At 45.0% G+C, this 71,432-nt stretch overlaps 3 protein-coding genes across 3 annotated transcripts in view; 2 read left to right on the forward strand and 1 right to left on the reverse strand.

The window, feature by feature from the left end:
* llgl1 (LLGL scribble cell polarity complex component 1) overlaps positions 1-16,248 on the forward strand; it is a 29,941-nt gene extending 13,693 nt beyond the window's left edge. Inside the window, exons 6-24 of the mRNA XM_079746744.1 lie at positions 1,667-1,829; positions 2,126-2,261; positions 2,554-2,608; positions 3,465-3,619; positions 3,983-4,215; positions 4,684-4,751; positions 5,219-5,399; positions 7,989-8,093; positions 8,777-9,069; positions 9,354-9,510; positions 9,773-9,911; positions 10,322-10,659; positions 11,044-11,235; positions 12,433-12,505; positions 13,001-13,106; positions 13,421-13,485; positions 14,784-14,919; positions 15,078-15,164; positions 15,857-16,248. Coding sequence (XP_079602870.1) covers positions 1,667-1,829; positions 2,126-2,261; positions 2,554-2,608; positions 3,465-3,619; positions 3,983-4,215; positions 4,684-4,751; positions 5,219-5,399; positions 7,989-8,093; positions 8,777-9,069; positions 9,354-9,510; positions 9,773-9,911; positions 10,322-10,659; positions 11,044-11,235; positions 12,433-12,505; positions 13,001-13,106; positions 13,421-13,485; positions 14,784-14,919; positions 15,078-15,156 — 2,674 coding nt within the window. The 3' untranslated portion in view covers positions 15,157-15,164; positions 15,857-16,248. The remainder of the gene's footprint in view (positions 1-1,666; positions 1,830-2,125; positions 2,262-2,553; positions 2,609-3,464; positions 3,620-3,982; positions 4,216-4,683; positions 4,752-5,218; positions 5,400-7,988; positions 8,094-8,776; positions 9,070-9,353; positions 9,511-9,772; positions 9,912-10,321; positions 10,660-11,043; positions 11,236-12,432; positions 12,506-13,000; positions 13,107-13,420; positions 13,486-14,783; positions 14,920-15,077; positions 15,165-15,856) is intronic.
* A 2,843-nt stretch (positions 16,249-19,091) lies between these two features.
* On the reverse strand, positions 19,092-39,309 carry flii (FLII actin remodeling protein). Its single transcript, XM_079746743.1, has 31 exons — positions 39,183-39,309; positions 38,432-38,542; positions 36,034-36,105; positions 35,696-35,776; positions 34,092-34,339; positions 33,730-33,833; positions 33,250-33,425; positions 32,580-32,737; positions 32,254-32,338; positions 31,409-31,556; positions 31,180-31,310; positions 30,968-31,075; positions 30,598-30,702; positions 29,863-30,042; positions 29,438-29,520; positions 29,113-29,187; positions 28,826-28,909; positions 28,288-28,459; positions 27,751-27,858; positions 27,319-27,510; positions 26,949-27,047; positions 26,726-26,815; positions 25,749-25,888; positions 25,095-25,332; positions 24,651-24,805; positions 24,036-24,096; positions 23,407-23,535; positions 22,312-22,418; positions 21,483-21,588; positions 21,274-21,339; positions 19,092-20,892 (listed from the first exon to the last, which is right to left on the reverse strand). Exons 1-31 carry the CDS (start codon positions 39,243-39,245, stop codon positions 20,758-20,760), a joined length of 3,810 nt encoding a protein of 1,269 aa, XP_079602869.1. The 5' UTR covers positions 39,246-39,309; the 3' UTR covers positions 19,092-20,757.
* Positions 39,310-40,764: 1,455 nt separating this feature from the next.
* Positions 40,765-44,186, forward strand: desi1a (desumoylating isopeptidase 1a; the record flags this gene model as incomplete). Its single annotated transcript, XM_079746746.1, has 6 exons — positions 40,765-40,855; positions 41,169-41,190; positions 41,346-41,415; positions 41,755-41,864; positions 43,405-43,527; positions 44,096-44,186. 6 exons carry the CDS (start codon positions 40,765-40,767, stop codon positions 44,184-44,186), a joined length of 507 nt encoding a protein of 168 aa, XP_079602872.1.
* Positions 44,187-71,432: the final 27,246 nt, after the last annotated feature.

Below are 71,432 nucleotides of genomic sequence, written 5' to 3' on the forward strand. Positions count from 1 at the left end.
CTCCTCTGCTTCCGGAACCATCTTCCTTGCTGAGGGAGCGAGAGAGCGAAATGGAGTGTGTGTGTGTGTGGGTGTGTGTGTGGGTGGGTGGGTGGGTGGGTTGGTTATGCCTCATCTGTAGCCAAGTGCCCTGAGAGCTTTCTCCACCGCTCTTCCTCCTGCGGCCCTCTCTCTCTCTCTCTCATACTCGCTCGGCCGCTCATCAACCTCACTCCCTCATTCTTGTTTCTTCACTCTGTGTGTGTGTGTGTGTGTGTGTGTGTGTGTGTGTGTTACCTCTGAGGAATGCGTGTCTGGCCCGGCTTCCCCCGCTGCGGAGGCCCAGCCTCGTGTTGTGTTCTGGTTATCTCTGCAGAGAGGAGTAGCTCTGGGTAAACGCGCTCTGCAGGCAGCTCCACGCCCTCAGCCCGTATGCTGCGGGGACACCCTGGCATGTCCTGTGGTGTTGTTGCGGTGTGTTATTGTTTTTGATGTGATTTTAGGATTTTGATCGTGTTGATTATCATCTGTAGGTAATGGGTCCACACGCACACACGTGATTGACTTTAATAGTGTTCTTCTAGTATCTTGTCATATTTCATCTGACGCTTGGTAATCAATCTTTCTCTTTGTGGGATTGCTACTGATCCTATAATTTAGTCTTAGTTTCTGATATGATCCTGCTGGTCAGCTGTGAACAAAGGAACCTCTAGCAAATGTCTTTTGGCATGATGGGTATTGTGATTTGTAAAGCCTTTGGTCTACAAGAGGAATATGAACTATTGGGGAACACGTTCAACTCCAGTTGATGGAAAACCAGGGTCCCTTCGTTGTATGTCAGGGAACTTTGGGATTGCTGAAGAAAGTATTGTGAAACAGCCTGCTATACACACACTCCAAAATACTAAAATGTAAATTTAAAACTGGAAGAGCCAATCACCTGAAACAGCTTGGCCAAATTGGAGCGAAAGATTTTCTCACTATCTCTACACAATCAAGGTCCGTAAAATAGAGATCCCTATGTATCCGTGCACACAGCCTATGCTTTTTCAAAAACCGTCAATGACATCATGCAATGGGTTGACTGAATGTTTTAAACCTCATTTTCAGTAGCATTGGCTGGCTGAAAGATGTTTTTTGAATATCCTTTTACGTGAGTTGAGCTGCCAACCAGGAGCTCTAGGTAGGCGCACCTTGTGTGCTCCAATGTACACATACTTTCGTGTACGATGGTTGAGTAAGATTGGTGTGTGTGGCTGTGAACAGATGTCGTTTCCACTCCTGTACAGTCTTCTCAACCACACTTGCTACAATGCAGGTCTTGAGCTGGTACCAACAGGATATGGTTTGTGCTGTATTTTAACATTGGCAGTAACGGATGCACAGAGTGATGAAAATATAACGTAGTTCAGGGTGGCTGATGTGATTTTAGGCCTGATCAAATCAATGACATTTAGCAACGTGCTTAACAATGAGAGTTGGCAGTACCACAAACTACATTTGTCGAGTGTTGTTAAACTGTACCAACATGAACAGGCAGTGGGTCCAATGGGTTTAACCCCTGCCTGTTTAGAGATTGATTCAGTTTGCCATATCGTTGGGCCAAGACCAGATTTCAACAGTTCTTGTTCAGTTGGTTTCGCATGTTTGAATCGTTTTGTTTGTTGATGTAATTATGTTTTTTCAGCTTGCCAGAGGACTACCGATGTGGCAAGTCTCTGGGGCCGGTGGAGTCTCTCCAGGAACACCCTCAGCAGCCAGGGGTGATTCTGATAGGCTACAGCCGAGGCCTGGTGGTGCTGTGGGATCTGAGCACGCGGCACGTGGATCACCTCTTCCTGGGCAAGCAGGTATACCCCACTGATGGAGCTGACTTTGGGGTGGCAAGAGTCTTGGAAATGACTCGTGCGTGTGTGTATATAGTCCTCAAACATGAATCTTATCTTTCAAACCACATTAACTAACCAATTTCATCCCTTTTATGTAAATCACTATTTTGTACTTAGCATACTGATGAATGATCCAACAAAGCCTTGAAGCAGAGATTCTGCTCCTACATGCATCGTGTGTGTGTGTGTGTGTGTGTGTGTGTGTGTGTGTGTGTGTGTGTGTGTGTGTGTGTGTGTGTGTGTGTGTGTGCGCACAGCAACTAGAGAGCCTGGTGTGGGAGCGTTCCGGGAAGTCGCTGGTCAGTTCCCATAACGACGGGGGCTACTCGGTGTGGGCAGTTACCAGCGGAAACCCCTACACCCAGCAGCCGGTGTCCTCCACCGTCCCATACGGTAAGGCTGGTGGAGGCCGCTGGTTGACCCAGTGGCATGGATGGGCTGCGCCTGGCTCCTGTTCTCGATGACTCCGTTACCACCGCGCGTTAATTTGACTGGATGTGTTCAGCAATGTTCCTTCAGTTGCAGCCACTTGTTTGTGACTGTGTTTGAGTCGTTGTTGTATGCGTAAGTCAGAACAGTTAAAAGCCTGATGCAAACAGTTGTGGTGTAATGTTCAGAAAGAAGATGAACGATGGCTTGGAAAACATTGGGGTGTCCCTTAATGAGCTCCTTTCCTCGTCCCCAGGTCCGTTCCCCTGCAAGGCCATCAGCAAGGTCCTTCTGAGGACCACAGCGTCCGGGTGAGGGCCCCCCCGCTCTCCTGTTGAGGGCCCCCCTCTCTCCTGTTGAGGGCCCCCGTTCTCCTGTTGAGGGCCCCCGTTCTCCTGTTGAGGGCCCCCGTTCTCCTGTTGAGGGCCCCCCTCTCTCCTGTTGAGGGCCCCCCTCTCTCCTGTTGAGGGCCCCCGGCTCTCCTGTTGAGGGCCCCCCGCTTTCCTGTTGAGGGCCCCACTCTCCTGTTGAGGGCCCCCCGCTCTCCTGTTGAGGGCCCCCCGCTCTCCTGTTGAGGGCCCCCCCTTCTCCTGTTGAGGGCCCCCCCTTCTCCTGTTGAGGGCCCCCCCTTCTCCTGTTGAGGGCCCCCCACTCTCTCCTGTTGAGGGCCCCCCGCTTTCCTGTTGAGGGCCCCCCGCTTTCCTGTTGAGGGCCCCCCGCTTTCCTGTTGAGGGCCCCCCTCTCTCCTGTTGAGGGCCCCCCTCTCTCCTGTTGGCTGGTTCCACCAAGTAGCACCAATGAGGATTAGGATCAATCCCAATTTATTGTTGAGAACATATAATCAAATGGGAATACAATTGTATTAGTTTTATGTTAAAAATTGTAACATTTCATCTATTAGTCTATTTTTCACACACTCTCAATTCCAAAGAGCTTTATTGGCATGGACAATAAACCTTTACATTGCCAAAGCAAGTACTACAAAAAAATGACTAGTAAAAGTAGAGAAGCGATCATTTGGTAATGGTTGTGAGCGATTTCAAGAACCCGTTTCCCAGAATTGGGCCAGAGTGACAAGTCTTCTCCCGTCTGTCGTCCCTACTGACTATATAATGTCCATGCTACTCTTCCCTCTCACTCATGCTGGCTCTCTGGCTTGCTCTCCAGTTGTCCCATGCTGTTGTACAGTGGTGGGATGCCCAGGGCGAGCTACGGAGACCGCCACTGTCTGACCATCCAGCAGGACAAGGAGCACGTCACGCTGGACTTCACGTCCCGGGTCATCGACTTCTTCACCGTCCACAGCGTGGAGCGGGAGCAAGGTGGGGGGGCCACGTGGCTTGGGCGGAATACGATACACTCTCAGGGCTATGGCCGGGACGTGTGAAGCACACGTGTTCAACTGATCAATTATTAGTTTTGTGTTTCCAAAGAGTCCGTAGCCCCAGGAATGTCGATGTGTTTGGGGGTGACTTTAAAATGGAGGTATTGCTGTAAAGCTAGTTGGTGCATCATGGAAAACAAAATGTAGATTGGAACGGTCAGTTGAAGATTAATTTGCTGTTAAGTGGGTTTTACATGCTGCAATGGCATCATTAGAAATGACATCTGTAAGGCCTGCAAAGTTTAGCACTGCATCATGGGAAATCCACCTGTAAACAGCCCAACTCCCCCTCCTCCCCCAGAGTTTGACGAGCCCTCGGCCTTGGTGGTGCTGCTGGACGAGGAGCTGGTGGTGGTGGACCTGCAGACCCCCGGCTGGCCCACGCTGCCGACCCCCTACCTGGCCCCGCTGCACTCCTCGGCCATCACCTGCTCATGCCACGTCTCCAGCGTACCCCCCAAGCTGTGGGAGAGGGTGCTGCAGGCCGGCCGCGCCCAGCGACATGCACCGCAGCAGCAGCAGCAGCAGCCACGGGTGAGTGGGCGCTGCCAATAAGGGGTCAGAGCAGGGAAGGATCACAACATGTCAAATTAAACTGCAGCAGAGTTGCAATATGTAATGGTCAATGTTTAAATCAAACGTATCTTTTGTGTTTATCGTTTGTGCTTGATTTAATGTGGAAAAATATAGAATCAGGAAGAAGCAAAGCGGTAGAAGTAGAAGCTTTATAAAAGAAATAACATTTTTTAAGTGGCTCATCGGTTAGACGAGTAGAGCTTAGTTTGCTCAGGGTTAGGGTTCTGTACAGGAGGTACACCCACCCTAGAAGGTGCTGCAGAAAAAACACTTATCTGCTGAGGTGAGCTATGTTGTGCATGAGTTTGGTCAGGTAGAGCTTACACACAAGTTTAAAAAGTGGTCTGTACTGGGAAATGCAAATGTTAGGCTTTGATGTCATTATATTATTTATGTTTAATCCTCCATGCTGTCTGGTTTATGCAGAGTTGGCCGATCTGTGGAGGGAAAAACCTGGCGCCGTCAGCGAAACAGCAGGAACTGCTACTGACTGGGTACACACGCACGCAAGCACACGCACGCAAGCACACACAGCCAATTATTGAACTATATAGACATTAAACATTACTCAAGCGTTTCCTCTTGCACATATGTTCCCAGTAGAGCTGAGCTTGTGAGAAAGTACCAGATATTTATATATTCTCCTTTTCCGGACGCTTCATCTCATTCTCATCCCGGCTCCTCCAGTGGGAGTGCACGTTACCATGCGCGCCTGCACAGTATCGTCATATCCATGTCCACGGAGAAGCCAAACAGTCCCGCATCTCACAATACGTCTCTCCCTTCTTTTTTTGTATTGTAATTGTTTTTGTATTGTAATTGTTTTGGTGTTGTAATTGTTGTCAATGTCCCACCCCTCAACCGTCCGTAGATCACAGTCTGGGTTGCCTGCAGTGCATCCTGGGGCCTGACTGTGTGTGTGTGTGTGTGTGTGTGTGTGTGTGTGTGTGGTGTGTTTCAGCCACGAGGACGGCACAGTACGCTTCTGGGATGCATCGGGCGTGGCCCTCACGCCGATCTACAAGCTCTCCACTGCCAGCGTCTTCCACACGGACTGCGACCCCGCCGACGACCCCCAGGGCCCCGACGACGACCCTGACGACCGGCGGGAGGAGGAGGACGAGTGGCCGCCCTTCAGGAAGGTGAGGGGGAGCGAGGGATTCCCTTCAGCGTGGTGAACTCAAAGAATTCCACTTTACATACTGCAGAGAAAAAGCATTCGTCCAACGCACGCGCACACACACACACAGTGGCCCAGTTTTTCAATCTTATGGTTCAAACGCGTTTGGTTCTCGGGGACGTTATTTTTTGTAATCACTATTTGTCTTCGAGAGGCAGATTGGCTCCATTCCTTTACTGTTATTACTTCTAATTCAGCACTGTTTCTGTTTCTCTGGATGTTAAGAATCGTAATGCATATTCAATGAAAAAAGACATTTGGCAAATCAAGTTATTATTAGTTCATGGTTGTGTTAAAGGCGAGTGAAGGACTCAACTTGAATGTTTTCTGCTGTGTATTCATATTTCATAAGTATTGGAATCTCTTTGTTATATTTCAAAGCATAGTTTTGCTTTTGTAGACTTTCTGTGAAACTCCTCCTGTCCACTGTCAAACATTGTTAGTCGTGAGGTTTGTCCCAGAGAAACCTCTTAAAACCACAATGCAAACAAATACGCTATCCATTTCTTGGTATGTGGTCGAGAGCAACGTTACAGTTGTTGAGACCCTCATTCATGTTAAAAGGTGTGTGTGTGTGTGTGTGTGTGTGTGTGTGTGTGTGTGTGTGTGTGTGTGAGAAACGTGGTTTTAAAGGCTTTGCATTAACAATGTTGACGTGATCCTCCTGCAGGATAAAAGTTATTTTGTGCAATAGGCTCTGCATTAAAATGTGGGTGTGACCCTCCTTCAAGTTAAAATCCCCTTGTGTGTAAAAGGATGAGAACTAGGCCTCTACTTTGTTTACATTACTACACCAGACTTTCCGTACCCTCACAGGCTTCCGATGTCTGTTTTCCCTCACCCCGTTTTGTCTTCGTAGACCTCTCCTCTCTTTATCTCCCCCTCCCTAACCCCTCTTTCCCCCCCCCCAAACTTTCCTACCTTTCCAAATGTAACCCACGGTTACGGAACTCTAAGCTCTGGAATGCCGGCCCCATATGGATGGACAGCCCCCCACCCCCTTGTAATGAAAACCAGAACCCTCAGCTGTGTATGTGTATGTGTGTGAAAATTCCTACGGAGTGCATAGGATTTACGTCTGTGTGCACGTTTTTTTAAAGTGCACGTACAAGAAGCAGTTAAAGTGTACTTTATTTGTTCTGTACCAGGGAGGTGGTGTACATGGTGTACATGTGCAAAGTGGGGGTATATGGGTTGGATCCAGCGGGCTATGTGTGTGCCATTGGCCAGGAGGTGTTTAGTGATGCCTGGATGCCATCCTGGATATTGGAGTGTTCAGGGGACGTTTGGGGCATATAAAGGACAACCCAGCTCGCAGTGAATAAAAACACCTTGCGTGTGCGTGTGTGTGTGTGTGTGTGTGTGTGTGTGAGAGAACTTGCTGTATATAGTAGGGTTTGGACTTTTAATGCCAATAAATGCCTCATTTGAATTATATTTAACATTTCTTCCAACATTTTATTTAAGATTTTATCTCTCTTATTACAGAGGAACCCAAAAATATCTATACATTCATTTACTTTTATCACGCTTCTGAGGAACTGCACTAAACAACGGAGATGTCACTGCTGTTTAAGGCTCAAAGTGGTGCAGGATGATGTCATGGTTTGGTAGGCTAATGACACGGTAATCATTTAGGACACACTACAATTTTAACTACCAGTGTTTATTAGAGATGCAGTGTCTGCAGTTTAAACTTTGTGTGTGTGTGTGTGTTAATTTTGTCAGCTATTTTAGACGAAAATGCTTCACATTTTAGTCATGTGTTTTCCTTTGTAGTTTTAGTCTAGTTTTAGTCTACCAAAAGTCCTTACATTTTAGTCAACTTTTAGTCATTACTTTCAGTCAAAATGTTTTCTCTTTTTAAACTAATTCAATTAGGCTAACCCCTGATAAATGGACACCTGCTAAGTAGTTCCAGTTAAATTGTCTGTTCAGCCTTCAAAACGAGAGCTGGTAAATTCTGAAAAATGCATTAAACTGTAATCAGAAAATGCGAGGCCAGGACGAATTTCGAATTATAAATATGTACAATGCATAACGTTAGCTCTCTGGCTCATAGCTTAGCGGACTATACCTCCCGTTGCCAAGTCTTAGCTAAGGTCCGTCCTATTTACTAGAGGAGTGAACAACGTTTCCGTTGCATAATCAATCAACTTTTTATTCAAGACACAGGAAGCTCCATAAAGACAGTACAGTACATATAAAGATGTCTGTTTGTCTGTCTTCCCGCCTAACTTGATGCCACAGGGCATCTCTAATTCAACCAATGACAGGGATACATTTGGACAGACAGACTAGACGCAAAAATATCATGCATTTTGAATGTCCAAATAGCGAACCACTAACATTTTAGTCCTGTCTCGTTCCGTCAACGAAAACAAAACTTACATTTCATCATAGTTTTTATTATAGAATATCTATTTTTTTAGCTCGTCAACGTCTCATCTTAGTCATGGAAAAAAGGTAGTTGAGAAACATTTTTCGTCATATATTCCGTTAACAAAATTAACGTGTGTGTGTGTGTCTGTGTGTGTGTTTCTGTGTGTAGGTGGGATGTTTTGACCCCTACAGCGATGACCCAAGGCTTGGCATCCAGAAGATCACTCTGTGTAAATACAGCAACAAGCTGGTGGTGGCTGGAACTGCAGGACAGGTACGTGCACACACGCACACAAGTTTACGGCGCAAACACTGAATTTGGTGCTCTGTCATTCTGACAAGTTTGAAGGAAGGAAGAAAATCTTGCGCACAAGTTATGACAATAATAAAAAGTTTGCTTTAAAAGTCAGAAGAAAAAATTCTTTGTCTTTTTTGAATCGTGTATATATTTACAGTTGGGTTCAACCTGGTTCAAGCCACTTTGGATTACAGTGTCTCCTAATTGAAAATACAAAATAATAAAAACAGGGTTTTACTAGCAAAGCCCGCCCGTTGCTTCGATTAGACAGTTGACTTGAGCTTTGGAAAACCTAACTAATTGTGGATGGGAAGTCCCAATGTGTCTCACGTAGACTCTGCTTTCCATTAGGGAAAAACCAAGCAAGCTGAAAGTCAGTTTGCTTTTATGAGTTGTGGGCTTACGGCCGTGCATGCTGCAAATTAATCTCACATGCACACCGTTTTTCAATTTGCCAGGCATACTGTTCCTTGCTAATGTATGTCTACCATCAAGAAGTATCATATAATGGACTTACTTACTTATAAATGGAAGAATACAATTGAACTGTTTACATTGTGACAAAACTACAAACAAACTTGTGATGCATTTTCTTCAAATATTTCTTGGTTCCTTCCCTCCGTCTCCCCCTTCCCTGCGTTGGCTCTGCGGGGGACCAGGTGCTGATCCTGGCTCTGAGTGACGAGCGGTCGGACCACCAGGTGGAGGTGTCGGTGGTGGACCTGCTCCAGGACCGGGAGGGCTTCACCTGGAAGGGCCACGGGCGTCTGGACCCCCGCGCCCGCCCGGGCCCCTTCCCCCCGGGCTACCAGCCCCAGCTGCTGGTGCAGTGCATGCCCCCCGCCTCGGTCACCGCGGTAACGCTGCACGCCGAGTGGCACCTGGTGGCGTTTGGCACCAGCCACGGCTTTGGCCTGTTCGACTACCAGCGCCGCAGCGCCGTGCTGGCCAGGTGAGCTGACCCCCGCCCACCTGCACGCATAGGAATGTGGGACCCGAAACCTCCAACTCTCAACCTTACACATTGTGACTTTAAAAATGTGTATTTTTGGGGGTTATGGTGTTTTAGAGTTGAGTTTTAGGGGACAGTTTGGTTTTAGGGTTACAGTCCCAGGGCCCTCAAATGTAACGATTGTAATGTAAACCACAATGTAAAGTGTCCTATAAAGTAAACCCTCCTCCTATTCTTGGCCTCCCCTCTCCATCTCCCTGCCCTCTCTCTTCCTCTTGCTGTAGGTGCACCCTGCACCCGAATGACTCCCTGGCCATGGAGGGTCCGCTGTCCCGGGTCAAGTCCCTGAAGAAGTCTCTCCGCCAGAGCTTCCGACGAATCCGCAAGAGCAGGGTGTCTGGCAAGAAGCGGCCCATCCCCACCAGCATGCCCCCCAGCAAGGTCCTACCCTCATGAGCATGACTCGTGGTCAGAATGTCACTAGAAGGCCCGTTGTAGAAAGGATGCACGAGTCCTATTTGTTAGATTTCAACCCACACACATTGTTTTTTAGTGCTAATGAACATGAAAAAATGTATTTATTTAAAATAAAGAAGCCTGTCATTTTGTAAAAAATTATGCGTTTGGTTATTTAAACAATGTCACAAAAGTAAAAAAGTAGGAAAATACCTAGCTGTGTGTGTGTGCGTGTGTGTGTGTTCAGGTCCAGGAGGCCAACGCGGCTTTAGCGGAGCAGGAGGATGTGGCCCCGGTGCAGCGGCGCATCGAGCCACGCTCCGCAGACGACTCGCTGTCCGGCGTGGTTCGCTGCCTGTGCTTCGCCGACACCTTCCTGCGAGACGGTAGGAGAACCACTCACACCCCGGCCAGTGTTACACAGCATTTCTGTTGGATGCATAGGAGGGCAGGGCAGTCTAGTGGTTAGCTAGCCAGTCTGGTCTAGTGGTGAGCTAGCCAGTCTGGTCTAATGGTTAGCTAGCCTGTCTAGTCTAGTGGTGAGCTAGCTAACCAGGAACCTTTCGGTTCCGGGTTTGATAGCAGATACCCGTAGGGGATTTGTTTTCCTGTGACTTTTAAACTAATATACTTTTTATCTATTTCAAATGCGGGAATATTTGAATATTCCCAAATGTATGCAAGGTTTTAAGATAAAGCAGTTGGAGTCAGGCAGGTGCTTGGACTAAACGGCTTCAGTGTGTATACAACCCATCCGCGTACTGAAACACACAATACCATGGGTATCCTCCCCCAGGAACGCACCACGGCCCTACCCTCTGGGCGGGCACCAACTCGGGCAGCGTGTACGCCTACGCCCTGGAGGTCCCGGGCGTTGGCTCTGGGCCGGGCCGGGGGGGCGAGCCGGGCAGTGGCAGTGGGGTAGGAGGAGGGGGCGGGGCCAGCGGCAGCGTGGAGGCGGTGCTGGGGAAGGAGATCCAGCTGATGCACCGCGCCCCCGTGGTGTGGATCTGCGTGCTGGACGGCCGTGGGCGCCCGCTGCCGGAGCCCTACGAGGCGTCCCGGGACCTCGCCGCCGCGCCGGACATGAGCACCGCCCACTCGGTGCTCATCGCCTCGGAGGAGCAGCTCAAGGTGCGGGGCGGAGGGGAGGGTCTTGGGGTGGGGTTTTCCCACCTAGTCTCTGGATGTCGTGGGTGGGTGAGGGTTTGGGATTTTCAATTGTTATCAACTGTGACAATATCTTTATAAGGTATAATGTGGAGACGTCCTAGGTTCTAGTCGTACCTGCAGAGATCACTCAAAAAACAACATCCTTAAGTGTTTCTTTCTATATTTACTAATACCATTTGTTTAATATTATTACGGGATTGTATGCCTTTGAAGGTGGAGACGCAAGAGAAGAGGGGAGCGCCAATGTTGCATTGTGCCGTAGGCGGGCATCGACCCCGGGTCCTATAGCACACGGGGTTAGCGCGCCAGTGGGTTGTTTTACTCATCCAGCCATCCTGCCCCCAGGTGTTCTCCCTGCCCAAAGTGAGTGCCAAGACCAAGTTCAAGCTGACGGCCCATGAGGGCTGCCGCGTGCGGCGGGTGGCGCTAGTGGCACTGAGCTCGGCGGTGCAGGAGGACTACAGCGAACACACCCTGGTCTGCCTCACCAACCTGGGGGACATGCACCTCTTCAACGTCCCGGCTCTCAGGCCCCAGGTCAGGGGAGGGGATGGGCTTTGGTTACTGTTGTGATTTCCATGGGTTTTTCTGAATGGAGGCGCGGCCTTGACACTTGAATGCGAAGTCAGGAGGTCAAAATCGAGTAAGTGAAATCCGAACACGGGTCCGCCAGGAGCTAATTTACCCGCAAAAAAAACCATCCTGGTGAAATATATTTGATGAAATGACGCTGGTTGGATGAGAAGACCTGTCGTTTCTGATGTTTGAATGTAGCTGTAGAGCTCCCATCAGACATGCGTTGTCGAGGAGAGCAACGGAGGTGAGCGCTCTATCCGTGCACTACATTGCACGGATAGAGCGCCAAATTTTTGTTCCTGTGGAGAGGGGGGGGGGGGGGGGTGTGGGTCCAAGAACCCAGCCAGCCCTGCTGGGAACATTTATTTATTTGTTATTTGCATCCATCTTCAGTGCAAAAGGAGAACATTTTGCCCTGAATGCTGTCCACACATCTTTCGCAATCAGAATGCAAGCCCGACCACCTCGGGATGGGGTCCAGCTCAGTGTTTCCCCACATTTTCACTTTATGTGTCCCACTCACACTTTCTCTCACAACTTTATATGAAGTCAAAATATTTTTTAACACTTAAAAAAAATATGAATGTAGTGCAAGCTGCCTTTTATACACATTAAGCACTGCATGAAGGCCACAGCCAGTCAGAACCAGTGCAAAGAATATTCAGCAAAGCTGCTCATGATCCCAGTACAAATCATTTATGGAAAATATATGATGAACAACAATATTTATAATGTATTTATTTACAAATAACTAGAGTATCTTTTCTCATATTGTAATGGCGACTATTTCAAAATCCCACCAGTGGTACATGTAGCACAGGTGGACAAACATTAGCTCATGGGATCACAATGTGAGCACAATCTGATCTGGGCCGGTCCAGACCTGACAGTTAATGCTTCCTTACACCATCGGATGATGGTTTAACCAAGGCCTTTGTCTGCCTGGATGGCCGACTGTCCTTCTCTCCCACTGTCTGTCGGTCTCACTGTCCTCTCACTGTCCTGTGTGTCTGTCCTTCTGTCACACTCTCTGTCTGCAGAGTGGGAGGTTTGTGTATTATGGTTACATTGGTCTTCATTTTATTAAATTTTAATTTGATTGAATAATTCTTTACTGCTAGATCTTACTAATCTGACCTGTGGTTTGGTTCTCTGCAGGTGCGCTACGACTGCATCCGGAAAGAAGACATCAGTGGCATTGCGTCCTGCGTCTTCACCAAGACTGGCCAGGGTGAGGAAGAGTCAATAGTATTATATTCATGTTGTGAACTCTCAGGATGAGGAAGAGTTAATAGTATTAATTTCATGTTATGAACGCACTCAGGGTAAGGAAGAGGAGCATGAGATATAATTAAGGATTTCATTTAATATCCGATGGTAGAAATATATAAAGTAAACAAACACTGAAATCCAAGCTAAAAACTGTCTACAATTCCTGGTTCTATTTTGAATTGATCACATACTGCATCGTTAACTGCTTTTTGCATTTTCTTTGTGGTGTGTGTGTCTGTGTGTGTGTGTGGAGCTTTTTGTAATCAAGCGTTTGTGTTTGACTATAAATTGCTCATTGACTTAGTTGTCGTTTGTATTCACCCGCTTAAAAGTGTGTGGTGTGTGTGTGTGTGTGTGTGTGTGTGTCTTTTGTATTCAAGCGTTTGCTTTGGACTTAAATTGCTCATTGACTTAGTTGTCATTCCTTAACCATTGTGTGTGCCCCCCCCCCCAGGGTTCTACCTGATCTCCCCCTCAGAGTACGAGAGGTTCTCCCTCTCGGCCAAGGTCATCACAGAACCACTGTGCTCCCTGCAGCTGGAGCGCACAGAGCCGGCCAGGTGGCACACACGCGCACATCTGTGCACACACACACACACCCTGAATGTACTATTCTCACATGCATTCACTGATATATTATCATATATTATGCTTTGGATTCTTAGGATAACAAATATATTCTTTATTTTAATTGGAAAAAGATAAAAAATATATATTTTAGCATATTTTTTATGCTATAATATATTATAGCATACTTACACGAAAGTTCAACCGTCTGGTTTGTTGCCCAAGTGTCGCTGGTTTGTGATTGGTTGGCCAGCTGGTAAATAGTGTGGTCTCTGCTGTAATGAAATGATTGTGTGTGTGTCTCCAGTGATGGCCCCGCAGCACAACCACGGGCCAACGGGACACACAAAAACCAGATGGATCAGGCTGAGGGTAGGGCGCACAAACACACACATGCTCTTTTTCTGTTGCCTTTTCTTCCCTATCCCTCTTTTACTTTTAAAAATCCAAACTCTAATTCCCTCTCTTTGAGCCCGGCTTACTCTCTCTCGTTCTTTCGCCCACTCAACCTTCCAGAGAAGGCTTCATGGGGGTTCCTTTCAGCTCTCCACGGTAACAAACCAGAACCCCCTCCCCCCCACCCCTTTCCTTCTGTTGCCGCTGGAACCTCCAGAATTCTATTGGCTGCTGGGAAAATGACACAGTTGCCGAGTTGACCAGTTGACTATTTTTTAGCGCTGGGGGAGTTGTCGAATGTCTAGCCCAACAATGCCGAATATTTTGAATAAGCCTGTCGGTATACATGTCAATCATATAGTATCACTTCTGAAGTTGTTTTAACTATCTAGTTAAATGTGTCAATAGGTATTATTTAGACTATCGAGAAGTCCATATACTGCATCTGGGTCTTGGGTTCTAATAGTCAAGCTAATCCACCCATGGATTGGTAGTGGAGAAGGAATTGCCATGTTTTCATCGTCAATTTAAAGTTCCTGACATCCTAATTCTATGAACTATAAATCAGCGCAATAACTCCCCCAGCTATGTCTATGCGGGTGCCGTCAGTGGCTGTAAAACGCTTTAGAACAAACAAATCCCTCCTCCCTCCCAAGCCTGTTTATCGCCGCCTACAAATTAACATATTTTACCGCTGTGGAAACGTGCGTCTCCCGCGTGTGGTCAGACACCTTTTTAAACGGGACTTCAGCCTAGATTATACTTTGCCGCTGTTGGTGTTTATAGTTCTACCTCAGAGGTTGTGTGTTGGTGGCCACACATTTGGAGTCATTTGGAGATCTGTATCGTGTGTTGGTCGAAATAATTTTTCTGTGAGCGTTCCTTATAGTAGATCTTGGATCTGCCCCATGTTGTGTTCAATTGTCAGCTGAAGTCCATACAAAAGAATGAGCAAAAAAAGGTTGCAGGAAAGAATATGTTTGCAAAAGAGTTGAGAGGTGCACATGAGCTACGTCTTGGTTCTCTATTAGCTACGCCGGTTACACCTTAACTGCAACATACCCACACCATGACTACACATCCATCTATCTAATCAGTACATTGACGTACAGAAGTTACAAGGAACAATTTCCACACAACACGAATGGGAGTTGTTTTCGATACAGCATGGTTCAGCTCAGGTTGCTAAGCACCAGTACACGTAAACACATTCGGTAAAGAAGAGAACTGCATGGTGGTGGTTTCATGTACGCCCTCCGACCCCTCCCCCCCAGGTCAGGCGGAGGGTCTCCAGAGCGGCCTGTCCTCCCCGGCCCTGGACTCTCCTCTTGACTCACCGCTCAGCTTCGCTGACCTCACCCTGGACTCCACTGGGGAGCTCACCGTGGAGGACGTCCGCGACTTCCTCACGTAAGGCCCTCACTCACTCACTCACTCACTCACTCACTCACTCACTCACTCACTCACTCACTCACTCACTCACTCACTCACTCACTCACTCACTCACTCACTCACTCACTCACTCACTCACTCACTCACTCACTCACGGTTCATTGTGTGTCTCATAGCACGGTGGACGAAGTGGAGAACAACATGAAGAACATCAAAGAGGAAGAGGGGCGCACCGCGGGTATCTTGATCAACTGACCAAGAAGGTACACACACACACACACACACACACACACACACACACACACACACACACACACACACACACACACACACACACACACACACACACACACACACACACACACACACACACACACACACACGTGACGACCACATGTCTTTGTTTTCCTTCACACCCCAGACAGGGTTGAAAACACACCTGTTTCTGATGGAGCTGGTCCACGGTGTGTAAACTTCAAAGGAGCCCTCTTTCTGAGGGCTGCATTCCACTAGCAACCCCTCGTGTGTGTGTGTGTGTGTGTGTGTGTGTGTGTGTGTGTGTGTGTGTGTGTGTTATTGCAATCATATTGAAAAGAACATGAGTAAACGATCATAGTTTTCTACTGTTTGAGTTTTGCCACTATAACAGAATCGACCACATTGGCATGACAGACATCAGGTATCTGACTACTGTCTCTACTGCCCCCTGGTGTTGGCATCTGGAGAAACGAGCTATCCCACACTTGATGATATAAATGCAGATGTCACTGCAGTGACATCTGCATGAAGAATACATTCAGAAATGTAGTAGAGAAAATGAACCATTCCTGAAACTGTTCACCTTCAGCAACGCCTGCATCAAGCTTGCTTTATTTTGACATGCGTGTTGTGGGAGGACGTGTCCTCGTCTGTCACCTAACATGTCTTCATCTACATCACTTTATTGTCGTTGAAGCATCTTGGCCGTCGCCTGCAGTTGTCCAGTGGAGGCACCGATGACCGACCATACGGCTAGATAACACAACGAGCAGCGGACATAGATACTTCTGGGTACGCCCCCAACCGTACCAACTCCTCCTCCTCCTCCTCCTCCTCCTCCTCCTCCTCCTCCTCCTCCTCCTCCTCCTCCTCCTCCTCAGTACAACAGCACAGCCCCCACACGCCCATCCACCCTAACTATGGACACGATATTAGAAGAACGAAGCGTGGACAGAAGAAAACAAGTTTCCTACTGGATGGACCCCCGTGTTCTACAGAACCACTCGGGAACGTGACCTCACCCGCCCTATGGGTATGCCAGGACGCACAGGCATGCATGTGAACCATGGATTACATGGTTCATGGTTGGTGAGCAATCCCCCCCCCCCCCCCCCGCCTAGCCGGTTCTGGGTGAGGCAGAACTACCATTGGCAGGATGGTGCAGCCTGCTGGCACTGCCCTGTGGATCTCTCGCTCTCTTTCTGTCACTCTCGCTCTGTCACACACTCGCTCTCTTTCTCTAACTCTCTCTCTCCCCCCCCCTCCCCCCGCCCTGTCTGCCTACCAATTAGGGAAAGGAGTTCTTGATGTTTTCTTTCTTCCAGGGCAGAACTATCGGTGCTGTTGTTAGTTGATAAACATCTCTCTATAAACGGAGCCCCATCGGGGGTCCACTAGGTGCTGCTTTGGGGGCTCTTCCACTGGTGCTCCCTCCTCAAGAACAAACTGTCCATGTGCACAACAGTAGACTTACTGGAACTGTGAGGCACGCTGCGAATGGCAGCCACAAAGCAGCCCTCCTCACACCCCTATTCCCCCCCACCGCTCCCCCATAACTATAAACTGTGAATCGGTTGAAGAGAATGAAAGGGAACAATTGTAGCATTCACCAGAGTTAGACTCTTTTTTTTTTGTTTTTCTCCCGAGAGATCTGACTGGTCTTCTTTGAGTACTGGGAGCTATAGCGTTCCCCGCCATGTCGTTCCAGCCAGAATTGCTAACATATCTTTGCAATGGAGCAGGACCCTAATGAACTATGTTTGTATCTGTCTTAATAACTTATGACGAAGAGCCACACTAACCACAGTGGGAACCGAGGCTCGCTGTTTACCCTCGGATGGGGAAAGGGTGAAGGGAATATCGCAGTCGTTTTTCTGAAGACGTTGATGTCCGGATTAGGGCCAGCGTCTGGGCTAGCCGGTTGTCATTTGAAACGTTTTTTTCAGGGTGTTTTTAAAGAAAGGATATAGAGTAACTAGGGTTTAGAAAAGGACTTTATTAAGGGAAACAAACAAAATACTGCAAAGTGTTCATGTTTGAGAATGCTTGATATTGAGTGAGTTAATTGAACGTTTGACACTGAGGGCTACACAGCAAGTATAGTATCTAGAAACATTTTGAAGCCAACCATTCAATAATAAACATTATTATTATGGAGTAGTTGGCTCCAAAGTCCGATTTTTTTTTTTTTTTTTTTTTTTTTTTTTTTTTTTTTTTTTTTTGCTTTACATCAAAGCACAGAGAAACGGGGCTTGTGAGGATAGAAGGGAGAGGAGAGGTTGAAGCCAAGGCAAAGCATGGTGGAAAGGTACGGTTAAAAACAGCTAATAATTCGCCTGCCAAATACAAATCCTGGGAACGTTTAGGAGTCCAGCGTGGGTGAGGAAGCAGTGTAGTAATGCTTAGAGGCCTAGGGTCATGTTCCATGGGACGGCAGCGACGAGAGGGGGGAGGCCCTAACCCCTGGAGTTTTATGAAGAATGTGTCGAGTGAATTCAAAGGGACCATGATACAGCAAGCGATTGAGCGGTTGAGTTCCGAAGAAACTTCCAGAAAGATCCCCAAAAATTCTCCCTTGAGAAAATCTTTCATCTCACGCTGGAAGTTTTTGATTTCAAGTTTGTCCGGAACACTATGTGTGATGTAGAATACAGCTGTTCAGCTACGCAAAGTTTGTGGGATTGTTTCAATTGTGGATGGGACAATGGCCAGTGCTTGGATCCCCGTAGTCTAACAATTTATCTTCTAACTTTTACTGTGTAAAAAAAAAAAGTGTGTGTGTGTATATAAATATATATATAATGTAGGTTAACAGCCTTGAATTAGGACAGACAGGTTTTATATGCCAATGATGAAGTAGTACTTCCAGACCCCACTAAAAGTAGCCTAAAAGCCTTTCGGTATTTCATTTTAGATTGCCTCGTGTAAAATATTAAAAGGGACCTCACAACTAATTTAGAACAATGGATAGGAATGGTGTTAACGCCTTTTATTTTGAAATGTGTACATTTTTGTTGAGACAAATAATTAACACTCTGCTACAGTTTACACCACCACACCAACCATTTATGATTCCAGGACAGGGTTGAACATTTAAATTGGGATTTTACGTTTTTTTGTTTTCTTTTTTTGTTTTTGAGTTTTATTGGAAATTTGTTTGTTTAGAATTTTTGCAGATGGAGAATGTCAATAAAAGTATTTACTCTTTAATGTGTTCTGCTTCCTGTTTCTGAAAGGTGGGAGACATTCAGGAATGGAGAGGTTCCTGGATAGGATCCAAAACCCCAAAGTAGATGGATGGTTATTTTATTGAAACTTGTCTACTCCTGATGGTAGGGATCATCTATTATGATCTTGACTTATTTCATCATTTGATCATAGGTTTCCTAATGTTACCTTCTCATTTTTAGAACCTATACCATTAAATCAGAACTCAGTCACTAATGCTCCTTTTCCACCAACAGTACCAGCTCAACTCGCCCTGCCTTTTTTCTTGGCGTTTTGTTGGCCAAAATGCGGCAGTCTCACCTCCGTCTAGGCTTTATGAGCTGATCCGATACTTTGTGACGTGAACAGGCAGCCAGTGGCGTCAGTCTCTGGCCACTGATAGGCCAGAGACTGACGCCACTGGACGAGCGCGACGTCCGAGCCTGACACCAGGTGTTGTGCCGAAAATATAATTCCTGTCTGAAATTGCAGCCCCTCTCTGCGTTATAGCAGTGTTTATATCATATTGTCACAAGATGAGCAACTTATCACAGAAAGCAATATCTTATCTTTACATTTACTCATTCAACATCTTTTTCTGTGTCAAAAATGGCTGAATCCCTGGTCTAGCATAGAACAAATTTAGAATTATTCCTCAACCATGGAGTCATTTCTTTCCAATAGCCAATGAATAATGAAAGAAAAACCAGACGATGAAAACCTCAGTGACTTAAAACTTTAATTTCTTACAAAATCCATAAATAAAGCATTTGCAGGTGGCATCAGAAGCGTGTGCATGATATCTATCACACAAACAGGCATACAATTCACTGTAAAGAAACTAAACAGAGTCCCTCACTTCTGTTTGAAAATGCATTGTAGGTAAGTATGTGCCATCCTTTTTGGTTCTTGGACTGAAACTAGATAAGATGGATGCGGTTAGAAGAAGCACATCATGGTCAGTTTGCTGTATGTCACACAGATTAACACCAAGCATAACCCACTGTTAGCTGTATAGGTAAACTAACATTAACCAAAGACATCTGCCAACTGTGTGCACAACCATCATTATTGGAGATATGTCTGTATGATTCAGGGTGTCTCCCATTTAGAAAAGCCAAAAGTTTGATTCCAAAGATGGATAATATCAAAAGCTATTTCCCCAAATGATAAAACAAAAAACAAGCCAAGCTGATACAATTCTTTAACCCATGGATTTTGCTTACAGTAAACAATTGCAAAATTAATACATATCAAAAAGGCAAAACAAAGAAAAAGCAATCACCTTTGGAACATTGTCTGTATGCAGAATGCATACATGCAACGTTCATGCATACATTTTGCAAACTGATTTAATTTCTCTTGGTTATCTGATTGCACATGATTAAACCGCTCAAGGTTTAGCACGATAACGTTGACGTGGGCTCATTCAAACAGGTCATTTAAACGGTTGAATCCAACCAAAAGGCATTGCGCACCGCTTACACGCACTGATTTTGTAAATGTGCACTAGTTATCAGACTAGAGTGGCTAACTGCAGCAGAATGTATGTATCTATTTTCAAACCGAATCCTCCAATTTTTGACTGCCCGGGTTGAGGCAGTTAATGCAGGCCTGTCTCAAGTATACCTACCACACACACACCTCGTTACGACTCAATCATAGTGCCACTCCTTGGTCAACCACTCAATAAAGAGACATAAGAAAAAACGATCATAAAACAAGTTCATCACAACTTCCAACTGACAAAGACAACTCTGCATTTCCTCCCACATCGACGGCTCGTAGCCCATCGAACCAGGTAAGAAAATAATAACAATGACCTCAATGTTGGACAGGCCGATATGTTCAGGGTGGTGGACACCCTTGCCGTCCCATAGACTCTAGATTAAAATACTCTGTACACTTCTAGAGCTGCTGCAAAAGCACTTGTCTACTTCAGATCAACGACTGCATTCAGGCCTGCTGCTCATGAAGTTTTTCCTTTTCTTTTCCCTCACACTACAAGCACGACTTCCATCCCTCCCACGGGTATAAATAAGCAACAAGTATATAGACGCATTCTTTGTGTGGTTTAAAAATAAAGAAAGAAAACTGGGTTGACGAGCAAACCTTCCTTCTAACAAAACCTTTTTAAGTATAAAAATATCCGGGCAAATTTTACCTTTTTGTTTTATTTGGCCTTTTGAATGTGATCGTTGCTAACCTCATAAGTCCCCTTGAGGAGAGAGAGAGAGACACACCTATAGCATTAGTAGAGTTGGTCTCTCTCTCTCCCTCTCAGGATAAATGACGTATGAGCGCTTCAAGCTAGCAGCTATACAGGGGGTGACACAGCCTCATCTTCCTACTGGTCGACAACAACAACATGGCGTGTGTGTGTGTCTGTCTCTAGGCGGGCGGTGTCTTGAAGGCGCCCCAGGCGTGGAAGCAGCGCGTGAAGCAGTGCGGCTCGTTACCCTTCCTGACCAGGCGCAGCTTGCGGGGGTGCTCCGTCTCCTTGGCACGCATGTGCTGGATGTACACCTGCACAGCAGAGACGCATTGGGGTGAGTGCACACGTTGAATACCCCCACGTATGGACACACTGCCTGCAGAGCACTATATATTCTTATTCTCATTAGCGGGGACCAAAAGCAGCATTTCATGTTGCCTCCTTCAATTCTTGGGTTGAAATGAGAAAAATGTTAGTTAAAATCAATATACTATTTTTAATTCATAAATAATGAATACATGTTTTTTTATAATAATTCTTACAAGAAAAAAAGTTTGAATAGATACATAAATATTTTACTATGGTAGAAATATTCAATTTTCCTATTCTGGACTGGTATAAATGTGGGAGGTGAGCACCCAAGATCTTTCCGTGGTCTCTTATGGGACACACACACACACACACACACTTACCTGGCAGGCTTTGAGACTCAGTTTGATCTCCACCTGGCTGGTCTGGGTGCCCACCCACATGTACACCTACAGAAAGAGGGGTGGCAGAACAAACAGATGGTTGGGGGTTGTATGTCAACGACAATAGCCGGCCGTGCGTCCTACTGTCTTGGTACCCCTAGTGCTGCATGTACTGTAATGTATTTGTGTTGTTCCTCGTCCACACTCACCTCCTTGCCGTTGTCCAGCAGCATGATGTCATCGTCGGCGAGGTCGTCCTGGCAGAAGTCGGAGCACTTCTCAGACACAGAGAAGTAGCCCTTCTCATTGGAACACCTTTGGTTGGAGCGGATAACAGAGGTTGCCATGAACTAGCTTCTAGCTTATTTCCCCACTTTCCTCTCGGTTCAGTGGTAGCAAAACTAAAAGGAAAGGCTGATAGTGACCGACACAACATCAGGGCTGATAGTGACAGATACAACATTAGGGCTGATAGTGAGCGACACAACATTAGGGCTGATAGTGACAGATACAACATCAGGGCTGATAGTGACAGATACAACATCAGGGCTGATAGTGACAGATACAACATTAGGGCTGATTGTGACAGATACAACATTATGGCTGATAGTGACTGACACAACATTAGGGCTGATAGTGACAGATACAACATTAGGGCTGATAGTGACCGACACAACATTAGGGCTGATAGTGACAGATACAACATTAGGGCTGATAGTGACAGATACAACATCAGGGCTGATAGTGACAGATACAACATCAGGGCTGATAGTGACAGATACAACATCAGGGCTGATAGTGACAGATACAACATTAGGGCTGATTGTGACAGATACAACATCAGGGCTGATAGTGACAGATACAACATTAGGGCTGATTGTGACCGACACAACATTAGGGTGTTCTGGCAGGACAGGCCTGTATTTCAGGTCATGATGATGAGTGCGATGACTGTGCTAAGGTGACCACCAGCAGCTCATCTAGGGGGTCAGCTAACCAAATGTATTTTGAAGTTAGAGGACTGAGTGTGCAGCTCACCTGAAGAGTCGAGCATACTTCATGTAGTCTGCGTCCTCGTCGTATTGCTTCTGGGAACCGATCCCAACCCAGAAGAAGTTCTCCGGCTCCTCCCCCTCGTTAATCACCTAGCAACAACAGCCATACACAAGAGATTCAACTTTGAGCACTGGGGGGGGCTACTCGTGGAACCCCCCTACACCTCCTCCCTAGCCCCCTACACCTCCTCCCTAGCCCCCTACACCTCCTCCCTATCCCCCCTGCACCTCCTCCCTATCCCCCCTACACCTCCTCCCTAGCCCCCTGCACCTCCTCCCTAGCCCCCCTACACCTCCTCCCTATCCCCCTACACCTCCTCCCTAGCCCCCCTACACCTCCTCCCTAGCCCCCTACACCTCCTCCCTAGCCCCCCTACACCTCCTCCCTAGCCCCCTACACCTCCTCCCTAGCCCCCTACACCTCCTCCCTATCCCCCCTACACCTCCTCCCTAGCCCCCCTACACCTCCTCCCTAGCCCCCCTACACCTCCTCCCTAGCCCCCTACACCTCCTCCCTATCCCCCCTACACCTCCGCCCTAGCCCCCCTGCACCTCCTCCCTAGCCCCCCTGCACCTCCTCCCTAGCCCCCCTGCACCTCCTCCCTATCCCCCCTGCACCTCCTCCCTAGCCCCCTACACCTCCTCCCTAGCCCCCCTACACCTCCTCCCTAGCCCCCTACACCTCCTCCCTAGCCCCCTACACCTCCTCCCTAGCCCCCCTACACCTCCTCCCTAGCCCCCTACACCTCCTCCCTAGCCCCCTACACCTCCTCCCTAGCCCCCCTACACCTCCTCCCTAGCCCCCCTACACCTCCTCCCTAGCCCCCTACACCTCCTCCCTAGCCCCCTACACCTCCTCCCTAGCCCCCTACACCTCCGCCCTAGCCCCCCTGCACCTCCTCCCTAGCCCCCTACACCTCCTCCCTAGCCCCCCTGCACCTCCTCCCTATCCCCCCTGCACCTCCTCCCTAGCCCCCCTACACCTCCTCCCTAGCCCCCCTACACCTCCTCCCTAGCCCCCCTACTCACCCCTCTACCCCACCCTCTCTCCCCCCCCCCACTGCGGTGATGAGGTCACCTGTTTGCTGTAGGTGTCGTCGAACATGCTGTTCATGATGTCCTCGGCCAGCTTGGCCTCGTCGGGGTCTGCGGCGCGGCCCACCCATGTGTACACGATGCCCTGGTTGTCTGTGCTCTCAAACGGCACCTGGGAACCACCACACACACACACACACACACACACACACACACACACACACACACACACACACACACACACACACACACACACACACACACACACACACACACACACACACACACACGTTTACAAAGGAAGCAGCTGCGCTTTAAAAGAAGACAGGCCGTGCTTCTGGGGTGGTGGTGACTAGACTTCGGAACGCTCTTCCTTTAAGGAAAGGGGAATCTGGAGCTTCAGGCAGGCTTTTGGGGAACACTGTGCCTGTTTTCTGTCGGGATTTTTACCTTCTGAACTGTCTTTTTTAAAGTGTTTGTAAAGTGGTCTTTGACACCTACTTGCTTAGTTGCTGTGTGTAATAACTACCATTGATGCACTTTGGTGTAGCTATACATTCTAATCTTAGTGTTGGTTGGGGTGCTGGTGCTGTGTAGCAGAGTGAGGTATATCCATACATGTTTTCAATAGCGTAGCTGTAATTGTAATGCAATGTGAGGGCCAATCTGCACCTTGAGGATGAAGCAGAATTCTGAGTTCAGGTTGCTCGAGTCCGTTACAATCTGGATGGTCCTGAAAGACACAAGAAGATCCTCTGGTTAGTTACTGAGATGTAGGACTAGTAAGTTATGGAGGGGTTTCAGACTAAGACAGCTAGTTTGTAACCAAAGTATGTGGGACTCCACTATCAAGCCCTTTTCACACATGCCGATTCCCCTGCAAAGTTCCAGAACATTTCCTGCATGGGGACAGGACCTAGTAACATTTCCGGTACACTGCAGGTACGGCTGTGTTGTGATGAAAGCGTCACGTTACCAGGAGAAAAAGGTCTGTCTCACGTAAGACTCTTTAATGTTTAGCAAGCGAACCGATCGCAAGATTCCGCTGAGGATTTATTTGAATTTGACTGTTTATCTCAACAATATCCATATAGCTTATTTTGATAGCAAATAAGCTTCTATTTTTCAAGAAAGGCAGGCATTGGAAAATTCCCTTCATAATTAGTTGATCCCTAAATGGTTTGAGACTTTCAATTTGGTCAAGGTTTGTGAGATGTTTGAGACTTGCCCAATATATTTTAAGATGTTTGAAAGTGTGTAGTGTGCAGTGTGTGTGTAGTAAGCCACCTGGTGCAGAGCGCGCTGCCATTGGTGCGGATGTGGTAGAGTGAGGGCTGGGCGGCGTCCATCTTCTGCTTCCTCTTGCCCTTGTGTATGATGAACTTCCTCTTGAAGTGAGACAGGAACTTCAGGTTCTCCTGTTGCTGGGTCATGCGCACAACCTGACAAGTTTGTGCGCAAGATAGAGAGAGGAAAGATAGAGATAGGCAAGATAGAGAGAGGAAAGATAGAGATAGGCAAGATAGAGAGAGGAAGCAGGAAGGAAAGCAAAACAATCCACAAAGACTTTTAGACATGGCTGGCAAAAGTCCCCTGTATTTAAACAGGGAGTAGACTGGTTGACTATTTCCCTTTCCAATAAAATGTTATACTAGCAGATTAACATTTTTAAAAGAAAATAAACAATACTTGATCATTAAAAAATCATGAATATACAGCAATTTTTCCTACCTCCAGCTTGCCGGGAAAGAGGCTCTCAAATTTCTTCTGCAGGGAGAAGGTGAAGGTGAGCCAGCCCATGTTGGAGGCCTGCCGGCCCTGCCAGAAGTACACCACGCACTGGAAGTCTTCCTCAGTCTGCCGCTCCTCCTCGTCCTCCCCCTTCGCACCTCCTCCACCTCCGCCACCTCCGCCACTGCCCTCCTTCTTCTCCTTATCATCGTCCTCGTACTCCACCGCCACCCAGTACCTGCGAGGAAGAGGAGGCTGATGAGTAGGAAGATACGGCAAACTCTGGGCCTGTGCTGCTCCACTGCTAGAGCGCGGCATTCACATTGCCAGGGCGTTGGGTTCAATTCCCGCTGGGTACACGCATTCCCACACCAAGGACATACGTAAGTTAGACATTGTATGTAGCGTTATAACATGTTGAGGGTCGGCTCCTCTGAAGAGGAGGGAGATGATTTGGTCTCCATCAACTTTTCGTCTTGACAAGGACATCTTGCAGGTTGAAGTTAGCCTTTAGCAGGTTTTTTTTATTAACCTTAATCTAAATCACTAGGGGCGTAGTTGCCTGGTTTAGCAACTCACACCGGCAACAGCCGTGTCTGTTTGGCTGAAACAAGCATGAAGTCATTAACCTTTCTACTATTCACACACACTTACCTGCAGAGGAAGACGTAGCAGTCTTGCGTGTTGAAGTGTCCAAACTCCTCTTCTGGCAAACGGGCAAACTTCTTGCCCTCCAACACGAATCCCTCCATCCCGTCCAGGTCCTCGTTCCACTCCTCCATCAGGGGCTCCGCCTGACGGAGGGAGAGAGGGAGTTCATCCCATGACCCAGTGATGAATGTTGACGACAAGATAAAACAGCTTTCAGACCAGACCCGGCCTCTGTGTGTGTGTGTAGATGTTTTTACACTGCCAAATATGCCCGTCTTATGCACGCCTTTTTCCCGGCATGGTCCGCGCGGTTACACTGCCCGAGGTTAATTGCCTGCTTGAGCCAGCACCTCAATCTACCCTCCTGGACCCTACACACATTTGCGGTTTCATTTGATGTAAATGCTATTAGACGCTTCCGTGGTTGCGGAGGGGGGGGCTTGGGTAGAGGTGTTGCTGCGCTGTCTCTACAACAGAGACAACGCAGTGATATCAACATAAGTAGTTCTAACTGGAGAGAGGGGGGAATCCGCGAGCTGCTGACCATCACGGGAGAGAAGGTTAAGCACACACATTAAACGAAGACGTTGAAAGATGGTGCAATCTACAAGAAAGACGCAGAGGAACGTTCCTTACAAGGCCTCTGTCGGGATAAAAAAACAAGTGGTCAGCAAAATAAAGAATATGTTGCCGTTTTTGCACTTGTAAATAGTTAATCGCGTTTGTATCCTACACTCAAATGTGAACTCATTCTTGCATGCGGGTGTCTTCATTCATAAAAATATATAAACATTCGGGAGCATGCAAATTATTCTAAAGAGGTCTAAACTCCCTTCTCCAGTGAACCAAGAAAGCCGGCGCTGTGACGAAAGTGGGATTTTACCTCCTCGGTTTCACACAGGCAAGACGGGGAACTTGCCGGGCGTGCTAAGCCGCGACCAAACTGTCTTGGCAGTGTAAAAAGGCCGTGTGTGACCTACCTCTGTGAGGGGCATGGGGGGTTGTCTGGGGAGGAAGAGGGCAGTGAGGTCAGCCTTCATCTGGTCCTTCTGCTCTGCATCCTTCTTCACCTGTGTGTGTGTGTGTGTGTGTGTGTGAGAGACAAAAAGAGGCGGATGAGCAAGACATATCTTTCCCATTTTGGAATAGGTTGTAAAGTTGCATGCGAGTGGGTCAGAGTGCACACAACGCACGGACATTCACCTTGCCCTGTAGGTGGCCGGTCTGCTTGACGGTCTCGGCGGCTCTGGTGTAATCCACCTTCAGCACGTCATCCCAGTTCTTAAACTTGGACTTGTACACCTAGGAGGAGACAGAGAGGCACCCAGAGGCTCACATAAAAATGTCAACTTCAAATCACAGTACAACATAAAGCATGTCTAGATAACTCGTAAAAAATATATAGAAGATCACATAAAAGTATAAGCAAAAAGTATAAAACAAATCCCATTAAAGTCAGACTGAGAATGTAAGACCCAACTGTGGTGAAGAAGCCCAATCAAAACAAGTACAGCGTTTACATTCACAACGCCCACTGCCCCCCGCTGGGTATGCCCCCCCGCGCTCCACACACCTGGCACTCGGTGCCCTCCAGGTTGCGGGTGACGAGGGCGTGCTTGGGCCGGTGCAGCATGGAGCAGATCTCCTGGCCCAGCTTGAGGGCTGCCGCCCGGACCAGCCGGGGGGACTTCCTCCCGATCCAGATGAACACGTCCGACCAGCAGTCCAGGATATACACCCCCTTGGTGTCCAGCAGGGACTGCAGCTGGAGGGGGGAGAGAGAGAGAGAGAGAGAGAGAGGGAGACAGAGAGACACACACAGAGACACACAGAGAGACACACAGAGAGAAACACACACAGAGAGACGCACAGAGAGACGCACAGAGAGACACACAGATAGACGTAAAGAGGGCGAGGTTAGAGCGTCAGAAACAGGTAGTGTAGAAGAGAACTCCCCTCACTGGGTGGGTGAATGATGGTGCTCTAGCTTCAGAAGCCCCCTTACCAGTCGGAGCTCGGGCAGGATGTCCAGTTTGACCTTGCTGTCCTTGTGCTCTACAGACAGCTTGTAGTTAACCTGAGGTAGCTCCAGGTAGCCCAAGCCCAGGCCCACCTGCACACACACACAATGAAAGAATACATCACCACACATGAATACGGTACACAATGGTCCCTTGCCAAAATACAAGGGACACGGAGCGGGGGGGACACCGCTGCAGCAGAATGCCCGCAGCAGAGCCAGTCTACTTAAATCAACTGAAGCTGCTCCACCGACCATGGAAGCCCCCCGGCCATCACTCAGCTCCCTCTAGTTTTGCAGTTCAGGCAGAATTTGGAAGAAATGCCAAGAGACTGTGAGCCTTTTAAATGAAGCATAAATATTTACATTATATTTTTTCTTATATCATGTCTATCATTTTATCAATGCTCTCCTCACAATTGTCTGTTCCTGCAAAACACCGATAAACAAAAGTAAAAATGTATACATTTTTTTATTCATTAACAGTTGGCCCTTTTGTCCCATCGTGTCAGTTGGCCGTACCTTGTAGAGTTTGGGTCTGATGGGGGAGAAGTCATCCGGGACGTGTTTCTTGATCTCCTCCGGCTGGCCGCCGAGGGCCTCCCAGAAGCCTGGGGGCTCCTGGCTTTGGCCCAGTGTGGTGATCTCTGCCTTGCTCTTCCGCTCGTTCTTGTTGATCTTCTCCGCAAACAGCCTGGGCACAAACAAACACACTCACACTTTAATCGTTTGTGCTGCTTTTGCTCAATGTCCAATATGAATTCGTCCTTTCATTGTAGTGGTTTTTCTGTTAACAAGTGGCAGTGGGATAGCCTAGTCTTCCAGTTGAAGGGTACTGGTTTCGATCTCCATTGGCCTCGTGCAAGATGCCCTGACCTTTGATGACATGTCTCTGAATTCCCTGTAAATCTCTAACGATGAAAGTGTTTGCAAAATGGATAAATAGTAAAACATCTAGATTCAATACACAGTCCCAACCACAACAAAGCACCGAACCAAACTGCCACCCACAGATGATAAAGTGGGTGTGCAGTACGTGCAGGTGTTTCTCTTTCTTTACCTGGCTTTGGTGGTCCCACTGAGTGTGGCGTTGCTCCCCCTCCACACAAAGATTTCTAGGCCCGTGTCCAACAGGAAGACAAACCTACCGCAGTGAGAGGAAAGGAGAAAGTGAGAGAGTTGCTATGGCAACACAGAATATATGTAGATGAGAGTATGTGTGTATGCGACACACATACTCTCATCTACAAAAAATCCTCTTAGGGGGGCAGTGAAACACTTTTCATTGTGCGTGTGGGATGTGTATGTAACAAATGATGTGCGATTGCTGAAGTGAGTGAGTCTCACCGTGGGTCAAGAGATGAACCTTTCAGTGGCACAGACTCCAGACGGATATTCCTCTTGCCATAAACCCTGTATAACCTGTTAATAACAGAATGATAGAGACACAATGAGGTACAGCATGCACCACAGTAGACATCAAATGCACGCATTTGACCCATAACCCAAACTAGTTTTGCTATCTAATACCATCTCACTATTGACCATGGAACCTGATTTGTATGTAAACTTCGAGTTGAAAATAGTATCTTCAGCAATGCACTTCCCAATACAGATCAATTCCAATAGAAACATTCCAAATGTAATATAAGAACCCCAGGTATCGACTTACTTGACGGGATAGTTTGTGTCCTCCACCGTGTAGAAGCCACTGGCGGTTCCTCCCTCAATGTAGGAGATCTCATTATCAAACACCTACACACACGAAAATGAGTTTGAGACATGCTCCCGATTGCATTGATATCCATTTTGACACGCATTTCAATGATATGTGACGATCAAGCTCACAGATAGGCATTCAAAACTATCCTGATCACTCTAGATCAGCCGTGATCCCCTTGATCCCCTTGAAACGGTCTTACAAAACCCACAAAACGGAAGGACGTATGGATGGTTTCAATGTGATCAAGGCCAGACTGAACTGTGTAGAACATGAGAAGTGGAGGCCTTCCGGGTGCTACCCTCGGAAGTCCCCAGGTCCCATACCAGCATCCCCCTGTATATGTTTGTACGAGCGTGTGTTTCTACTGCGCGCACATTGCTGAAGTCCTCGCTCTCGTCGCCCATCTCCTCCCGGATGGTCCGGCACTCAGCGCCCAGGAAGTTGCGCAGGTTGACAGCGTGGATGGCGGAGCCGGCCTTCTTGTCCAGCGTGGCCTCCTGGCCGATCCAGTAGAAGATGTGCCAGTTCAGGGCGCCGTTGTCGTCCAGGAACGTCTGCACCGGGGGAGACGGAGGTTAGAAGAATGTACTTATCCCTGTGTGATGGTTGTAATAACGGTAGTAGACCCTAACCCTAGTAAAAGTATTAATAACAGCATTGTAGTCATTTTAGCAATATTATTAGTGATGGGATGGGCATCACATCACATCGTCGCATTGGCTATTAGAAGCCTGTAGCATTCATTCTAAAGAGTGTGATTTTTACAGAGCCTTTGGAGGTTAACATCTTTTGTACAAAGGTGTCCTGGACAAGATGTAACTAGTTTCTCCTGGCATTCTTAGCAGTAAGTCTGGTCCTGGCAGCGTCAATAGTTCCGATATTAGCAAAAGGCTGCCATTGTCATTGAATGCTTTTTGTATTAGCATTTGTGGTAACAACACATTAGCAGCGTAATTTGCAGTTCGATGAGAACTAGCAGCAGCAGGGGTGGCACTCTTATCACATGCTCCAAGCATTTCCAGGAATAACAGCAGTAATAGCATTAGCCGTATTATTAGCAGTTAGCAGGTGCAGCGACAATGTTGTAATGTTATCATTTCTTGGGATACCTTGAGGACAATGTAGCAGTCGGCCTCGTAGAATTTTCCATGAAGAGCTTCATCCACAGGCATGGGTATAAAGTTCTCTATCTGCCACACGGTCACACCTGGGATCTATTTAGAGGAGAGATGGATAGAGACATCATGACATCATCATAGCACACTAATATTGCTACTCAAACGCACTGCTATAGAGCCTTTATAGGGCCTTGGAACAACGAAATTGTTTTTACATGTAAGCATCCTAACTCATGATGCCCAACTTCTATCAACTCTTAAAATGTTTTAAGAAATTGATGCAAGTCATGTTGAATAAAAGTATCCCTAGAGATATAACTATGACTACTAATCCCATCCAAGAGAGGAACCCAGTCCGTACATGTCCAACGTCCTCCGGGAAGAACTCAGAGTAATCCAGATGAGATTTCTCCAAACTCTTGTCCCATCGTCGCGTCTTCAGGTCACCATACTTCGCGTCTCCGTTCTCCTATTGGAAACAATGGGAGAAAAAGAACCGCCCTTTATCCAACCCATTAATCCCTACCTAGCTGTGAGCTGCACACCAACTAGATGAGCACATAGGCTCATTACCTCTTGGTTCTTCTTGTCGTGGGCCACGTCGCTCATGCCCTTCAGCACCTGCTTGGCCTGGTCATCCTGGGCCGAGTCCTTCCTTCTCCTCAGCCTCATCTTCCTCGCCATGGGGTCGCGAGGGGTGGCGCCTAGGGGGGGGGGTCAAATGTTGGTTATTTTAATGTTTGAAGTCACACGCACACACACACACACACACACACACACACACACACACACACACACACACCTCCTCCGGCCGCAGCTATGGTAGCGGGCGAGGCTCCAGCCAGCCTGAGCTGGTTCTGCAGGGAGAAGTCGATGTTGTAGAACTCAGCCGAGCGGTCCATGGGCTTAGGAGGCATCACCAGGTTCGGGTTCTCCCGCACGTCCAGGATCTAAGGAGACAGAGAGTGGCTGGATCCATAATGCTTGACAGGATGCATTGGAATATCAGCAGCTCGTACCGGCACTTGGGGGCGACAGTAATGTGATCCTGCTCAATTAAGTCTGAGATAATCTTTATAAGCGTTTTCCTCTGTGTGCGAGAGAGTGAGGGAGACAGTGAGAGCGCGACAGACAGACTGGAACCAACCATGCTCAAATCAAGACACATAATGGACAAAAGCAGGAAAGGAAAGCAGGAAAGCCACAAGTCCGAGTTCATTGTGATGACTGTTACTTTGTATACTGTGTATATTCAAGTCCCTGTTTACAAGCCCAGCTGCAGTAATGTAATAAATGTACGTAAACATTGTACATCATAGATGTGACATCACAGTCCATGTTGTAAGTGTTTTTTTATACTAAATAGAAATAACGTTTACAAAAAAAGCTTTCAACGCAATAGTAAGCGCAGATCAGGGCTGTACGGTATGGACTACAATTTATATCACTATATCTTCTATATACATGCTTCTGAAGGGGTTATCAGCCAATCAGCGTTAACTCCCTGCAGTCCAGAGTGAAACGCAGCAGGAGGAGTGATGCTTGTTGTGGTGAAGGTTGGGGTGTTGAGTGCGCGGGCCGATGGGGATGATGGAGGTAGGACTGCAGCAGTGGTGAGAGGGGGGTGGTGGAGCTAGAGAGGTTTACCTCTAGGTCGGTGAGGAAGTGGATGGCTTCAGGTAACGTGACCAGTCGGTTCTTGTTGAGCACCAGCTTCTTCAGCTTACCACACCTGCACAATAAAGACATCACATTTGGCATTAATACGATTTTCCATGTGCACGCCTGCTCCTCGTCAGACAACTACGTTTAAAATGTACCACTCCAGTTGCACCTTTTTTATTGTGTAATCGAGCAATCAACCAATTATCTTTAATATAGGCTGGAAGCACATCGATTACCATATCAATTATTAAGTTAATATCTTACATCTTTGTTCAGGCATAGTGTGTGTGTGCGCGTGCGTGTCCCACCTGCAGAGCCCCTCTGGGATGAGCTCCAGGTTATTGTTGGCAGCCATGAACTCTGTGAGGCTGATCAGCTTTCCCACTCCAGACGGAACCCCATCAAAATCCAGCTTGTTAGAGTTCACATACAGCTTCTTCAGCTTGGACAGCTTGCAAATGGCCGACTGAATGGCGAAGAAATAACAAGATTTAAAATGATATTTTCTGTCAGGGGTTAGATTCGCACTTGTATGCCCTTACGATACTGAAAGACAAGTTGGATTAAAGCATCACAAAAAATGAATCTATTTGTTATATCTCTTTATTGGCCAGGGATCAGGGTTCGCGGATTAGGGGCCTTAAATGTTGACACAAGACGTGTGGGGGACCGAAGGGGGTTAAGGCACAGATTGCACAGAACTAAATAAAAATGGGCTTGTTCACATTGTGCTGTCAACAGATGTCAGACACGCCGATTTCAACAAGAGAACAATGCAGTCACTGTGAATTATGGGCTGTTTGGCCGCCAACCTGCCATTTTGTCTGTGCAAACAAGTAAATAGCTACTTTAATTCTAAGTATATACTTCAATCTTAAAATTAAAGCATTACTTTAATTCTAAGTATACCCTTTAGGGCTATGATATAATATGAATGGGGGGGGGGGGGGGGTTATGCATGCTGGCGCTGGTTCTTACGGGCAACGAGGTGAGCTGGTTACGGCTGAGGTTGAGCGTCTCCAGCTGGGTCCACTGGTCGATGCAGAGGGACAGCTCCGTGATCTGGTTGCTGCTCAGGTTGAGCCTCTTCAGGCTGCCCAACGTGTACAGGCACTCGGGCACCCGGCTCAGGTCGTTGCAGGAAAGGTCCACGTCTGGCAGAACGCAGCAGAGAGAGACAGCGAGGAGAGGAGAGTGGGTGTGAGAGGGAGGGAGGGAGGGAGGGGCTCAAGAGAGACCTCTCAAGAGAGAGGTGCTGTGGGGGCTCATAAAGGATATCTACATGGCAATGTCAGCATACAACTCGTACTGGCACGTTGGCGGAGTACTACAGTCACATGAATTTGCAAAATGTAGCCGATACTGGCAACCCTGCACGTTGTTTATCCAAAATGGATGTGTACAACACAACTTGTTAATAAAAAACACATTTGAGTGTGTTTGTCTGTGCGTGTATACCTGCTAGGTGTGTGAGGCCCTCCAGACTGGTGGGCATGTTGCTCTGGGTCCTCTGGGTGTTTCGCAGGTGGAGGGTCTGTAGAGCAACCATGGCAGGCAGCTGGCTACTCACACACACACACACACACACACACACACACACACACACACACACACACACACACACACACACACACACACACACACACACACAAACACGTCAGAAATCTCTTCATGTCGAGGGACCTGTCTAGTTGTTGTTTCTTTCTGACTCAGAATAACAAAGGAAAATGTGCTCAATGCCTATACTTTCATTCGTCCACAAAAACTTTTAAAAGCGATTCTACTCGATCCCCTTCAGACAGAAGGGCCGCTTTGTTTACCGTAGCTGGGCGTGCATGAGCGGGTTGTTGTTGAGGACGAGCGTCTGGAGGTGCACCAGGCGCCTCATCTGCGGTGGCAGGCTATCCAGCTTGTTGTCTCCCAGGTCCAGGTACAGCAGGTCGGTCAGGTTGATGAACAGCTGATTGGGGATCGCCTCCATGGCGTTGTGACTCAGGTTGAGCACCAGCATGTTCCTGCTGTTTTCCAGATCCCGGGGAACCTCCGTCAGCTGGTTGAAGCTCAAGTCCTGGCGGGGGCGGGAGCGGAGAAGGTGTAGGTGGGCAGAGTTTTGCGACATGAGCCAATATGGAGACGATACAATAGGAAATGTGAAGCGACGGCACGCCGGGCGCCATCTTGTGAGACAGAACCAACAGCAACCTATAAACATGGTGCGTTCAACCCCAAAATCAGAAGTGTAATGACAACTTCACATTCACTCTATAGCATGGCTTTCAAGTTCAAGGCACACTTTCAAGTACTAAATCAAGTCTTGTTGTTGACTTAAACGGTATGTGTGGTACATTATTTTTCTCAAAAACCAAAGTTATGCAATTTGCTCAAGGGTGCTACAGGTAGACTTTGGCCATTGGGTTCGAAGCCAGAACCATATATATATATATATGGACAAAGGTTCATTTGAAAAAAAGAAAAATGAGGAAGAAGCACACAAATAGTTTCCTTTCAAACTATGCCATTTCAGGGCTAGCAACAGCTAATCTGTCAAGTAACTTAAACCATCCTTCCTCTCAATAAAACAGGAAACAGCTTCAACATGCAGATGGAAGAAAAGGGTTTTCTTTCCATCAGTAAGGAGTATCTTAGTCTTTGATATTGCGCTAATCTGTAGCTAGGCAATACAAACATATAACTTGTCTCGTTTTATCATGATCTTAAAAACTATACCAGAAAACTTGAAGAAAACCAGTTATGCAGACATCATGTTTAGGTCCTGAAAGATAACATTCACGCTAAACATCTGACCACCATGGTTTAAATTGGGAAAGTGTCCTTGTTATGAGTTACACGATGCCACGGCAACAGTGCACCACTTAAACACGCTGCCAATATGTTTAAAGCAAATCAACACAAATGTTTGTGCAAACGGCATGATACAGGTTATACAGGCTATGAAAGTCAGAGGGCGACTACAAGCATGACACTGCTAGGAGAGGCTAGAAACAGGGAAGCTATTGTACCAGCACTGAGAGATGTGATAAGGCTACAACTAACACTTATTTTAGTAGTCGTAAAACGATAATTTGTTTAAAATAAATAATAGCAAGAGTCCAAAGTTGTGTCTTGATACCGGAATTAGACTACACGATTTCAGCCCAGTTTGCACTCCATCTTTCTTTGCAGACAATATTTCAGCGTTGCAAGAAATAATGAACCTTAATAATAATAATAATAATAGCAAAGTGACAGCCCATACTGTCCTCTTTGTGATACAGAGGAATTCTCAATATCTTTTTCTTTATTTTATTTTTAAGACTGCCAAGCAAACAAGAGCAAGCAAAACCTTAGAGAAATTAGAGACATCAACGAGAGGCTAGCAACAGCTAACAGAAGATAGAGAGATTGCTAATAGCAGTTAGCGTACCAGCACTGATAGGTCCTCCAGCTGGAAGATGTCATCGGGAACCCCAGAGTTTTTCAAGTTGTTGGCTCTGGCGACCACTGCCTGCACACAGAGAACACCGTAGAACCCTTCTTTAGTATAAGGTCAATCAGTTAAACAAGGATTTTAGCGGGCATTATATTATTTTTCCAAAAAGTAACCGTTGTTTGAGGGACAATAAAGACAAAAATAAAGAATTATAATAAAGAAATAAAAAGCTTTTCTTTTTACTCTGTCTAAAACAAGGGAGGGATTTCCTCCCTTAATGAAAATGTTAACAAAGTTGCCATGTTTTTTGTGTGTGTGACTGTTTGGGTTACCCTCAAATTGGGCAGGCTGGAAAGTTCTCCATGTAATGTTGTCAGGCTGTTGTGGCTCACAGACAGATGTTCCTAGAGAGAAAAAAGTAATAGTAAAGGTGAGGGTTACTGCAGAGACACAAAACACAACCACCACATCTCCATTGCCGCCATGATTTTGCAACGCATTATTGAGGAATTGACACATCTGATGTAAAACACTAAATGCAATGTCCACACTAATTTGGACACATTTTAAGTCATTTTTATCTCCATCTGGGACTATTGTTCACATTTCCTTGTTTTACTCCATCAGAAGCAGAGATTTCAAAAAATAAATCACATTATCTTAGCTTGCATTGAAGGGAACTGGAACAACAATAAGAAAGTAGTAGATCATAGAGAGAAAATTATCACATATTATTGTGACCATATAGATCCTAGGCAGCCGGTCAATATAGTCTGGGCATGCAAATGATAGATGACATAAACAGAAACCCTAACTGAAACGGGAAACCACTGTTAATGTGAATGAAAAGGGCTTTGAAAATGCTGTTGACATGAAAACAGTGTGACACAGTATGACACACTACGTCACGTCATTTTACCCTTTCAAGGGTAAACGAACCGTTGACTACATCGGGTAAGCAAACACATATCTTAGATAAAGCTAGAAAAGCTCACGGTATTGACTTTTACTAAAGAAAAGTTAAGTTCCAACTCATTACCATGGCTTTTGGATTAGATCATCCTTTCAGGTGTGTGTGTGTGTGTGATTGTTGACAATAACAGAAATGTGTGAAACCCACAACATGACTCCAAAGTAAGTGAATGTGAACCACTGTATCTCTCACATGGATCATTTGCTTGGTTTGTTGGGTGCTAAATTGAACGGCTGAATATGTCTCAATATGGAATATTGCAAGTTTACCTCAAGGGTAAAAAGTATAAAGCTTCAAAACCATTGTTTTAGTAACCGTGTAAACTTTGTTTTTCCCATTTTTCATATTATGTCCTTTTGTTTACAGTTCCCTCTGCTTCCTTTTCACTGATCAGACCTTTTCCCTCTGTGGGTTTACACTGCCAGCTCTCTCATTTGCACTGCCAAAAATATTTGTTCGCAGTTCCGACACAAAACTTTCTCCTATGCAGGTTTTTATTGCATGGATGCGTCCCTGATGGTTAATGAGTTGATGAGTGACAGCTCAGTACCCAGGACATTGTTCAGTGCAGCAAGCGCAAGTTCCCGTTTTCTCAACAGCACAGAAATATTGTTAAGGCCCAGACACACCAAACAACGTTATAGAAGTAGCCGAGTATCTTGGCCAAAATGTGCAACACATCAACACATCGCCTTGACTACTGCCAACAGCCATACGTACTTTCTGCACCTGTGTGAGAGGAAATAACTCTTCCTACCAGCAGGTGGCATATATATATATATTTTATCATATATATATATATATATATATATATATATATATATATATATATATATATATATATGATAAGATTTTTCTTTGCAGACAAAGAATATATGTATACACACAGACATTAAAAAAAGCGTGGTGTGGCCTTTAAGGTACTACAAAATACAGTGTTTACGGTCTACACTTACAAACATGCATCATACAATTAAGTACATGGGTCTCATGTTACTTTGGGTTTGACAAGTAATGACACATGTCATTGTAATTTACGTTGCCAATTTTCACCTCTGAGACTAAGAATACTCCATGAATTTCTGAATTTCTAACGCATCAATAAATAATCATTCCGGCGTCACGGTTGGCCCAGACAATGCAGCGATATCAACATGAGTAGTTCTAGCTGGAGAAGGGCATGTGTTCATTCTATTGAGGTCTACGCAATACTATTGTATAGCCTATGTTGTTATTTTAATTACCATTCACTATTTTCCTCAAATTCATGCGCTGAGGAGTGACCTGGTTGTGCGTGTGTGCTTGCGTGTCTGTTGGGTTATCTGGATTATATAGGATGTAGCAAGCAAGTGATAACCAGTGATAACCAGATAAGACAATGAGTGCCTCTCCACGTCTTTAAACAAAGACGTGGAGAGATGGTCGATATATGAGAAAGACGCAGAGGAACTTTCCTTACGAGAAGCTGCGACCGAACCGGCTGGGCAGTGTAAAAAGGAAGACATATGTTGGGAGGCAGTAGCGAAGTGGGAATTTAACCCTTTGTGTATCGCATGAGGCTTATTTTTTTCGTTTCAACCTGAATATTGTTGGGGATATTTCAGTCTTCATGTGACATTTGTGGGGACACGTCCTTAGGTCCCCACACAAATCTACGCCCTTGCTCACCACATCAACTGCTATGACACAGGTCCTCTGGTTTGGAGAATGAGGGAATGCTGCAAGTGCTCGGCTATCTCCTGTATGAAACTACTCACCAGCTTCTGCAGAGAGGCCAGCTCCTCAGGGAGATAGCACAGTCCAGTACGGTTAAGCTTCAGCCATCGCAGGCTGCTCATAGACTTGACATGTTCTGGGAAATAACCACCCTGTAGGAGCAAAGAAGGGAAAGCATCAATAAGAGGTTGTTAGAAACTACTACTGAGGGTCCACTAAGAACTCGGCACTCATGCTATTCTGTCGCCTGAATTCCTCCCTAGTCTATGTCAGCTGTCATACGGCCAGACAAACTGCCTTCCTTATCACCAAGGCTGGCTGCCAAAAGTAGACTAAAGTAGGTTATGAGATACATACTAGCCGAACGTTCTCCCCTAAACAGCTGTAATGACGTGATGATCTGATTGTGAATGGAACATGACTACTTGTCTCGCAATGGTCTCATATTAACTCAGCCACATAAACACTCTGGGCGATGGAACTTGTTGTGAGAGTGTCAGCCAAGTAAAGCTTTGTCCACAGGTCCAGACTGTTATACCCAATGGAGAGACTGCGTCAAATCTAAGGCAACTTTCCAAACCAGAAATCGAACATTTCAACCCAAGATCATGACGTCAACATGTGACCCAGTCGATTTGGGCCATGTAATGTATGAACACTGGCTAACGCCCAAAGCTAGTGAGCTAAACTCTTAGCATGGGCTAGCGTCGGTGAAGTGCGCTACCTGACACACTTGGCTACTAAGCTAAACCATTCGATTTATAATAAGTAAACAGAGCCCGGTCAGCTTACTTTGAAGTCGTTTCCACTGAGGTCCACTCCCCTTATGAAGGGGAGAACTCCGGTGGAAGCCATTTCTGGTGTGTAGGTTAGCTTGGCTATGTCGTACTGTCTCACTGGTCTATTTTGGTCTGCCACTGGTGGGATGGGCTGACGTCAAACACATAACTCTGCGCCTGCGCCAATAACGGAACCCAGACTTCCTTATTTTATTTTTACAAATTGAAATTTGATTGATTCAAAAGCAAAAACAAATAAACAGTCCCTGCTTTAAATTAATGTAAATTAATGTATGCAATAAACTACGATTGTTTCCATTCCTCTAGTTTCCACGATGGATGCATAATGAGCTATAATAAGTATTCCATTATTATAGGCTACTACATAAATAACGTTAGGCTTAGTAGGCTATACTTAATATCTATGCAACATTTTTTTTTCATCAACCTTCAGAGCAGCAACAAGACAACATTTCTGTTTATTTTTCCAAGGTCTTTTATTCTTATACCCTTTGTATTGTTTGCATCATTTATTAAATCGTATTCGTGCCCCGTCGAAGTTCCTCATTTGTTGTCTTATCCACTGGTTTGCATATCTTGCGTTTGTATGTTCTTCTTATTATTATTTATTACAGCCATGGCGCATCACCGCCACATACTGGCCTGTTGCATGAACTGAATTCCTGGCCCTCAAACCTAATCAACCCGTGCATTAAAGACATTTCACAAGAAACGATTTCCATTATGTACCGATGTTGGATTCTATCCTTATCCACCACTCTGTGTGTCAGTTATACCCCTCTAATGTATGGGAGGCCGTTTGTAAACTTTTGCTGCTGAAAAACGTGCACCACTAAATCTTAAATCTAAATCATAAATCTAAATATACATCCTAAATCTAACTAACTATCTATCTAATCTCTACATTTTATATATAAATCTAAATCCTAAATTGAAATGCTTAATCTGAATCTAAATCGTAGGCTATATATAGGCCTATAAATCAAAATCCTAAATTGATATCAAAAACTAGACCGAAAATCTATATTTTATATCTAAATCTAAATCAAATTTGAAAAAGGAAAATGTGGAAAAAGTGACGTGATAATTGCAGCATTTTGGACGGTTGTTTATTTGCTAAATCTGGGGAAAATTAAGAGAAGGTCGAGCTAAATCTGGAATAACTGAAGCATGTTTTTGAGCAGCAAAAGTTTACCAACGACACCCCATACTTATCATAAAAAATGTGTATCCTTTTTTTCACCGTAGTCTCCACTGGAGGGCGTCAACTTTGTTGTGTAATGAAGGTGTGTCTAATAGTAGAGTAACAGATACCGCTGCTTAGCCATTAAAAGGCCCTTATATACTGCATTGATATATATGCCTAGAATGTTAATGGTCCAGTCAAATTATAAATATCCACTCATTCCTAAATAATTTGTGAAAGATTATCAGTGCTGGCTGTGGGGTCCAGGGTTTTGGTTTTGGATCTTTCGCGGGAGCCGGCCGGTAAGCTGCCGCTGCAGAAGCATCAGCTGTCTCGGTGGCAATTGTTCTCTCCAGCTTGCAGAAAAAAGCAATACATACATTTCACTATGGAAAATAATGCTACGAGATACAGTGTACAGTTGTACATTTATGACTTGTCAAGAGGAATGGCACGCAATCTCAGCCCTATCATGCTCGGTAAGTGACTTATATGTGAATTTATATCCTATATACCTGGTCTTCGTTACGTTGGGCGAAAAGACGAGGATAAAGGATGGTGATGCTAGCGATGCTTCGACGGGTGTGCAGACCTATATGGTGCTGCAGACGTTTAGATGGATTTGCAAACCGTAGTATATTAAGTTGTGAGAGCTGCACAAAGATATGGTTATTATTTCCGCCGGGCATTAAATGGGTGGCCAGCGTGGTGGTCGAATAAGACTTGAACTAAACATAGATGCAATTAAAAAAAAAAAACATGGACTAATAACCCGCATCTTTGTCTTTACAGGGAAACAACTTGACGGCATTTGGTATGTATTCGAAGCCATCGCCGTTGATGTTTGAATATCGATATTTTAATACCGACGCGCATTCAAATGTACTAGCGGATAAACTGGCAAAACATTTTTGTAATATGTTTTGCGTTATACAAAAGCCATAGCGTACAAATGTGTTCTGTTGGCAGGCACACAGCCATAGTAGTTTATGGAGACGAGTTCTTCTTCGGAGGGGTGGGCATTTCGAGCTGTTCACCGGTAAGGCTTTCTCACAGTTTAAATAGGTGGGCAATTCTATCAGTACTGCTAAACACACAGGAAGCTGAATAGTATACTTTCTCAGGAGTCATATTTGTTGTTTGTAAATTAAGTTAATAACAATAATAAACCATGATCCAATGCACTAGGCAAATTGTTAGCATTTGAATACAATTTGAGTGTGTGCCTGTGCATGTGTGTGAGTGCATGCATGTTTTTGTACCTGCGTGTGTGTGTCTGTGTTTACATTGTGTGTGTGTGTGTGTGTGTGTGTGTGTGTGTGTGTGTGTGTGTGTGTGTGTGTGTGTGTGTGTGTGTGTGTGTGTGTGCGTGTGTCAGGGTGGAACGATGCTGGGGCCTCCAGATACAGTGGTGGAGCTCGGGGAGACCGAGGTGTCAGATGAGATCTTCATGGACTACCTTTCATCCCTAGGAGAGAGCACATACAGGTCTACCTCTCTCTATCCTCTCTATTTTTCCTCCCTTAGAGAGAGGACCTACAGGTCTACCTCTCTCTATCTTCTCTCTCCTTCCTCCCTAGGAGAGAGCACAAACAGGTCTACCTCTCTCTATTTTCACTTTTCCTCTCTTTCCCCCGAGGAGAGAGCACATACAGGTTTACCTCTCTCTATCCTCTATTTCCTTCTCTTTCATCCCTAGGAGAGAGTACATACAGGTGTACCGCTCTATCATCTCTTTCTCTGTCTCCCCTCTCTACCCCTAGGAGAGAGCACATACAGAGCTACCTCTCTTTATCATCTCTCTCCTCCTAGGAGAGAGCACATGCAGATCTAACTCCCTCTATCATCTCTCTCTCTCCCTCTCTTTCTCTAAAGCAAACACACATCACACAAGTATTCAAAATAGACCATTCAACCTTCAAATCCAGCATTAAATCCAGTCATCCATTGAGATATTTAAAGGTTGTATCAGCGATTCTAGGCCGAAACATTAAAGATCACATTCATCTGATCTTTCCTCACGACCCGCTAGCTGCCCGCCCAATTAGCAGGCCGTCAAAAAAATGCTTCTCTGTAGACAGCCTAAGCTCTGAGATCGTACACAAAAACAAATGGTACTACCAACCACTCAAAACTAAAATAAAAAGTATTCCAACCAATAACCGACAAGGGGTGGGTGTTGTTGGGTTTTATTCTGCGTTCATGATAGTTTTTACTGGATGTATGAAACACGGAAAGGGAGGGGCGAGCTGGCTCGGTTTGTTTGGGATCTTGCTTCAAATACCAACAGAAGTGATGTCACCCAACATCGCTGATACAACCATGGCATGCTACTTTATGGATGCTTATACAAAGGTGTTAGTGGGCCCTTAATAGAGTATTTGAAGACGCTCAAGAAATGGTTCTTCCACTTCCACATCAATTTGAAGTAGACTGAACCGCGACAAGGAGGAGAAAGGGATTGTTGCCTGTGATTGTTGACCGCGATTGTCTCCCGCCGGAGCCCCGCTGGATTGTGGAAATACCAGAGACGTCAGAGAACCTGACGTGTTATGCGCCACAACGCCAACAGCAGAACGGTTTTCCAAATAACAAAGAAGTGTACATCACTTGCGTTACAGTGTGTGCATTCACACACACACACACACACATGTGGTGCTCGCACGGTTGTAGCTCATTGGGCAAAGCAGAGGAAGGGGAGGTAACATGTCCCCGTATGACGACATACAGGGTAAAAATCCAAATCGGCGGGTCTGAGCTTTGTTTTTAGATGGGTTTCTGCGCAATGTCAAAGGTCCGTCCTTTATTTACACAGTCACATTATAGTCTTTGAGTCAGTGATATTAGGATGACACTGCAAACAAACATTAACCTACGTTACATTATGAATCATCATGAATGATGATTGTTGCTAGCAATTTAGCGACAATCGCAAACATTTGTATTCTGTTGTTTTGTTGTAAAAAGTTTAAAAACTCAAGTTATGCTAAACAAATTAAAAAAGCTCACTTTGTTGTTTGGGCAACAGAGGCGACCGATACCGACTGTTTGAACACAACTGCAACACGTTCACCAATGAGGTGGCCCAGTTCCTCACTGGCAACTCCATCCCAGCCTACATCACCGACCTGCCGTCGGAGGTCCTCGCCACGTGAGTCCCATGCCGGCAATGCTCTTCTTTTTGGTCACTGCTTCATTGTTTCTTTCAGTAGACTATGTAGGTTGCTATTAAGTAAGTGTTTTGTATCTGATGTTAATCCTCCATGGCTCCAGTGTTTTCTTGTTGTTTTTGACAAATGTGTATTGTACCGATAAGAAATGGCCATCATAAGTTGAAGATGTAACATTAGGATAACAATCTCTAAAGCTGCCGAAAACCAGACGGACGGAGCGCCGTGCTGCTGAGTAGTGGAAAGGACGACACAGGAGATTATATTTTATGTTTTGTTCTTGGTTTAATATCGACTAATGTGCTGGCAATGTATAGTGCTGCGTGATGCTCCAAGGTCTTAAGCAGAGTTGGAAGTTATATCACAGCGCCGTTGGACAGCACTGTATGGTGGCGCCAGTGCGAGTGCTGTCATTGAACAATGGTTTTAAGTTTATAGAACGTTGTATTTTCTTTCCTTCCCTGTATTTTTCCGTCTTTCTTTCTCTCTCTCTCTCTCTCACTCGATATGTGTGTATGTGTGTGTCTCTCTCTGTCTCTCTCTCTGTAGGCCGTTTGGTCAGATACTTCGGCCAATCCTGGACTCTATCCATATAGCCCCTCCCGGAGGGAACGTGATCAACGGGGGCCGCAACAACTAAACCAAGCGCACCCAATCGTTCTAAAGGGTGTTCTCCAGGTCACTCGCATCGTAGTCGCAGACTGGAATTCAGGATTTTTATTTATTATTTAAATGGGCACATGTATACAAAATGTGTTGGATTTCATGTGATCAATACAGCTTCAGGATTGATTGTTGGGTTGGTTATGGTCAAAAAATCCAACCAGTAAAAAGGAGCATGGTGTTTGTGTAGTGTGAATGTAGCCGAAAAGCTAGTGATCTACCCTGTTGGCTTAACACATGTGTGTTGTTGCCTCATCTTATCACAAGCTCTTTATGGAATGGACTGATCAATCCAACTCAACCGTTATCCACATCCTGTATGCTATTAAACATTTAAGAAAAAATAATATTGTATTTACTAGGAAACCCCCCTCATGACTAAATGCATTCATGTTGTTTACTGATTAAGACATGAATGCAAAAGGAGGGAGGTAAGATCTGGGTGGAAGTGGATTTTCAATAAGCCCATTCTTGGTTAAGGTACTTTTTGTTTTTATGTTCTATTTTTTTTTGATTGACTTGGTTCATATTTTCTTACCCAACTCCTTACCTTAGTTACTGTATCATTTTGGAATATATTATATATCGCACAGTTGCCATGTACAGAATGTTGTCTTAACGTTACTGCATACTGATTTTGCTAGCTTGGAAATCAAGGCACAAAATTCTTCATGGAATTCTCATAATATGTGAATTCCAAATCTATTACTATAAGCCGATCATAGATTAAACAATTAACAATCATTCAACAATTTTAGAACCTAATTACTATCCTGAGCCCCTGACTATACTCATCATAGTAAACCATGTTATTGTTTTATATCTTGACTTAATGTTAATTGTTTCGGCCATCATAATATCATCTCTTGCGGTATCTCCATAAACAACTCAAACATGAAGTGTTTGAGTTGACTTTTTAAGGTAAAATTCCCAAGAAGAGGGAGACACAAAAGTATTATATTTCGTTTTAGAGTAAATAATTCTAGTCTAAAGACAACAACCAATTACAAATTACTTTTTGTGATTAAATGGAGAAAGCGAACTCTTCGTTTGTATTTTTATTTTTTTTACAAACCAACTAACCGACAAGCTTTGCCAACAGGTGACTGCTGAAATGTATCAATGCACAAGTAAACAGTTTTTTAACCCTGTACTGTTTTATTAGCTTCTGCTTTATGTTATGCAATTCCTGTTCCTTGCTGCTACATAGGAGACATTTTAACAGATTTTCAGACTATATTCTATAAGCCATTTAGATAAGCATATGTTAAGTATGTTTTTTTACATAGCTTTGTTGTACGTTTCATAAATTGTATGAAAATTCTTTATATGCATATATTCAGGACAATTAGGTTATTATTTTGTAATGTATTAAAAAAAAAATAATAATGACCACAAGTTGTCTCGCTTAAATACATTGTTGCTCATATGTTTTGGATGTACAAGATAAATAGCTGATATATCCTTAAATGGAGATTTTCTGTAACACCCTTCCACATTTGTTATTCCAGCTGTCATAGTACTTGTTTTTATTTAAAGGGGATGGTACTATATAGATGACCACCAATATCATTCAGTAATGACGACGCGAAAGATGAAAACAATTTTTATATGGCAACTAAATTGTACATGAAACCTTGCCGGAACATAATTTTCTCTTTCCCAAATAATATACTGAACAATTGCATGCATGCGCATTGCCAAGCGTACAACAACACATGTAAGGGCGTACCCAACAAGGTCAAGGGTGGAGCTGACTGCCGCGTCGTGTTGGGTCTGTACTTATCTGCTTTTCTCAAAGATGACCTGCACACCACTTAATCATCAAGTAAGAAATTTCATCTCGGGGGACAGAGCCAAGAACCATCACCTCTCAGGGGCTATTGAGGTCAGGGGTCGGGCCAACTGCCCCATCATACTCAAGAGGCAGACGTCCGAACAAACAGTATCAGACTTCACATAATTTCATCGTAACAACCCTCTTCACATGATTTTTTTACGGTGTGTTGTGCTGGCTAATCAAGGGAACAGTACGGCGCCTTGGTTGGAAGTTACTATTTTTTAATGACAGTAAGCTAGAGAGGCACTAGCTAAGAACAAAGCCGACAGTTAATATTTGGCAAGTAGTGCAAATTAGCAATCCTATGTGTTCAAAATGCCTGTAGACAGATGTTTCATGCCCGAGCAAAAGTCACCAGTTGTAGGGACAGTACTGTTGGATAAATTTGTACTCCTGAGTTATTAACTTAGAGATCACATCTCTGAAGGCGGAGCCAAGAACCACCAGACACTAGGGCGTCTCTGAGGTCAGGGTTGGAGCAGAATGCCACGTCATCCTCAGAGGCGGACATCTTGACAGATATATTTGCTTTTCTCCTGGATGACCTGCCGACCAACCAAATTCACATTAACCCATTTGTGCCGGCTGCTGCGCGGCGCAACATTGTATCTACTAGATACAATGTTGCGCCGCGCAGCAGCCGGCACAAATGGGTTAATAGAAACCTTCTAACACTTCTCTACTTTTACTCAATTTTGTTTTCATACAATGCTTGTTGTGCTGGCTCTTCTTCTTAAGGGCAGGGCATATTTCTTTTTAGTTACTGATGCTCCAAAATTCTGAAACTTTCTCAATTAATACATACCTGTGAATGGTCTTACAGAAGGTGGTGTATCTACACATGTTGGCATTTTCCAATCAAAGCACCAGGCAAGAATAATGGAAGGAGAGCAGGGAAAAATATGATTGACGCTCACAAAAAACTGTCAAACTGTTCAAAAGAAAAACACAGAATGGTGATCTACAGCCTCGAAGTTTAAGGGGGGGGGGGGGGGGGGGGAATGCAGCGACAAGAGAATTGTCCTGAAAGCTGCTTTTTTATCTTTTAATCACTGAGATTGTATAATGGTTTGCTTATATGTTTATTACATGTATGCTCTGATCAGGTCATCTACGTGACACATGTACGTGTAAGTTTCACAACTGTGGCAAGCACAATATCTGCTGGAAGTCAGGCTGAGCTTATGGACCTTTAAACCATGCCAGTTGTTGATAAAAGCTATTGCTCTTCCTAACTGTCTGGGTTACCCTTCTTGTGCATGCGAGCAAGCGATATATGGTCTCTGTCTCTGAAGCCATTGGCTTTGAACTGTAAATAGCACTTTATTTATGTATTGTGACCCACGCTGCAAACCAATAACTAGCTTTTAACTATCCAGCAGGGAGCAGTTTTGCTCTTCCTCTAACCATCGTGGAGAGGAATTAAGTGATTTTCCCTATTTATTTTCAGATACTGTAACTCAAAATCCTGGAGGCCATATATATTTATTCCAACCTACTATTTTGAACAAATATACATATCATTAATTTTACCTATTTTGTTATTCAAAACAAAACCTTGTTCTTCGATATTTACAAATAGTGAGTAGAAGAATTAACGCTCAGTGTCCTGTAACGTCTTCCTGAGGGCAGGGGGGATGAAGAGGCAGTGTCCAGTGTGTGTGCTGTCTCTAATATTGCCCATGACACTCCGCATGCAGCAGGTCCGGTAGATAGTCCTCCGGTCTGGTGAACTGGGTGCTGGTGATCCTCCCAGCAGCCTTAATGGTGCGCTGGAGAGCTTTCCTGTTCTCCGCGGTGCAGCCAGAGTAGGCTACCATACTGTGATGCAGTATCTGAGAACTGACTAGATGGCTGACCTGTAGAAGCTCACCAGCAGCTGTTGAGACGTGACCTCTTTAAGCACCTCAGGAAATGAAGCCTTTGAAGTAATTTCTTGGCATTTAATTAAATGTATGCTAAAGGTGACATATTATACCAACAGGTGTGAGTGTGATTAGCCATTACAAGCCGTTTTGAAAATCTGCCTCTTCTGACATCACAAGTGGCCGTGTCCACCTAGATGTATGACGGATAGATAAGCAACATGTTCTACAGTCCACTGGGTAGGCTGGTAGACTGATCTATCCAGAACACAACTAGGTACACACGCCCACTTGTAATGTCAGAAGAGGCAGATTTTCAAAACGGCTTGTAACGGCTAATCACACCTAGCGGTATAATATGTCACCTTTAATTAAATGTACGCTACATAGAGAATATTCAAAAGGAGGACGTTCTCTGTTCATAACTAATTATGTCCAGCAGAGGGCAATGTCGCTCTTCTCCTGCGACCGTTGAGGCGCCTCAAAAATAGTAACAAATGACGGTGTCGGCTGACGGTGACGTGACCCCTTAATTATCTACGGACTATTAAGCACAGCAGGTGTCCCCAAAACGTTTTAAATGGACCTGTAGGCCTAGGCCTACAGCCGAAGGTCAATGAGGTGAGTAAAGTAATGAAAATATCTATAGCTTTTGTCAGATTTCGTCATTTATAACGTAGGCTACACATCAGTAGGATTTACATATTTGTCCTGTTGTTTTGTAGCAATATATCTTTGCTACACTATGCCGGCGATTTTATGGTCTTTAAGACCAGATGGTCTAATAGACTATACTGTCCTTCTAATTTACAGACACATCTTCTGCTGTGTCTGTAAAGTCCCAGGTGTCTTTCCGTATTTGTCACATCCATGACAAATAACAACTATTTAATTGAAGCAGAATCAAAACCGAGACACTGCATAAATATATTGCAAGGTCACCCTTCCCCCCCCCCACAGCCAATTGCATTTAATGTCAACGAAAAGCATAGGTGTGACATTAGAGGAGGAAAATGTGTGTGCCATGTGTTTGCATATGTTTACGGGTGTGTTTGTGTGTGTGTGTGTGTGTGTGTGTGTGTGTGTGTGTGTGTGTGTGTGTGTGTGTGTGTGTGTGTGTGTGTGTGTGTGTGTGTGATACAACCAAAGCCTTGGACCCTCACGCATACGGATTGAAGAAGGATTTCTGCTGCTACAGTGAAGTGTTTAAAAGCAACGTTTACAGTAGCATTTCTCTCTAGGTTACCCTCTGAGGTTCTACGTTGCATTGCGTAAACTGGCGATTCAGACAAAGGAATCAAAGTATACACGCCATGTTCATCCCGAGTCAGTAACATGTGTGTGTGTGTGTGTGTGTGTGTGTGTGTGTGTGTGTGTGTGTGTGTGTGTGTGTGTGTGTGTGTAGTGTTCGCTTGAGTGGCGCATATTCACATAATGAGTGCCTATTTTGGGAGACAGAGATCTGTCTGAACACCTCAGGTATCCCAACACAAGTCATCGTGTTTAACTTGCTTTTTTAACAGGCCCCCGATACACCTAGCAATGACGCAAAAGCTTGTCATATTACCTACTTATAACTTAATGTCATGTGGGTTGCTATGTGGCTCTGTGTGTGTGTGTGTGTGTGTGTGTGTGTGTGTGTGTGTGTGTGTGTGTGTGTGTGTGTGTGTGTGTGTGGCTATTTTTAAAAAGCGAATGAGGGAAAAGATTCAAACCATTCTCATGCATGCATTTGATCAACAATGTAAAATTTGAATCTTCAATGGCACAACTGGAAATGCAACAATGAAATATTAAGCCAAAGGAAGCATAGGAACATAACAATACGTACAGGGATGTACCTTGTTGCATGCACTTTGCTTTATAATATTTGAAAGGGAAAATGAAATATATATACTGCTACTTCACAATTGAATGATGTTCTTTAGCACTCAGCTTTCGTGTTAATCTTTTAAAGGACTCCTCTCTCAAGTGTCAAAATGTTTGATATTGTAAATCTCTGTAACTCTCTTCACCACCTCCACTCTTTACTTGGATTTCCTGTCTTTGATCCATGATCATCCATCTGCCTTTTAATATTGTAATTTCATGTCTTTTATTTAACTTTATATATTCTATATCTTCTTTGTGCCTTCCTTTACATGAGAAAACCCATCAAGGCTCACTTTCTTAAGGCTGACCTGACCAGGAGGTCAGAAGAAATCAATAAAATAAACAAAACCAAACCAACAAAAAACATACGTTTTTTCATAAGCTCACAATTGTGGATGTGGCAAAATTGGGTTAAATACAGAGAAACCTATCTCCACTTCCTCACCTTGTAGGTGGTCTGAAATCCTTACCATGGACATCTAGTTTGGGGCAGGAAAAAAAAGAATCTAGTGGTTCAGGTGTTTGAATCCCAGGCAAAAGCTACTGGATTCAATCCCCCATTTCTATAACTATTCCTGTAGGCCACCTCCCTGGTCCAATATGATGTGTACCTGAATCACTTGAAGAGTTACTTTGGATTAGATTAACCTCTACTTCAGACTCAACATGTTAACCAACCAGTGTTTGCGAAATACCAAAATGGCATAATTTACAATTAACATTACGCGCATACGCACGGCAAACTCACACACAGACACACACGCATCCGCAACGCACACACACACCTCTTCTCCTTCACCTTGCTATCCCTTTGTATATGATTTTCCAACACGTCAGCTCCACCCTGCTGTCGGAGGGCAGGACAGGCATCCAGCTGTCCAGGGTCACCATTTTGGTTCAGCGAGGTGAGCTGAGGCAGTGGATCCATGTCGGCATGGAGCTAAGGCCAGGTTACCTGCCATTTTAGCACACACATATGTAGATGAATAAATATGGAGGAGAAGGAAATGTCCTCTGGACCTTCTGTTGCATCAGTCATCATCACATGGAACAGTTTCCCAGAATGCCCTTGGGTTGTCCCATCTGGATGCAGGGGGACATGTGTGTGTGTGTTTGTGTGTGTATATGACATGCGTGTGTGTGTGTGTGTTCAGGAAGTAAAAGTTAGAGTGAGCGCATATGTAAAAATAGTGTGTGCACGTTGTTTGTGTCTGTGTGTGCGTGTTCATTTGAATGTGCGTGCATAATGCACCCAACTAAAATAATGGATGTGTATGTGCTCCAAGCGAAACACTGCGAGTAAGTGTGTGTGTGACTACGTGGATGAGCCTACATGCATCAAATGAGTTTGAAGGTGACCTTGACAGATCTACATCTATTCATGTAACACTTTGTATCACACATGCCAAATGCTCACTCACGCGTGTGCACTCACACACTCACACACACACACACACACACACACACACACACACACACACACACACACACACACATACACACACACAAACACAATCAAATAACCCCACATTTCGCCATATTATAACTGCAGTCGTCCTCTTCTGGCGGATGCTCTCAACAAGCACTGCATAGCTATAATCTTGTTCCAAATAATGACCTTTCTTCACTTCCTAAGAGACACAAACACACAGACACACGCATGCACACACACATACACACACACACGCACACACGTATATACCAAGGAAATACATTTTTCATCCAACCATACTCACACTCACTGACTTCACACTCACTCACCAACTCCCTCACATTCATTCTAACACTATCATTCAGTCACTCACCCAAACACACACACACACACACGCTTATAGTTGGCCGAGACTGGGCTATTAAGGCAGTGTGGAGACAGCAGAGCCATACTCGTTAGGGAAAGAGAAGACCAGAGTCACACCGCTGCCGGCCATGAATGTCCTTAGGGTGGTGTGTATGTGTGAGTGTGTGTGTGTGCGTGTCTTTGTGTGTGTGTTTGTGTGTGTGTGTGTGTGTGTGTGTGTGTGTGTGTGTGTGTGTGTGCGCGTGTGTGTGTGTGTGTGTGTGTGTGTGTGTGGTGTGTGAGTGTGACCAAGATCCCATGCACGCCAAGCCTGAGCTCGATGGAAAGGGGGGAGTCGAAAGACAGGGTGTGTTGGGGGAGGAGGAAATAGAGAGGGAAGGAGAGAGACAAAGGTCAGAAAAAGAAATATATGACATTAAGCAGGATAAGAAAGGGATAGAGGGAACGAGGACCAGAGAATAGCTAGAGAAGTGGTAAATGTGGAGAATTAAGTGGGACCAGTGGAAAGGTCAAAAGGGGAATAGCCATATAGATAAATATCTATCTAGCTGATAGAAAGATAGATATACAGATAGACAGAAAGACAGATTGATAGAGAATGAAACACACATTGAGACACATAGATGGGGAAGTGGGAAGAAAGACAGCAAACCATCATAAGGGAAAACAGAAGAACAGATCGGAGAGGTCCTTATTTGCAGGTATCCTCCAGAGTGATTTAGGTTGAGGTTCCATCCTGACCATGCTTGTGACCTCCAACAATCCCCTTTGTTCCATCATTTGGCAAAGCCTGCGTCGATGTGGACATTGCAGCATGTGTCGTACGCTTTGAGGAACAACATCATTTTCCTCATTTATTTATACCTTTAATCATTCCATCAACCTCGGGAGACCATCCTGATATTATTGTGTGCGTTTTGCAATAAATATTGAGTGTCGGGCCCCATTTGATTTACAATATGGCTGCAGCCTTCGTTTCTAAATAAATGCCAGCCCATCAGAGTAACCGTTGTGCGCTTTTCACTCTCACCGAATGTGGATAGAATCAAAGCAGAAAAATATTGTTATCTGAGAACAGCTTTCCAAGCAAACCTGTTAATATTTTAACACGGTTATTAAATCTATTTTGGATAAAACTGTTTTGCATGCTCCATAGATTGCTTCAATTTCCTTGGGCGCCACCATTCATTTCTTTTGGGAAACGCTTTCAACAGGGTAAAGACCGATCTTCAGTTAGAAACAGATGTGAACTTGTGAGGCCGGGATGCTCTCAAAAGGCTAACACTCCAATGTGTTTTAGCATGTCCATGACCTGATGGGGCCCCATGCACAAGGGCAGGGCCCGATACCATCGGCTCTGTGTGAACATACTACCAAGATGAAACCAAGGTGACCTCACCTTCTACTCATACTCCCAGATGAAACCAAGGTGACCTGACCTTCTACTCATACTCCCAGATGAAATCAAGGTGACCTCACCTTCTAGTCATACTCCCAGATGAAACCAAGGGGACCTCACCTTCTACTCATAGTCCCAGATGAAACCAAGGTGACCTGACCTTCTATTCATAGTCCGAAGATGAAACCAAGGCAGCATTGGTAAACAAACTCCCTTATAAGTACTTTGTAACCCTGTTGTTCAGGGCTCACTCTACTAGAGAGGAGGCTCTTGTACGCATAAAATACTCACTTGGTCTACAACTAGTATGTGCTACTTTGTATTTAGGAGTCTAATCTGTCCGAGACGCAATATAGATGCAAAACTCATGAAGAAATTGCCGCAATCTACAACTAACCTACAGGGGTTAGAAGCTTAACCATCTAACCCCTGTAGGTTAAAGCATTATCATACAGTATTATGAAGACCTAATTCAGGTGTCAATCGTAATATAATCACACAGTACACAGACACACACGCACACACACACACACACACACACACACACACACACACACACACACACACACACACACACACACACACACACACATATGAATATTGTAGTAATTTCATGGGCTCCTGTGAGACTGATGAGAGAGCCCCTTTAGGATCACCTTGCTGGAAAACCAGACATGACATCTCGCAATGGTGTCCAATTACTCACTCTTAAACCCCTCACTCCCTCCAGCGCTGGCACGCCTCGTCAATGTCACCACGATGCAGACTTTGGGAGGAGGATCCGAGTGCTTGGGGCCACGTTTGGGGACCGAGCACCGAGATAACCAGGGGCCTGAATGAACCCTGAAGGGCGACACTAATTAGGCCCGAACTCTGGCTTTACAGAGAGTACTGAGCGAGAGAGGCAGAGAGAGACAGAGAGAGAGAGAGCGAGAGAGAGAGAGAGAGACCAGGGAATAGCTGCCAGGGGGGATGGAGAATACCAAGGAGAAAGTCAGAAATGAAGACCTACCAATGGATACACGAAGGGTCGCACAGTGGCTCAACCTCCTAGTGCTCAAACCCTGTTCCCCTATAACAATCTATACATAGAGCAACAAGACGGAGAATTATGGTCCTGTCTCTTCAAGGTCATTTGCATGGCTTCTCAAGGTCATTTAAATACGATGTTGCAACTGACGTCTGAGAAGAGAAGCAGATGGTCTGATTGTGCTTGCAGTGAATAAGTAATGAGATGGCTTTAGAGCCCTGCTCCAAAAAACAAACACGCCGATGGTTTACTTTTATGACTTGGTGAACTAATGACAAGCTTTGGGACTACTTTGTGTTTCTTTCTATTTTTCAAAATAATAACAATTTAAGATTGTATCCCCTACCTGCTTTTGTTTATGCATTCAGTGTACGTTGCTTTGGATGAAAAATTAGAGAATGGCCTAAAAGCTGCCAAAGAAAAAGTTTGCCAAATTGTAAAAAAATAATATAAAACTGCATGATATGCATTGGTAGCCGAAAACTAGCAAGAGATTTCTATACACCAGTGTTGTAACCTCAATTTCCAATTACATCAGTTCAATGATTCACGTTTAAATACACTTTTCTTTTTTGCTGTTTCAGCGATATCCGCACCCAATGCCCTCAAAGAAGGCACTGTGACAGACAACTTGATGAGCGGCTAGGAATTTAATACGCTCTCTATATTTTACGCCAAACCTATGAACTATCCATTAGATCCTAACAATACACTTTCTAAACGTACATGAGGATGCTTTACTGTGAAATATTAAAGTGGTGTGGATAGATCTTAAAATTGTCTGACAGAATTACATTAATTTGAATCACAACCCTTCGTCCCCTCCTCAAATGTATGCATTTCAAGCAAGGATTATTTTGTAATTATGAGACTTTTCCAACTTTTCACAAAGACGATAACTTTTTACAAAAAGCACGTTTGGTGAAGTCAGCATTCTAGTGGCCAGATGGGCTTGCATTATGTTGGTTTGCATGTCTATTGGAGGGGAGAAAGGAGAGGAGAGGGTAGATGGGAGAGAGGAGAGGGGAGGGGAGAGAGGAGGAGAGAGAGGAGGGGAGAGAGGAGGAGAGGAGGGGATAGAGTAGAGAGGAGAGAGAAGAGAGGAGAGAAGAGAAGAGAGGGGATAGAGGAGTGGGGATTTTAGAGATGGGAGAGGGGATAGAGGGGAAGGGAGAGTGGGCAGGGAATAGAGCGGAGAGGGCAAGGCATGCAGCCTATCAGACAGGTGTTATACTGTCTGAACAGCTGACTCACCTAGACCTAAGGGTGTTCACACCTTCAGGACACCGAGTAGGATTTATTGATGTCTTGCCCTGTTTGCCGATCGGGATGCAAGTGTTCTTTCTAGCGGAAGAGGAAGGAAGATTGGTGAGGTAACTTCCTGTAAGAAGCGGCAGCTGATTGGCTGGAGAACAAGTTGCTGAACAGGATGCTTCCAGGCCTGCACCATTTAGGTTTTATCAGAGAAAGGGATTTGGACATGGGTTTTTCTTTAAGGTTGACACTCTTATGGTGTCTAATCAAGCCTAATATATCTAATATTAATTAAAGCCATTGTTATTTCACAATTACTTCTAAATCAGATTTTCTGAAAGCAAAAGCTAAACCTTTTGGAAGTAGAGAGAGAGAGAGAGAGAGAGAGAGAGAGAGAGAGAGCGAGCGCCATGGTTCTCAAAGCCATTTCAGTCATTTTGGAAGCGATTTAAAGTAAATTCAGATTAAGGAGCAGGTTTGTTTAATCCAAACAGAAGAGATTTTTTCCTAGTAAAAAAGTAGGCAGATTATATTCTTACCAAGTATAATCTTCTGCCAAAATTGTCTAAAACTTTCTCCTCAGGTAAGGACATGACCCTTTGCTTAAAAACACCTTCCGCTTCTCAGTCAATGGTTATCCTACCAGAATGAGCATTGCCGTCATTCTTTTATCTCAGAACGCGTGTGTGTGAGTGTGTGTGTGTGTTTGTTTGTGTGACAGAAGGGCTCCCCACAGATATGAATTAAACATGAACCGTGAATGGATTGACAGCTCGTTTTGCTCACGAACCAAATAAATCTAATGCTTGTCAGAGATATCTCTTTTAAAACATCTTGAGTTAGGAAACAAAACTTTTCTAAAATGTTTTAGGATATAATGATAAATATTTAATAAAGTCGGTTGCCTGGGGTTTGGATCAACTGAAGTTGATAGACTGACAGCCTAACTGATGAGCTAGTGAGTGAGTGAGTGGGTGAGCTACAGTATGTGAGCTTGAGTGAGTGAACAAGTGAGCAATTGAGTGAGTGATATAGGGTCATTGAGCTACAGTAAGGGAGGTACAGAGAGCGACCCACAGTGAGTGAGTGAGTGAGTCAGTGAGTGAGTTGAATGAGCTAGCGTTAGTGAGCAAGTGAATGAGCTAAAATGAGTTAACCAGAGTTTAAGTGAATGAGTGAATGCTAGAATGAGCTGGAGTGAGTGAGCGAGTGAATACATGAACTAGTGAATGAGCTCGAATGAGGGAGTGAATGAGTGAGACAGAGAAAGCGTACCAGGGTAAGGAAGGAGGTCAACATTCACAGGAAATTGAGTAGCGGAGGCCGGTCGACACATGGCTGCGGTTGTCTCACTCAGTATTCCACCACTGTCAACTGTTGTTGTCTGAGTTGTAGCCTGCAAACCAAGCTCCGCTCGCAGCACAAGTCACATCTTTTCAATCTGACATGCATGAGAACAGAGCAGACAAACCCAGAAGTGATGCTCCACGCCCAGGGAAAAGAAAAGAGAGAGCAGCGATAGAGACATAGACAGAGAGAGACAGAGAGAGAGAGACAGAGAGATAGAGGGGGAGAGAAAGAGAGAGAAAGAGAGAGAAAGAGAGAGAGAGAGAGAGAGAGAGAGAGAGAGAGAGAGAGAGAGAGAGAGAGAGAGAGAGAGAGAGTTAGAGAGAAAGAGAGAGAGAGATGTTTGTTTTGTTTGTTTTTACTTTTTGAGACCTTCACAGTTACATTGGAAATACAGTCTTTTGATATGCCACAGTGCAATGACGTGAGGTTTGTTTGAGAAAGCCTCATGAACTGATGAAGAATGAAGAATAGCAGAGTGAATGAACATTTTAGAGAGTGGAAATAAAAAAAAAGATGAGAGGGAAGATGTGACTATGGTCGGCAGAGTTGCTATTTTCAGTTTCCCCTGTCCGCTGGGCTGCTGCTTTGCTTTGGGGTCAGGATAAAATAGAACTGACAAGACGCACACAGAATCATTTACATCTGTTCAACGGGTGATTATGATAATAAGATTAAATTTGATGGACAACTTTTAGGTTTCTGACAAAAGCGAGCGAACATGCAGTATATTCCTTTGGAAGGGCCTCATTGATATCGGGCTGGCAGATATTTTCTACATTTTAATGTAAAATGAATTGTTAAAATGAATCCGGAACGATTTATTCAGTTTATTGTTTGTTAACCCAGAGAGATAAACACATACAAACGCACGCAGACACACACACGCACGCACGCACACACACCCACACACACACACACACACACACACACACACACACACACACACACACACACACACACACACACACACACACACACACACACACACACACACACACAGCAGCCCACAACCTATTTGACTATATGGTGAAATCAACCCGGCCTGTTGCCGCTAATTGGAGGCTAGGGGATCCGCCGCCACTCAAACAACAATTGCTGTACAAGCAGTATCAGTCTTGCTAGCTACCGCCAGCGCCCTGCAGAGAGCTGTGATAATGGCTGTACTGTAATACCCTTGCTGTGGGCCCAGGGGTTCATGTTTTATTTACAGAGAGAGAGAGAGCAGCTGTAATGAATCACACTGGGACAGATCACACGTCCTGAGCGATGGAAGCCAGGCCGGTTTCCTCCCAGATTACTGTTATGTTCGCTAATTAGCTGAGGTGCTGACAAAGGGCCAGTTATAGATACAGAAGCACACAAAGACGTGTTTATTGTGGTTGTGTGGTAGATAACACAAAGAGCAACGATATAACAGCAGTGAGGTACTGGGAAAAAAACATTCAATGTAAATTCAGTAATATAAGATCAGATGATGTCACGTTTTTTCGGTGAAAATATAATTTAAACTCAGAATGTAAATAGTCAGTTTTATTCAGGCTATAGGGTTTATGTTTGCCCGGGAAAGTGAATTGATCTCAACTACTTTAACTACCACATACAAAGTCAGACCGCTAAGCTAACTACTGTACCAGCTGTAAATTCTCTTCAACAGGATGAAAGATGTCCATTAAAAGGAAGTATTTGTTCAGCAAACCTTGATACAAATAATGGCGGAAGAAGCAGAAAGAATAAAATGGCCGTCAACTGTCACCTAACACAGTTATACTCCAAGGTCTGTGTTCCAAAACTATTTTTCTATTGGTAATTCACTGTTAAAGAGAAGAGCAGAAGTAGTAAGTGGTTAAGCAGGAGCCTTGTGGAAATGAAAAAGCTGATCTGCTTCAGCATCATCTTCAGCATCAATAGCGGCAAAGGCCTTAAGTTGCCATTGGGCAGCTCCCTAGCTTACTACATATAAGGATGGTGGGATTAACAGCAAAAGAAACAACCATCTGGATATTTTAGTGGTAGTTGAGTGGACTATTGGGACAGGCTTGGAATTGGTCTGTTGTAGCCAGCCAGCCAGCCAGCCAGCCAGCCAGCCAGCTAGCCAGCTAGCCAGCCGGCTAGCCAAATTTAATAAAAACATTGAGCATGAAAAAATGATGTTTCAACTGATTTACTGTTTGGTCGCTGGAGAAGATACAGGGTCGGTAAGATTAAAACACACAAACACACACACACACACGCACGCACGCACGCACGCACACACACACACACACACACACACACACACACACACACACACAAACACAAACACACACACACACACACTCACACACACACACACACACACACACACACACACACACACACACACACACACACACACACACACACTCAGGACCTTGCACACTCCGAAATCAATTTAAAATGGATGCTTCCAATCACCATGAATTTTGTCAGTGGTAATTAATTAGGTGGCGTGGGGGTCTGGTCGCCGTCTATCCATCAGAATTTATGGGCCGTCCTCCTGACGTTTGCCTCTCCTTTCCCACAGTCTTCAAAGAAGACAATCCATCGATGCTTGCATGCTATTGGTCATTGCTTATGAGGCAGCAAAGGGAGGCTGGGGATCTTTGTTTTATACTTTTCTCTATATTGTTTTTAACATAATTATAAGTTTGACCTCAAGCAAACAACTATTGGTCCTCACTCAATTGTCGGCAGTTAAAAAGTCTGATATAGAAAGAGGTGACGTTTGTCTGTATGTGAAATGGGGCTGCAAACAGCAATAACTGGCTTATTTATCAATACGGTTGATCAAAGGGCTGAACGGTGTCCGATAAGGATCTGGTGTGTGTGCGTCTGAACGTGTGCGTGTGTGTGTATCCGTGTGTGTTTGTGTGTGTGTGTGTGTCTATGTGTGTGTGTGTGTGTGTGTATGTGTGTGTGCATGCATTTGTTTGTGTGTGTGTGTGTGTGTGTGTGTGTGTGTGTGTGTGTTTGTGCATGTATGTGTGTAGAATTCAAGTGCACATCACAGGCCCCAACAAAACGGTAGAAATAAGGATAGTTATAAAGATAGATGACACAGAGGAAGAAAAAAGTGAGATAGTTGATGGGCAGAGATGAGATGGAGTGAGAGAGAGGGAGAGAGAGACAGAGAGAGAGTAAGACTGGGTGGAGGGAGAGAGATATAGGGTTGGGTGGAGCGAGAGAGAGAGAGAGAGAGAGAGAGAGAGAGAGAGAGAGAGAGAGAGTAAGACTGGGTGGAGGGAGAGAGATATAGGGTTGGGTGGAGCGAGAGAGAGAGAGAGAGAGAGAGAGAGAGAGAGAGAGAGAGAGAGAGTAAGACTGGGTGGAGGGAGAGAGATATAGGGTTGGGTGGAGCAAGAGAGAGAGAGAGAGACAGAGAGAGAGAGAGAGAGAGAGAGAGAGGAAGAGAGGGTGAGAGTAGGGCTGGTGGAGCCTGTTGGTTTCTCCAGAGAACAGAGGTTTAATTGGGTTTATAAAGCTGAAGAAGGACAAATCGATGGAGAACATCCATCACACGGAGCCCTGGCCCCTCTGGAAGTCCTCCCCCTTTCACCCCCCCTGTTTGTCTCCAACCCTCTCTCTCTCTCTTTCTCTCTCTACCGCTCTCTTTTTCTCAATCTCTCTCTTCGGCTTGATTGTTAAGCACGATGGAGAAAGAGAGAAAGAGAACGACAATCGCTCTGAACATTCTCCTCTCCTTCCCAACCCATCTCCCATTGCAGACTGAAAACTCATCTGTTCATCTTAAAGAAACACAAAACAAACGTTCTCTTCTTCTATGATCTGTATTAGGCATGATTCTTGCACTTTTTGGGTTCTATCTTCATTGTTGAATGGACTTTTTGTAAGTCGTGTCAGACAACATGAGCTCAATTAATGTATTGAAACATGAAGGGTTTTATGTCACTACACACTGGTAGGGTTTGGGATTTCTTGCACAAAGAGAACTACAGGGACATTGTTGGCATTGGGATCGAACACAAAGCCTTTGGCCTTGGAGGTCACTCTCTCTCACTTCCCTTTCTTTCATTTTCTCTGTACTATCCAGGCTCCTCTCTTCGTCTAGTACACACCAGTCTGCATCGTCCCGATGGCAGGTTTAGTTTCTGACCTGTTAAGAACACACCTTCATCCTCTCTACTTTCTCGTCTTTCATCCTTTCCCTGGCTGCATATCAGCTTTCTATCCCTTTAAACCCCTTCCTCAACCTCTGTTTTCTGCTCTTGAGCTCTCTGTTGTTCTTTCTTTCATCATAATTGTCTCTCCCTTATGTCCTTACGGAATACATCCCTCTGCTCTTGACGGAGGTTTCCTTCACAGGTTACACACACACACACACACACACACACATAGACCCCCCCCCCTCCCGCACACACACACACACACACACACATACACACACACACACGCACGCACGCACACACACACGCACGCACGCACGCACGCACGCGCGCACACACACACACACACACACACACACACACACACACACACACACACACACACACACACACACACGTTTATCAGTCTGTGTGCTCCCCAGGTGCTTGGTGACAGAAGGATCACCAGATTGATAGCGCCATCGCTGCTCCAGCCTGCATGCATGTGTGTGCGTGTGTTTATGTGTAGAATGTGTAGTAGATGAGTGTCTGTTTGTATATATATATATATTTTTATATTTTTTTCTAAACGTACAGTATGTATATACAATACAGGCAAAGAACTAGCGATGCATACTTAATCAAATCTTCCTCATTTCAAAATGTACAGTTTAGTCCCTATTTATTTCTCAATTTGATTAAGGATACATGTCATTAATGAGTTGGGTTAACTATCTGGCAAAATGTAGACCGTGGACACTAGACTTGAGCTGGAACCCAGATTTATTCAGCTGGCTGTCAAACAGCCTAACTTACCTGCACTCCCACCTCTTGGATGGATTATTCAACCTCTCCTTCATCTCCAAACACCTTCAAATCTTACTTTGTCACGTTTACTCCAGACACACCCCTGAAAATTGGGTGTTCGGGTTTGTCTTTGACTAACCAGAAAAAAAATGCGGCATTACTAAACCATTTTTCAACATTTTGTAATTTCTTTCTGCCAATCAGCCCATGGGGATGGCCTGGGTCTGGTGTAGTGAGGCAGTTTAGCCACCTTGCGGATTCTGCGCTTCCTCCAGCTTCTCCCAAGGGCAACTGGAGGACAGACAGAGAGATTTGGACCTCTTTGGCTTTCCTTTTGTCTTCACAACAACTCCACTGCTCCGCCGGTGCGTACTTCCTATTTCCTGTCTCCCCCCCAACCCCTGCCTCACTTTGTTTTTGATTTCATTGCTTGTGTTCCGCTCTCTCTTTTAAGGCTGCTGCAAATCTCTCTCTCTCTCTCTCTCTCTCCCTCTCTCTCTCTCTCTCTCCCTCTCTCTCTCTCGCTCTCTCTCTCCCTCTCTCTCTCTCTGTCTCTCTCTCTCTCTCTCTCTCTCTCTCTCTCTCTCTCGCTCTCTCTCTCTTTCATTCTACTCTGATTCTCCCTCTGTGTCTTGCTGAAAATGTCACCTCTCTATTCTCTCTGATTCCTTTTGTCTCCACCTTTATCTTGCGCTGGTCTCGCCTGCTCTCCCTCGCCATTGTTTATTGCTGGCCGAATTCCTAGAATATGAGATATTCTCCCCATTCTCTCTTGCTTCTACTTCTCACTCACTATGTTTGTCTCCCTGTCTCTCACTCTTTGTGCCTCTCCCCCCCATATCGTCCTCACTGTTTCCCTTTCTCTCTCACCCCCTTACTTTCTCTCTTCATTTCGCCCCCCCTCCCTCTTCCCTTCTTTCCCCCCCCTTTTCTCTCTTACTCTCTCTCTTTCGCCCCCTCTCTCTCTCTCTTTCAATCTCACTCACTTTCTCTGCTCCCGTTCCCTCTTCCTCCCCCCCCCCCCCCCCCTACCCATTCTCTCCCTCCCTCTCCCTCTCCCTCTCTCTCTCATGCTAAATTTTCCCTCCGCTCTCTCATGCTTATTTTCATCCTTCTGCTGGTCCCTGATCTGTTGTGAGGCCCAACTCTGTATGTGTGTGTCCCCTGCCTCTCTTATCTTCCTCTGTCAGGTGTCTCCTCATGTCCCCCCTCCGGCCTTCACGTGCACAATGGCCCCACTAGTGAAATGCCAAGTCTGCCTCTATCCACGGAAAAAATATATATAATTTTTTAAGACCGTAGCCTTGCTGCGCGGCAAAGCTGTTAGACTCTTTTTCGGTTGCATCCATCCATCTGACTGTAGCACTTTGGAACACTCTATTCTATTCTACTTTATTCTATTCCATTCTATTCTATTATACTCTACAGCGGTGTGAAATCTGCTCACAGACATGCCCGGGGTAGTGGTGATGTCACGGGACCTTTCTATTGTGTGCTTTAATATCAAAGGAGATGCCCGCGGAGGAACAAAAAACCCATGGCATTGTGGGCCTCGCAGTCCTTTCCGCGTACGTTGCTAACCTTTTTATCTAGTGCATTAGCATTCAGATTAGCATTGGTGGCTGAATAAGTGATGCTAATGTAACACTCACATCTCCTCTGACCTGCAAGAGAACAGCCTGCCACAGGAGCTCAGTCTGGTGTCGCGTGCATAAGTGTGGGGTAATGTGGTGTGTATATTCGTGTGTGTGTGCGTGTGGCAGTGTGTGTGTGTGTGTGTGTGGGGGGGGGGGGGGCACATATAATGACATTGTGTGTATGTGTGTTTAGGCATGCTGTAAAAATTGGCATGTATAATGTAAACTGAGTAATAAGTTGATATAATACAATCAGAGAGAAAGGGAGTTAGATAAACGTACAAAGAGAGTGAGGAAAATAAAGGGAGAAGACACAGAGAGAAGTAGGATTTGTCTGAATTAGAGAAAGAAAGAGCACTAGAGAGAGATTGAGAAAACAGAGAGAGAGGGAGACAGAGAGACAGAGAGAGAGAGAGAGAGAGAGAGAGAGAGAGAGGGAGAGAGAGAGAGAGAGAGAGAGGCCGTTATGGACTGTGATGGAGAGAAATAAACAAAATGAGAGAGCCAGATAAAGAGAGAGAGACAGAGAGAAAGAGAGAGAGGGATCTCATGTGCATCTTGTGGTGGCGTTTGGCTCTTTGCGCTCTTGATGGATATGGTCCCAAAAGCCCCTGGGACACACAGATGAACTGTGACATCCAAGAGGACATCCCACCAACCCCTTACACACACACATGCACACACACTTGCATACGTACACATAAGCACGGACACACACATGCTCAGAAACAAAACAAAATAACGCTGATTATCCTCGACTAGATCAGAAACCTCCAAACTTCCCCAAAACAATGAATCTTACAACCCATTAAACATGTCGTCGTTGTCCCAAAACCTGGCAAAGCACCAGATGAACAACAACATGGTTCAACTATAAGCATGCTTGCTAGCTAAACGCATGCCTGCCCGCATCCCCCAGAAGCCTTTTTCTAATGGAGGCCTGCCTTATAGCCGTCTCTCATTGCTCATCTCTCTGTTGATTGGCTGCCTGCTGGGTGGGGAACTGTGTTTTGGCTGCTGATTCATCACATTACAGAGCTCCTGTACACAAGCAGTGAATGAGAAGGAGGAGGAGGTGGCAGCAGAGATGGGGATGAAAAGGAGGGGGAGGAGGAGGAGGAAATTGAGGAGGGTGTGGTAGAGGATGAGGGGAAGGAGGTGGAGGAGGTTGAGGAGAATAATGAGGAGAAGAAGGAGGAAGGAACGGGAAGAAGAGGAGTAGGGGGAAGAGGCAGAAAAGAAAGAAGAGAAGGAGGAGGGAGAGGACGACTAAGGCGTGGATGGGGGAGAGGAGGAGGAGGCAAATAAGGACTCTGCACTTTAGGTTTTTTCAGAAGTGTTTTCTGCCTGCTGTCAGATGAACTCACACACTTGGGGGACAGGGCTCAAAAAACACAGACGGCAAGCTCCGTACCCACAGGAAATGCCCCTCCCCCACCCCCCACTCCACACTCCCACCCCACGATGATGTCAGAACAAATCAGACTAACTCCAGATGTGCTTCTCCGGGGGGTCGATTGAGAAAGAGAGGACGGAGAGCGAGAGATAGGGCGCGAGAGAGAGAGATGCCGTCACTTTTATTTTTGAGTAAACACAGCTCATCAAGATTCTGAGCAACCAAAACACACACACACACACACACACACACACACACACACACGCTCACACTCAAATCTGTCTATCTAATTAGAAAGGGAAAACCTGTGGTGGACGATGTGATGTCACAGCTGATGTACCCGGCAACCTTAAAGGCAAATTGGGAAAAATGTTAGGCCATCTGGTGGAAGGGACTTGGCAGAAATGGAATATAAGATTCAAAAGCATGTTTAAATTTGTTTATAATCCCATAAAAATAAGAATTGTTGTTTTTCCGTTACCTTAGTTGAGCCCTTCACATCGATGGGGGCTGTCATGTTGCACCTCTTTTTTTGGGCTAAGAGTTGTAGGTGGGTGTTATCCCCATGGCCACGACCCATTTTTGATACTTGTTGGGTATTGTTATTGTGTAGGCGCGTTATAATGAGCGATGTTGTATATGAAATGTGCCACACATCAAGCCGTTATACTCCAAGTGTCCAAGCCAGTCTAAGCTTCCCAGAATTTCACATGCAAGTGACGTTACACTATAAGTGTCCTAAAGGTTAACCCTTGCCTGGACGCACCTCAGATAGCCAGTGAAGACGAGCATGTTCTGCCCTTTAGCCATGCTATTTGTTGAGAGGATTTAATTAGAATGGATCTTCACACACTCTTTAATGCAAGTGTACAATAGTTGAGCAAAAGGCAGTGTGCGGGTGTACATTCTTTAATGTATATGTTTTGGAGATGTTCGTTTTTGAGGTTGTTCCCCTGTTGGATCACTAGGCTCAGTATTTCGGAGATGAGTTATACATTTAAGATTCTAATCATGCTGAAAATCACAATGTAAGAAGACCATTGCTTGTAAATTATGACCTATATATTTTCACTTACAGACTAAATAACGAGATACATTCATAAAGCAATCAAGGAACCTCATCACTTCACACTTTGCTGCTCAATGCTGTCGTAGCGTTGAGATAATTTTTTAAGTACCTACTGCCACCTTACACAAAGCAGGCCAGTACAGGATCGCAACATCATTTTAGTTATTTTAATAGTTTATCAATGTTTTTTGTCACAGGATGAGGAACTTGCAACATCTCAAAGTAGGCCAAAGATATGCTTGAGGCCACAGTTCTGCTAGGATTTGTTTGTTTCTTGATTATTTCATTCTAATTCTTTATTTCGTTTATTTATGTAATTATTTGTTTATCTCATGAATTAATGTTATTCTGTGATACTAAGCTGCAGTGGTGTCATGGCTGCTTATCTGCACATTTTGCTAATACCTAAGGAGATGATAATCCAAAGATCTACGTTACTACATGCACTAGGAGGAGGGAGAGGTGTGTGTGTTTGTGTGAGTGTGTGTTTGTGTGTATGTGTGTGTGTGTGTGTGTGTGTGTGTGTGTGTGTGTGTGTGTGTGTGAGTGTGTGTGTTTGTGTGTGTGTGTGTGTGTGTGTGTGTGTGGGTGTATGTTGGGAACGGGGGAATTATTTGTTGTTACCTGAGGGTAGAGAGATAGGAGGGAGAGAGTGGAAAAAGAGTGGGGAATGGATGAAAAGAGGGAAATTGTGAGATGGAGAGAGGAAGTAGAAAAGAGCGAGAATGAAAGAGAGGGAAGATATCCACAACTGTAGACTGTTGCAGTGGATGAATCAGTCAAAACTTTATTTATATCGCATTTCTTGTCTTTGTGTTTTTTATACATAGGGAAATTCAAACTCGTCATCTTGCCTCCCCACTACCTCTTAAAAAAGCCTCCAGGGAGAAATGTCTTGTGACGTTAGTGAGTCCATTTTGTATTTTACGTCTACAAAAAGCCCTTATACAAGCTGTAGTAAGATGACAAATTGCACAGCACACAAATGGCACGGCATATATATATACACAAGAAGAACATAGCAATCCAAGGTAGCTAAGAGCTGTCCATTTAATTATCAAACAGCATGGGACGTATTTTTTTTGTTATCTTTTTTCTGGGTTTTTCAGTATTTTTAATTTCATGTCGCAGAATGTAAAAGCTGCACAGAAAAAACGTTTCATTTCATGGTTCAGCAGATGGTTCAATGTAATTGGATACGATGGATAAGATTTTTCATTGATGTCTATATCTTTTTAGATTTTTTTCAGATGGATGTGTGTGTTTTTTGTATGTGTATGTATGTATGTACAGGTGTGTATTGCATGTGTATCTGTGTGTAAAATGGGGCCTGGGGGAGATGTTAATGACCTTGATTCTAAAAATCTGGAAGCACTTGAAATCATCGTTCTATCGTTCACACACATTTTTGTGTACAATTCTTGAAAACACAGTACAAAAACAAAACAAACAAATGGAAACAAACCAACAAACAAACGCAGAAGATATTTACACCATACTCAGTATATTGCTAGGGATAGCGAAGTATCTCTACCAGGTTGCATTCTGGTCACCTGTTGTAGAATACTTTACGCTTCGTCTTATTTTAAGAGATGAAACTTTTAACGAACAACAGTCATTCAGGGCCACGTGAAAAAATGTGTTGAGACAAGTCAGAATAGACCACATGAAGCTGATGATCAAAAACAGCCATAGCATTCTCTGTTTTCATTATTGACAATATATATATATATGTATATATATATTTATATATCCATCCATCTGCTTCATGTCTACTGTGTTTTTTTATGTATTTTGGTCCTTCTTTCTGCCCCTTTAGGTAACCGAGAGACACGACATGACTCAAGATACACACGGCGGCAGCAGCCTATTACGGGGTCCATACTCCTCGCATCGTGCTTGGATTTGCGTGCACGTGCAGATGTGCACTTGGTGGGCAAGTGTCTTGTGGAAGAAGAAATGATATCCTGTTGACTTTGTCAGGGGCAAACCTTTTTGCCCTTTGGCCCCTAGACAACCTACCACTCTCCCCTTTCTTTAAATCCACCGGTCTCATCATCCAATCAGTGCAATCGCAGCATGTCCTCACTTCCTGGGCTGATGAGAAGTTTCTGGGATGCCATTTGTTAGCATCATCCATGCTCATGAGGAGTCTTGGTAGACAGTCTTTTCTTATCAAACTGTGGCAGTTTGATCTTCCATTTGTCCCCCTTTGGTCTGCTGTGATGGAGATAGCTGCTCTATTTGTCCTTGAAGACTTGCCATAGACACAATGATTTCCATGGGTTTTACAAGGACAAAGTCTGTAGTTCTCAGTTCCAGTATTTAAAAGTCCCAAAATGGAAGTGTGTTCGTTCATGCAAAGGAACCGACCCTTCTAAAAGTACAGCCGAAAGAAACTGCTACTAGCCTTCCTTTCCATCCACATAAACGGCACCTTTCATCGGACCGCAGAAGAAAGGTGGGAATTAACATGGAGCTGGCTGAGTTTGAGATGAGCTGATATATATCTATTGCCCCAAAATCCCCCCTTTCCACCTTTTTCTTTATTGTTCTTAAGAAAGAAATTAAAACTTGTAGCCGTATCAGTAAAGCCTATGCAATGCCACCCAATATTTTGTTTTCAGCGTTATTTTCATATTTTTCCTTTCATGTATATCAACCCCTTTCAACCCCTTGATACACTTTAGTGGAGATAAATGAGAGGGAGGTGGATGACTGTTTCGGGGGATTATTGCTTTACAGTTGCATATTTGTTTGTCATCCCCCACTTTTGTATTTTGGGTAAACCTCTGATGCATTCTTTAGTTATTAAGAACAGACCCACTGGAATCTGGTACCAAACGACCCACAAAAACGCTGTGGCAGCTTGGGCACATAAAAGTCAAGCAAGTTAGGGGAATAGAGAAGATAGTATAAGCGTATAATGTTACTTTTTTTTTAACCGTAACGATTACGGAAATCTGTGAAATAGCGGCTTGGTATTAGCATAACAGAGCGCATGGACCTGAAGCTATAGTCCAACGACGCTAACACGCTTCACTCTATTGTCATTCAATTTTGCCTCCAGGCTAACACCTTTCAGCGTGTGCATGCAGGACTATTATGGACAAAATTGGGACTTTGGAGATTCAACAGCTTATCGAAAATTGTTTTCAGCACTATTCTAGCCATTCCAATTTGGGTACGAAATCCGGGAAATAGTAGATCAATTTTTTATGCATCGATGAGCCAGTGTGTATAAATTCCTGGTACTTTTTAGTAGGTAAGAGGGTGTGTGTGTGCGTGTGCACTTGTGTGTACATAACTTTCACCACGTGCAAAAGGTTTTGTAAAAGTCATATATATTACTACTAAAGTTGTATAAAGACGAATCATATATGTCGTTGGGTATGCCCTATTAATGGCACATAAACCGCTGACAATATCAATAGAAAATGTATGCGTGAAATGCCTTTGGTTTGAAAGAGGCATCCAGTCATAGGTGAATAGATATATAAACCTGTAGCTATAGGACAGATTTATACTACAAATGAATGTTATAATTTTCTGTGTACACCTGTTGAGTTTTATATTAGTTTTATACAGAACATATGGACAGGACAGAAACAGCCTGAGAACAAGCAAGTTAGGGAGGAGAGAGGAGGTGAAGGAGGAGGCGAGAGAGAGAGAGAGAGAGAGAGAGAGAGAAAGAGAGAGAAAGAGAGAAAGATGAGAGATGTAGGGTGGAGAGGAAGGGAGAGGTGGAGAGAGGCAGGGTATGAAGGGTGCGAGAAAGAGACAGGGGGAGAGAGAGGCAGGGTATAAAGAGAGGGAGAGTGACTAAATGGCGTGTGACTGATAAACGGGGGTGTTTGATTATCTTCCCGCCACCTGTCCAGCCATATGCACTGCTGTTGTCTGGGTTACCGTAACAACCAAACAGGAATGCCACCGATGTCGGGGGGGGGGGGGGGATATACACCCAAGCAGACAGGAGGAGTTTGGGATTTTAAAATATGTATAGTAAAGGTCCCGGTGCTGTAAAAACATCCTCAAATGCCTGGGTTTTTAAACCGTGTGACATACAGACGGCGAGACCAGCTCCTATACCCGCAGATATTCAGAATGCTCAGGATTACTAAAAGGGCTTCTGAGGATTAGTCCACAGATTTCATGGCTGCTTTTCCCAGTTTTCAACCACTCTCCCATAACCTCACCATTTTTACAGTGGTTGAAACAGACTCCTTGGAATCGATGATCATATGCTTCCTCTTCCCTATCTCTACTAGATTTTCTCATTCATGGTTCAATTCAGTATTTACTCAGGGTTACTCGATACAACCTATTTGTTTTTAATAAGTCATCAACATAAAGTCATAACTACTCCTGGAGAGCTGTGGCCCGACAGAAAGAATGTTGCATTGTGATTGGACAGTCAACAGTTGGTGTTGAGTGGTAACAACGTTTTGACGTGTGCCACTCTACATGCTGTCATAAACAAACAGTTCTACAGACTCGTCTCCATGGCAACAGCACATGCCATACGTAGCATGGTGGTTCTCAGTGTATCACACACACCAGTCTCATCCCCCCACCCCCCCACCCCAAAGCACAAACACACACATGCACACACACGTACACACATGCGCGCGCACACACACGCACACACACGCGCGCGCACACACACACACACACACACACACACACACACACACAAACTGTCCTCTGGCTGGGAAAGACAGTGACCTTGCCGTGACTTCTGGAATTTATCCTACAGGCGTCAGCATGACTATTACACTGTTGATGATCGGTTGGCTTTCCCCATGGAACTCCGCCCCCTCTCACCACACCCCCTGCAACATCTGTACTAGGCTAACGGGAATATGTGTGCTTTGTTTGTGTGTGTGAGTGTATTTGTCTGCATTTATTTGTGTCTTTCTTTGATTCTTTGCATGTTTATGCCTGCGGGAGACATTGACTATAACAATCCCTCCCTGCACATGCTGCATACACACACACACACACACACACACACACACACACACACACACACACACACACACACACACACACACACATTACCCACTACCCATACTAACTCTCGCTTTATCCATCCCTTATTTTCTCTCTCTCTCTCTCTCTCTCTCTCTCTCTCTCTCTCTCTCTCCCTCCCTCTCTCTCTCTCCCTCTCTCTCTCTCTCTCTCTCTCTCTCTCTCTCTCTCTCTCTGGGACATCTCAACACAGTGGTGTTGTCACTGCTTACGGGGGGTATGACTGAGGCCAACCCCCCCCCCATACTGCTTCTCTGAGGCGCGCACAACCCCTCCGCACCACACACACACAGACGCACGTATTATGTGTGTTTTTCTGTGTTTGTATGTGTGTGTGTGTGTGTGTTTGAGTGTGTGTATGTGCATGTGTGTTTGTGTGTTTATATGTGTATGTGTGTGTGTGTGTGTATCCATGCGTGGCGGTCTGTGTGTGTGCATGCTTTTGTATGCATAACTATACATGCTTTAGAGTGTTAGCATGCATGTGTGTATGTGTGTGTGTCAGTATTGCTTCTACAACACATAGTGTAATTAGATGGAAGAGCCACTCTGAGAGCTTCAGAAATAGGTGGAGGGACCTTCTCTTAAAAGACAGTATGCAAGGACATTGCCATCCTACCAACCAAACATACACAAACAAAATGGCTTTCTTGTGGCCCCTGAGTCGCTTTCAATGGAAGTATAACCCCCCCACACACTTTCTCGCCTCCAAACATCTCCAACATAAAGGCGCAATGGCACTCAGTGTCAA

The sequence above is a fragment of the Pollachius pollachius genome (genome assembly GCF_949987615.1).
Source record: "Pollachius pollachius genome assembly, chromosome: 11".
In the NCBI taxonomy this organism is placed as follows: Eukaryota; Metazoa; Chordata; class Actinopteri; order Gadiformes; family Gadidae; genus Pollachius; species Pollachius pollachius.

What these genes read in the sequence shown, in the direction of transcription:
- flii (XM_079746743.1), bottom strand. Translation starts at nt 39,245, where the DNA reads ATGGCTTCCACCGGAGTTCTCCCCTTCATAAGGGGAGTGGACCTCAGT. An exon ending in CCCCCATGCCCCTCACAGAG is followed by an intron (nt 25,889 to 26,725) that starts GTAGGTCACACA and finishes TCCCTCCGTCAG; the next exon opens with GCGGAGCCCCTGATGGAGGA. An exon ending in TGCTACGTCTTCCTCTGCAG is followed by an intron (nt 25,333 to 25,748) that starts GTAAGTGTGTGT and finishes TCTTCCTCGCAG; the next exon opens with GTACTGGGTGGCGGTGGAGT.